Source organism: Sus scrofa, chromosome 2, assembly GCF_000003025.6.
Source record: "Sus scrofa isolate TJ Tabasco breed Duroc chromosome 2, Sscrofa11.1, whole genome shotgun sequence".
Classification (NCBI taxonomy): domain Eukaryota; kingdom Metazoa; phylum Chordata; class Mammalia; order Artiodactyla; family Suidae; genus Sus; species Sus scrofa.
In genome coordinates this window covers 68817849-68880351 of record NC_010444.4, presented here as the reverse complement: position 1 = coordinate 68880351, position 62503 = coordinate 68817849, and the positions used below count along the sequence as shown (strand labels likewise).

At 50.9% G+C, this 62503-nt stretch overlaps 2 protein-coding genes and 1 non-coding gene across 7 annotated transcripts; 2 read left to right on the top strand and 1 right to left on the bottom strand.

The window, feature by feature from the left end:
* On the bottom strand, positions 2130 to 8645 carry RDH8 (retinol dehydrogenase 8 (all-trans)). Its single transcript, XM_003123249.3, is given in 7 exon segments — positions 2130 to 2892; positions 3012 to 3195; positions 3547 to 3640; positions 4604 to 4783; positions 5421 to 5582; positions 8484 to 8591; positions 8594 to 8645. Coding segments are annotated over 7 exon segments (996 nt in total). The 3' UTR covers positions 2130 to 2676.
* On the top strand, positions 10438 to 52155 carry COL5A3 (collagen type V alpha 3 chain). 5 transcript variants are annotated; one of them, XM_021081436.1, is made up of 67 exons: positions 10449 to 10671; positions 14511 to 14669; positions 14760 to 14949; positions 15031 to 15187; positions 15887 to 15991; positions 16269 to 16421; positions 18460 to 18573; positions 18674 to 18820; positions 20346 to 20393; positions 20466 to 20507; positions 20798 to 20860; positions 21385 to 21459; positions 21559 to 21642; positions 21807 to 21863; positions 21955 to 22008; positions 22209 to 22262; positions 22837 to 22890; positions 22973 to 23026; positions 23482 to 23535; positions 24082 to 24126; positions 24234 to 24287; positions 24470 to 24514; positions 24671 to 24724; positions 24864 to 24908; positions 25891 to 25944; positions 26044 to 26088; positions 26233 to 26286; positions 27768 to 27812; positions 27927 to 27980; positions 28126 to 28233; positions 28842 to 28895; positions 31793 to 31846; positions 32780 to 32824; positions 32992 to 33045; positions 33168 to 33212; positions 34068 to 34121; positions 34217 to 34270; positions 34363 to 34416; positions 34552 to 34659; positions 34838 to 34927; positions 35475 to 35528; positions 36985 to 37092; positions 37206 to 37313; positions 37403 to 37456; positions 37847 to 37900; positions 38490 to 38597; positions 38680 to 38733; positions 38930 to 38983; positions 39096 to 39149; positions 39271 to 39324; positions 39866 to 39973; positions 40798 to 40851; positions 41073 to 41126; positions 41404 to 41457; positions 41568 to 41621; positions 42045 to 42152; positions 42329 to 42382; positions 42894 to 42947; positions 43324 to 43431; positions 43939 to 43992; positions 44073 to 44108; positions 44791 to 44844; positions 45305 to 45518; positions 45606 to 45718; positions 48357 to 48425; positions 50834 to 51073; positions 51167 to 52155. In XM_021081436.1, the coding sequence occupies exons 1-67, from the start codon at positions 10584 to 10586 to the stop codon at positions 51311 to 51313; spliced, it is 5244 nt and encodes a 1747-aa protein (XP_020937095.1). In that variant the 5' UTR covers positions 10449 to 10583; the 3' UTR covers positions 51314 to 52155.
* MIR9801 (microRNA 9801) lies at positions 38812 to 38893 on the top strand. The gene has a single exon (NR_128483.1). It is a non-coding gene; the product is annotated as a microRNA 9801 (primary transcript).

Below are 62503 nucleotides of genomic sequence, written 5' to 3'. Positions count from 1 at the left end.
AGAGGCTGCATTTACACCTAGAGTCCATTTGCCTCTAAATTCTCAAGAGGAGGACCAAGACATTTGAGGGCACTCTCTCAGGGGTACGGATGGAACTCTTATTAGTTTAAAAAATATTTAACTGTGGTAAAATATACATAATACAAAATTTACCATCATCACCATTTTTTTTCAGTCCCCCCCCCCAAGCCTATGGAATTGCCAGGCCAGGGATCAAACCTGAGCCTCAGCTTCGACCTATGCCACAGCTGTAGCAATGCTGGATCCTTAACCCACTGCACTGGGCTGGAGATGACCACCAAGACAAGCTGGATCATTAACCCACTGCACCACAGTAGGAATTCCCCAATCCTCACCATTTTGTTTTATTTTATTTTATTTTTGCTTTTTAGGGCTGCACCTGTGGCATATGGAGGTTCCCAGACTAGGGGTTGAATGGGAGCTACAGCTGCCGGCCTACACCACAGCCACAGCAACGCGGGATCCCAGCTGCGTCTGCGAACTACGCCACAGCTCACGGCAATGCCAGATCCTTAACCCACTGAGCAAGGCCAGGGATTGAACCTGCAACCTCATGGTTCCTTAGTTGGATGCATCTCCGCTGCACCACGACAGGAACTTCATCTTCACCCTTTTTAAGTGGGCAGTTTATTAGTATAATATATTCACGTTGTTGTGTAACCGTTACCACCATCCATCTCCAAGTACTATCTCCAAATCGAAACTCTGTCCCCATTAAATACTAACTCCCCATTCCTCCCTCCCCAAGCCCCTGGCAACCCACCCTTCTATTTCCTATCTCTAGGTTTGACTCCTCTAGGGGCCTCTTATAAGTGGAATCATGCAGTATATGTCCTCAGGTTTCATCTATGTTGCAGCATGTGTCAGAATTTCCTTCCTTTTTAAGGCTGAATAAATATTCCACTGTATGGGTGGATTTTGTTTATCCAGTCACCTCTCTTTCTCTCTCTCTTTTTTTTTGTCTTTTTAGGGACACACCCATGGCATATGGAGGTTCCCAGGCTAGGGGTCGAATCAGAGCTGTAGCCACTGGCCTACGCCACAGCCGCACCAACTCGGGATCCAAGCCATGTCTGGGACCTACACCACAGCCACAGCACACGGCAACCCTGGATCCTTAACCCACTGAGTGAGGCCAGGGATCGAACCTGCAACCTCATGGTTCCTAGTTGGATTCGTTTCTGCTGTGCCACAATGGGAACTCCATAGCCAGTCATCTCTTGATGGACATCTGGGTTTCTTCTGCCTTTCTCCTGTCATGGACAATTCTGCTCTAAACATGGATATACAAATATCTCTTCCAGACCCTGTTTTCAATTCTTTTGACTAATACCTAAGAATGGAACCGCTGAGTCATATGATAATTCTATGTTGTTGCTGGAGGAACTGCCATATTGTTTTCCATAGTAGCCGCACCAGTTTACATTCTCACCAACAGTGCACAGGGTTCCAATTTCTCTACAGTCTTGTGAACACTTGTTATTTTCTTGTTTTTGTTTTATTTTGCTTTGCTTTTTTTTTTTTCTCTTCTTTTTAGGGCCGTACCTATGGCATATGGAGGCTCCCAGACTAGGGTTCCAACCGGAGCTGTAGCCACCAGCCTATACCACAGCCACAGCGCCACCAGATCTGAGCCACATCTGTGACCTACACCACTGCTCATGGCAACACCAGATCCTTAACCCACTGAGTGAAGCCAGGGATTGAACCTGCAACCTCATGGCTCCTAGTCAGATTTGTTAACCACTGAGCCACCACAGGAATTCCTGCTTTGCTTTTTTGATGTAGCCATTCTAATAGGTGTAAGATGGACCCTACTGATTTTTAATTTTTTTTTAATGGCCAAATTAGTGGCATATGGAAGTTCCCAGGTTAGGGGTAAAATTGAAACTGCAGCTGCTGGCCTATGCCTCAGCCATGACAACACCAGATCTGAGCCACATCTGCAACCTAAACCGCAGCTTTCGGCAACACTGGATCCCCAACCCACTGAGCAAGGCAACCTCACAGAGACAACATTGTGTCCTTAACCCACTAAGCCATGCAGCAACTCCTGATTTTTAATTTAAACATAAGAAATTGAACTTTATTAAATATAATGATTGCTAGTGGTTGCAAATATACATTTTGTGAAAAATATACATACATTGCTGGTGTATGCACAAACATGTTTTGCTGATGGAGTATGTGACCAGAAAAATCTGGAGATCCCATGGTCAAACTAGCTCTGTGGAGGTGGGGGGAGGATATAGATCTTTGGGTCATCCCTGAATCCCCAGACCCAAGACCATGAAGTCCAGAAGGTGGTTGAGGCAGCCGGTCTCATCCTCCCCAAGTCCAACAACAATTTCCCCTCCTCCAGGAAGCTTCCCTTGCCTTCTCAGACACAACTCCAGCTCTCTGCTCCCTGCTCCTCCACCCAGGGCCCCAGGATCCCAGGGCCCCCTCTCTCTGCCCCCTGCCCTGATCACAGAGGAGTCAATGCCTGGAGGCTGAGGGCTCTCTGGTGTCCCAGCAATGCCCAGACACAGAGTGGGTCAGGCAGAGTTTGCTGAGCAGATGAATGAATGAGTGAAGAGTCAGTATGGCCTGAGATGGGTGTGAACTAAAGAGGCCTGTCTGTTCAGGGGTGAGGAGGGTTGGGTGAGGCTCTGCTCACCGGGGCCACACTGGGGTGCGGAAGCAGCTGCATGCCAGACATCGAAGGCCAAGGTTGAGGAGGCGTGGCCAGCGGAAGAGCAGGCGATGGGAGGTTCGTACATACAGGCTGCCCGAGGGGTCCACTGCTCTGAGTGCGGTCAGTGGAGTGTAGCGGGTGTTGGTCTGTCGGCGCAAGGGTGGTCTGGCCGAGCCAATGACCTTGACAATGGCCTGTGGGGTGGAGGCCTGAGCTCTGGGACCCAGGGAGAGGGGAGTTCTGTGGGGAGGGGCCCCATCGCATACCTGAGTCATGTCTTAGGGCTCTGGACAACCCCCCCCCCAACACTCACCTTGGCCACATCCTGTGGGTTCTGTCCCACAGAGCGAAAGAGCTCCTTGGAGGCTGGGAGGTACAAATCCCGAAAGTAGCTCAGCGTATCAGGGTCTGTGCCTGGGAACTCAGCTGTGGAAACCTGCTCCAGGAGCTTCCTTTCAAATTCAGTGGCCACTGGGCCCGGTTCCACCAGGGAGATGCTGGGAACAGGGGTAGGGGGAGAGGGTCTGGTGCTCTGACACGCTATCTGCCCCATTTTGCCCATTATTGTCCCTCTTTCTCTCTCCCTCTCCTGCTTCTCCCATCATTTGGGGGGTGGGATGTGCCCAAGGCAGGCAGAAGTTCTGGGGCCAGGGATTGAACCCACGCCACAGCTGCCTCCCAAGCCACAGCAGTGACAATGCTGGATCTTTAACCAGCTGCACCCCTGGGGACCTTCTCTCATCATTTTTTACAACTTCTTGCTCCCCCATCTCCTCCACTCCTCCCCTTTCCTTTTCTGTCCCTTCGCTGCCTCCATTCCCATGTCGCTGTCCAAGTGCTCATCTCACAAGATGTTGAACTGGAGTAGCTGGACAGCCAGACTCTCGAAGAATCCCTCGATGGCAAATTTGGAGGCGGCATAGACTTCGTTGAACACAACACCTGCGAGGATTGCAGGAAGGCAGGCCCTTTGGGGGTCTGGGTGATGGACTTTATGGGTCCAGAGGGATGGGGTCTTGGGAGACAGAGCAGAGAGGATTTAAGGATCAGAGAATATCTGGGGCCAACGTGATGGGTGTGTGCTGTTGTGTGATGGAAGCATATGGGGTCAGGATGGGATTGTCTTGGGCTGTCAAGTCCCACTTCCTCCTAACAGTGCTTTATTCACCCTCAGTCCAGGAAATTCTCCTACTTCCCTCCACCGTTTAAACCCTTGGGCCACTTGAGTATCAGATCCCCAGTGTCCCTGTGGAGAAGCCTCTTCATCAGGGTCTTTATCAGTGAATGTACCCCCTCCCCAAGGGCAGGAGGTACAGCTGGAAGAGGGGCCAAAGGGATGGGGCTGAGTAAAAGCAGATTTTCCAAGGCAGGGTAACAAGTAGGGTGGATTCCTTAGAGAACTTCTGGGGAGGGGGGCAGATGGGAGGAAATTTCCAGCGAGAGGAAGGGAGTCTAGAGGGTTCAAGGAGGAAGGACCCAGGAGCATGGATGGCAAGTAGGTGGCCTCCACAGTGGGCCCAGAGCAGACATCACTAGTCAATCTCTCTTTTCTGTAGAACCTCAGAGTCCCAAAGCTAGAAATCTCTGGGGTCTGGTGGGAGATGTTTGGCAAGGAGTCTCAGGAGGAGTGCCGATGATTCCTTGGAGTTTTTGGAGATGGTTGGAATTGATTTTTGGAGGTTTCAAGAAGTGGGGTTGATAATGGATGTAGATGGCCATCCTGCCTAATCCTGTACCATTGTAGACATAGTTAATCTATCCCAGAACATTTTCCATCTGAGCTGCAGAATCCTTCTCAACATAGCTATATTTGGGGAATATGAGCTAAAACCTAGTTGCCATCCTTCCAGCCTGGGGAGGGTCAGACACTGGGAGGATTCCTTGGGGTGCATCCCCAGGGCTCACCCTGCAGCCCCATCACGCTGCTGACCACCACGATGTGGCCCTGTCGCCTTCTTTTCATGCCAGGAAGCACAGCTTTGACCAGACGGACAGCCCCAAAAAAGTTGGTATCGAAGACGTTCTGCATGGCAGCTAGGCTGAGCCCCTCCAAGGGCCCCACCAGGCCCACTCCAGCATTATTCACTAAGGGTGGTGGTGGTGAAGGTTACTTTGAAGTTTCCCAAAGTTTTAATGTCACTCCCCCAGGACACTCCCTAAACCGTCTCACTTCTCCCTCACTTCTAGGGCCAATCCAAGGTATCTTGGTTGGACAAATGTGGCACATTGGTGATCTTTAAATGTAGTTTAGCATTTGTTGTAGGGGACTCAGAGCCCTGGGTGAGGGAGAGGGCTGCTGGGAACAGCCTCCCCTTTAATGCATGAGCAATTCAACTCTGACCCCAAATTGCATCAAAAGCCCCACCTACCCTCCTTAGAAGGGTGTTTAGGGACCATGAGTTGCTCCTTTATCATGCTTCTTTCCCTCAATGACTCATCAAATTGCTTTTCCCAACCACATACGGTTTTCCCCATATGTGAGTAGTTCTATTCAATAAAATTCACCCTATTTCCCAGGTCTTAGTTTATTTCTTGAATCCATAATACACTGAATAGGATCCTGGGCTCTTAGCCAACTGGTCTACCCCTTCTGTCCCAGGTCAGAGGTTGCTGGTGAAACAAGAGGGCTGGTGCCTAGGCACTGGAGAGGCCTTCCTGTGATGAGGATCTGTGCTTGGGCCAGGAAGGGGGGGCAATGACCCCAGGGGATGCTCAGACTCACCCAACACGTCCACTTCCCCGCCCTGGATGCAGCTGAGACACTGGGCCACTGACTCATCACTGCACACGTCCAGCTGGGCCACGGTGAGGGTCTGACCCAGAGCCTCCCCAGCAGCTGCCTCCAGTGTCCCTTTCTTTCCCAGGTCCCTCATGGTGGCCACCACTGGGGAAAAAGGGGAGAGTTGGGGCAGGCACTGGGTTCCTTCACCTTGTGTGTGGACTTACATGTTTCTGTGATATTGCATGAGTAGTCACGGAGGAATGGAGGTGCACAGGTTTACGCACCTGTGTTCACCATCCAACCATGAATGCATACGTGTGTACAGACATTTACATGTCCATCCATCCATCCATCCATCCATCCATTTATCTAGCAAACATTCATTGAGCATCTACCCCACACTGTGCCCTGTTCTAGGTGCGGAGACTACTGCATGAAATAAGACAGACAAAATCTCTGCCTTCATAGAATTCAAAACCAGTAGGTATGACAATAAAATCAATATAGAACAGATTGGCTTGAGAAAAAAAAATGCATGCCCACCTAAAGTCAACTATATGTAGATATACACATGCAAGTATGAATAGCCATATTTACACCATCAACACTAGTTCCAATTTATTGAAAACCTACTATGTGCCAGATTCTATGCTAGACACTTTCATAAGCACTAAATCTAATCATCACAATAACCCTATGATTAGGTCACTGACTCATTTTTCAAAGATGGCCACATCTTTTATCACACAGGTTTTCTAGAACCAAGCCACTCACACATCCAGACAAGAAATCTGGTTCCTCTCTCCTTGAATCTTGTAACTTAGCTGGGAAACTATAGACTATGGTAAGGGTAACACTGTGCATCTTCTGAGATTAGGATGGAAAAGATGTTGCAGTAACATTCACTTGCTATAATGTCACTTGCTGTAACATTCACCCTTCTTTTTACTTTTTAGGGCTGAACCTGCCGTATATGGAAATTCCTGGGCTAGGGGTCAAATCAGAGCCACAACTACCAGCCTATGCCACAGCTCAAGGCCTATGCCACAGCTTAATCCACTGATCGAGGCCAGAGATGGAAACCTCATCCTCATGGATACTAGTCAGGTTCATAACCCGCTGAACCACAGCAGGAACTCCAACATTCACTCTGGAAGCCTTTAGCCCTGTAGCAGCTCAGCTGTCCTGAGGCCACACGTTGGGAGGAAGCTCAAGCTAGCCCAGATAGAAAGACAACATGGAGAAGTCCTGAGATTACTGGAAGGGAGAAAGATGTCTGATCAGCCCTGACATGTTCCAATCTCCTCTGTTCTAGTTGTAGTCTTCGATCCTGAGGCTGAACTGCCCAGCTGAGCCCTTCCAAATTCATGACCTTTGTAAACCATGAAAGATGATTACAGCTGTTTTACACCATACATTTTGGGGTGGTTTGTTTTTAGCAATAGTAAATGTAGGTAAAGTTATCCCCATTAATACACTGAGGCCCAACAAAGTGAAGTTTCTTGTCTGCTCCACCCCTATCAAGTGTTAGAACTGAGATTTGAGGAGTTCCCATCATTGCCCACAGAAACGAATCCGACTAGGAACCATGAAGTTGTGGATTCGATCACTGGCCTTGCTCAGCGGGTTAAGGGTCTGGCATTGCCAGGAGCTGTGGTGGAGGTCATAGATGCAACTTGGATCTGGCGTTGCTGTGGTTGAGGTGTAGGCCAGCAGCTGTATCTCCGATTGGACCCCTAGACTGGGAACTTCCATATGCTGTGGGTATGGCCCTGAAAAGAAAAAAAAAAAAGAACTGAGATTTGAACCTGAGTCTGTCAGAGTCCTAAGCTCACACATCCGTACACATTTGCACCTCCTACACCTGTCCCCGCAATCATATGCACATTTGCATGTGTGTATGAGCCTGTGTGATTCACAGGTGTTACACACATGAATGGGACCACATACATCTACATATAGTGACAAGCATAGGCCCGGGGGCTGTGCTGCCTGGGTTCAAATCCAGATTCTGCCAAGTCACAGTGAGGTGACCTTGAGCAAGGACTTTGGCGGTCAGTGCCTCAGTTCCCTCATTTCTAAGATGGGGCATATGGGAAGAGCTGCCTTATAGGGGTGATGTGGGGATCAAATGACTTATTAGATGCAAAACACTTAGACTGAAGCCTGGCACATTGTAAGCTCTCCATAAACATCATCCTTCAGCAGTGTTATATGCTCATCTGCATGCCCACAGAGACACGCACAGCACAATTACTTCCCTGCACACTAGCACCCAGACTGTCACACTTAAAGCTGTGTGTGTCTCTAAGACAGAGGGCAGAGGGCTGGGAGAAGCAGCTCTGCCAACTGGGGTGATGCTCTCGCCCTTGCATCCTCCTCTTAAGTAACAGCCCTTTGCCCACTTTGACTCCAATGTGCTCTGGGTCAGAGGTTTCCTTGGGTGGGGTGCATGTTGGAGCAGTAGTCTCTAGAGTTGCAAGAGGCCAAGTTCCTAGACCTAAAGGGCCCCATCCCCCCCTTAAACCCTCAAGGTCAGGGTCACTTAAGAGGCTAATCTTGGAATGTAATCTGGGGAGGGGTGGGGGAGGGGAGTCTTAGGGAATGCCTGAGTGAAATATCAGAGAAGCCCTCACCAGCCAGCCCTTCAAAAAATATTACTCATGTCTACCCCTACCATGTTCCCCCCTTTCTTTATTTTGCTTCTGACCCCTTGTCAGCCTCAGCCATATGATACAATTTAAAAAATCTATTTATGGTTTGTCCTCCCTCCCCTCTCCCACTACACCCCGCCCAGAGCAGAGATTTTTATTTTGTTTCCAGCTGTGTTTCCAGGACCTAGAACCTGGTACCTAGTAAGGGCATTGGAAATATTCTTTGGATGAGGGGATGATTCAGGAGCAGAGGTGGGAGGGGAGGCTCCATGTGTCCTGGGTCCTCCTCAAGCCCACAAATGCAGTTGAAGACATGGACTGGTGGAAATAAAATGGTGCTGGGAGAGCAGAGGGTCCTGGGAAGCCACGCTCACCCCTGTCCTCTCTGCCCCTGCCCTGGACCCCTTACCGTGGTAGCGCTGCTTGGGGTCACGAGCCAGCTGCACCGCAAGCTCCAGGCCAATCCCAGAGGAGCATCCTGAGATCAGCACAGTCCGTGGTGTGTCGGCCATGTTGAGCCCTCCCAGCACACGTGACCTGTGCTGGCCAGCACCTGACTCCGTCCACCCATCATCTGCTCATCTGCCCCCTCTTAAGCACCCTCTACCTGATCCCCTGCAGGGTAAAGGGTCCCTGGGTGCCCCTGACTATGAAATGACCTTGGGCAGGCAGCTGAGGGGGGATCCCTTATCCTCAGTATAATCCCTTCCTTTTTTGGGGGGGCACCCTGAGGCATATGAAGTTCCCTGGGCCAGGGATAAAATTCGAGCTGAAAAGTTGCAACCTGAAGCAGCTGTGCCCTGTGCCAGGCTGGGGATTGAACCAGCGTCCAGTGCTCCCAAGATGCTGCTGATCCCATTGTGCCACAGCGGGAACTCCTGGTCCCTTCCTTTTATCTGTCAAAAAATGTCCTCTCCTCACTGCCATACTCATAACTGGGGACTTTGTGATGGTGATTGTAAAATATTCAGGGCTGAGGGAGTTTCAGGGCATGTGGGGCATAAGCGGGGGTGTTCTCTTGCTGTCTTTACCTGGGCAAAGAATCTCTGATTGGAGAGGGGTGACCCAGAGTGTGGTCCCAGAAGTTTCCTTTCAAAGAGAGAATGAGTGTAGACATATCAGAAGATGGGGTTAGACTATAGGAAGAACTTCCCAACAAAGCAGGGCAGAGTAGGAACTTTGGGAGTCTTTTAGCTAAAGAAGACAGCCTCTGAAGTCCCTGGAGAGGGAGGAGCAGCAGCCTGGGGGAGAGTCCTGTTCCTCCCCCACCCAGGGCCCCCATCTCCCCCTCAGGCCAGATGGGGCCCCATCCCTCTTCCTAAGGGACACAGAGACTCTTTGTTTGAGCCAGAGGCTGGAAGGGAGGCACTGCCTGTTTCTTCCTCTTCCCCTTGGTGGGGAGGTTCAGGGCCTAGGACACACCCCTTGGGTGCCTCCGTGCTGAAGCTCCCTCAGATCCTGCATGTCTGCGCTTGCTCAGGTGTGCAGACAGCTCCACCTGACCTGACCCCCTGGGGGCCTCCTCACACTAGGGAGTTCCATAGGGTGGGGAGCCTACTTCACCCCAGAAATGGCAGGGATCCTCCCCTCCCTGTGGCAATGCCCTGTTCTCAGTTAGGGCCAGACTCCCTGATTTAGTGGGGATGTGTGAATATTTGGGATTGGGGCTGGAGCATCCATTTGGGGGGCTGAGTCAGGGAGAGGAGGGCCCGGGGAAGGAGGTGGGAGCCCTTATGTGAAGATTAAGCATTTGGGGGGGGGGAATTGAGAACTGTATTTTGAAATCTGTGCTAAGGGTTTTGGCGGGGGCAGCTAGGACATCCAATTCTGGGATTTGAATGGAGAGACATGATCTGGGGCTGAGGCTGGGGACATATTTTGGAATCTGGGGTGAAGTTTGAAGTGGGTTGAGGATCCCTTATTTAGGGGGAAGGTATGGGGTGGGGCTGGTATCTTTTTTGTGGGGCCAGGCAGGTGGGTGAGAAGTTGGTGTCAAGCTGGAAGTGTATTTGGGGGCCTGGCTGAGACAGAAACGATCTGGTATAAAGCCGCAGAGCCTAATTCCAGGACCTGGATGAAGGCTGAAGGTTTGAATGAGACTAAGATCTCCTTTGAGGGGGCCTTTTAGAAGGAAAGTGTTTAGGGTAAGGCTGGGACCCGGAATTCTAAGGCTGGGTGGGAGTGACCCTCCTCCTCCACCGTGGGGTGGGGCAAGAAGGGCCCGGCTCCCGGCCCAGGACTCCACCCTTAGCTGGCCAATCAGATCTCTGCACAAACTTTCCCAACTCCCCCGACCAGCTGTCAGCTACCCCCCCCCGTTCCCCCCCCTCCAGCGAGCTCCGCCTGGCCGGGCGCTGGAGCACAGGGCGAGGCCAGGGCGGGGTCTCGGGCAGTCTCCTGCGGATCCCGACTGGAGCCGACCGCCGCGAGAGTGTACCAAGCCCGTGGAGTCGCCGCGCCTCGCAGCCACCCCCACTGGGCCCCCGCCTTGAGTGTGGGCCGCTCTGGGATGGGGAGTCGCCGGGGCTTGGGCCAGCCGCGGGCCGGCCTTTGCCTGCTCCTGATTTCCCTGCAGCTTCTGCCCCAGACGCAGGCCGGTGAGCTGGGTGGGAGATACTGGACCCAGAGGGCAGGATGCAGCGAGATCCCGAAAGACTGCGTGGTGTCCGGGCGTGCATGAAGGGCGTGCACGTTGCGCGTGGCTACAGTGCAGTGTTGGGACGCGAGTGTCCGGCATTAAGCCGTTTGTGGATGTGACAGCTGGCAGGGGCGGGGAAACATGTGACCCTGTTTTCTGGTGGATCAGTGGGAGTGAATGCAATTTGTAAGTGTGTGTGTGTGTGTGTGTGTGTGTGTGTGTGTGTGTGTGTGTGTAGAAATGTGCATGCTGCCATTTGGAGTGAAATTGTGTGTGTGCTCCAGGTCGGGGTTGACAAAGATTGGATATGGGTGATGTGATGATCCCCGGGCGAGTCTGTGACTGAGTTGTGGATATGCAAGTGTGTGTCTGTGTGCGGTTATTTGAGAATAACCTGTGTGTGTTATGGGTGTGATTGTGTGTCTCTGGGTGGCCCTGTGAGGGCTGTGCTTGTGATCTGGGGGGTAAATAATTGCCCCTGAGGGTGATTTTGAGGGTGGAGGTGAGTAGGGACTATTAGAGGAAGGGCTCGATCTGGAATTCAAAGCTCCCTTTACATTTCTCCAAATGGCTTCATCCTACTCTCCCTCTTCTTCTTCTGCCCCCGACTCTTGCCCCTTCCCCCCACCCCGAGCTCCCCTGAGTAGGGATCAGCACCATGGACAGGGCCTCGGGAGGGCCTTGGTGAGGGGCGAGGCGGGGCGGGGCGCAGGGCGGGGCGGGGCGGAGCGCGGGCGGGGTGGGGGGTGGCCAGCGGAAGTTGCTCCCCCAAGCTGAGCGAGCCTCAGGGTATTTTTCCCGAGGAATTTCTCAGGGGCCCCCCTAGGGGTCCCGGGGGCCGCCGGACGTGTGAGTCAGCGCTGACGCATACCCAGCTGTGAGCATCTGGCTGGATGCCGCGCCCCGCCCCGCAGGGTTCTGGGTCGGGGGCGCCCCGGGGTTCGGGAAGGTCGTGATCCTTCAAGAGGTGATTGAGGGGCTTCCCTGGTCTGAGATACTCCAGGTCAGGCCCTTCCGGTAATCCTTCCCTAAAATGAACTCAGATCCCCCCCTCAGACTCCCCCCGCCCCCACTTTCTTACTTCCTCTGTAGTCCAGAGAGGTGCCTGCTCACGCAGATAATCCCACATTGGCCTATGCCCCATTCCCACGCTGACACATCCATATGGTCGTGCAATCTCAGGCATCGGTTTGGAATATAAGGCCCTTGGGACATCAGGGATGTTAAACACCTGGTGCCCACGCTGAGGCAATGCCAGCAGCCACCCGCTACTCGGTCACAGCTTTTGCCACCCTCCTACGCTTTCAAACACTCACACATGCTTCCACTGGCATCCCTACAACACAGTCAACATTCTCAAGCAGTCACCCACTCGCTGACTTGGCCACACTCTCAAGTATAATCACACTCCTCCATCTCTAGTCGGAGTGATTACAATCACAGACTTCCCCACCTCACCTGCAGAACTTCCAACTCACTGCCAGGACCCCAGGACAAGTCAAAGAACTGCACCTCATCTCGTCATCATAGGCCAAATACTTGCACACCTCAGCACATCCCAAAACACATGCTCCGCTAGTCTCTTGTCCATGTGAAGTCACACATGTGCTTGCATGCATATACACAAATGTGTAGCACATATACTCATTTGCACAGACACTCGTGCCTAAGCTCTCTTATACATCTGATGAGGTCCCAGCCTGCCTCCCTCTACAACCTAGACCCCACCCCACATCTCCCTGGGGTCCCGATCAGCACAGGGGGGAGCCTACAGGGGGAAGGGCAAGCTAGATATATGAGAGACCCCACCACCCCCTGGCCCTGCAGGCAAGACTCAATGCCTCTTGTGTGTCTCCTTGTCACAAAGCCAGCCATGAAAAGAAAGGGCAGTTAGTTTCTGAAAGGTCATTACAGAAGGAACACTGATTGAAGCAGGAGACTTGGGTTAGATGCTGGGAAAGAATTTTGAATTGTGAATGAGCAGTTGGTTGAGGGGAGACCCCTTCCCACTGCACAGGAACTGGAGTCTGGGTGAAAGGAGAGCCTGAGAGACACACTGGGTGGAATCATGGATCTCAGCCCTGCCCTGGGCCCCAGCCTGGAGAAGGGGCAGCTGGAATGATCATTCCACAGGGGAGTGACCCTTGTGGTCAGCAGAGCCTGGGAGTCCAGATCTTAGCCCCAGGGGGCTGTAACCCAAATACCTCTTAATGACAGCCCAGCCACAAAACAGGCAATTAGAGATGGGACTGGTGGAGGCGGCAGGGTTGGGGGGGTGGGTGCGGATGGAGAGAGAGAGCATTGGGGAGAGTAATCCACACACAGAGATAAATAGAGAGAGGCACAGAGATAGAGTCATGCAGAGAGAGACATATGTGAGAGCCATGGAAGTACCAAGAGGCAGACACAGAGCTAGGAAGTAAGAGAGAGAGGGAGCGAGAGAAAGAGAGACTGATTCAGAGTTGGACTCAGAAAGTGGGACAAAGAGAAGGCAGGGAGGGGGAGAGAAGAAAAAAAGGAGCAGAAGGAGATTGGGGACAAGAGAGAGGATGGAACAAGGCTCTGTAGAGCCTGGAGAATGAAGGCTCTGACCCAGGAGGAGCTCCTGGGGGCCCTCATCCAAGACCCTATCTCCCCCAAGTCTGGCCCCCAACCCTGGCTCCCACTGGTGAGGTCAGCAGAGCCGCCCCCAGGGTGAGGTCATGGCAGATTCAGCAGAATCTGGCTCCTGCCAAGAGGCTGGGTCAGGGGGTCAGTGGGACAGTCTACTGGGGGGAGGGGAAATCAGGCAGGGGCTTTGGGCCGAGGAGAAGACCCCGCCCACACTTGCCCAAGCCATGTGGTTTCACTTAGCCCTGGCCAGGCTACACAGTGTATAGTTGGCAGGACAGTCTGGATTAGGATCTGATTGGACCAGTTCCTTCCGTTGCTGGGATGAGAGGGAGAGGGTCAGAAGGAAGAGGTCAGGAGGTTATCAGAGAGAGGTAGTTAGAGGAGAAGTTCAGGGAGGGTGATAAAACAAAGAGGTCAAAATCAGATGGAGGAGACTGGAATAGGCAAAGGGAGATGGACAGGGTCAGGCAGAGGAAGGTCAGAGGGTGTGAAGGAGTCAGTGGGAATCAGAAAAAGAGTGGTCAGAGGGAGGAGGTCATGGGTGATGCTTGTCGGAGGGAGGTGGTCAGAAGGAAGAAGTTGGAGAGGTAGAGGTCAGAGGGAGAAGGTCATGGGTGATGGAGGTCAGAGGGAGGAGGTCATGGGAGATGGAGGTCAGAGGGAGGAGGTCATGGGTGATGGAGGTCAGAGGGAGGAGGTCATGGGTGATGGTGGTCAGAGGGAGGAGAGCTGAGGGAGGAGAGCCCAGGGGAAGGGGTGGGGAGAACACACACAAGGAGCCCCTCCTCTTTATGTGGGTTTCCCCTGGCAAGGGGGCTTTGAGCCTGGGAAGCAGCCCCAGGGGGCTGGTGTGGGGGATTTTGGAGAGGGGGACAGTCTGGCTCTGGGGCTGGGGCCAGGAAGCTTTGATTCATCCCAGAACTAGGTCAGCTTTTTTTTTTTTTTTTTTTTCTCACCAAAAACCAAGGGGAAAACAAAACAAAACAAAACAAAAAAAACAGGAGTCAACAGGCTGATGAGACCAGAACAGCTGTGGAGTGGTGAGGGGGGTGTGGGTCCCAGACCTGCTCCTTCTCCCTGACCCACAAACATAGGTGGGCAGGGGGAGTCCCCCAAACCCGAGCCACGAGCACAGAGTTCTGGGCTGGTTCTAACAGTCCCCCTGCCTGTTTCTTTTTCCAGCAGACTCTGTGGATGTGCTAAAGGCTCTGGGCATTCGGGGGGGCCAGGCTGGGATCCCCGAGGGGCCCGGTCTCTGTCCCCAAAGAGTTCCTGATGGTGACTGGGCATTCAAGGTGGGCAAGGCCAGCACGCTCGGTGTCCCCACATGGGAGCTCTTTCAAGGTGAGTCTGGGTGAGACGGGCTGTGGGTCATCCTGGGAGCCTGGGTCATAGTCAGACCATGAGTCGCCCCTTTTCCCTCTGCTCTCCCAGATGGGCAATTTCCTGAGAACTTCTCTGTGCTGATCACCCTGCGGGGCCAGACAGCCAACCAGTCTGTGCTTCTCTCCATCTACGATGAGGGTGGGGTCCGGCAGCTGGGCCTGGCATTGGGGCCGGCCCTGGCTCTCCTTGGTGACTCCTTCAGCCCTCTTCCCCAGCAAATCAACCTCACAGATGGCAGGTGAATATGGGGGTGGGGTGGGGATGAATATCGGGAGAGAGGGGATGAGAAGCACCCTTTACTGAGGGTGTCCTCTTGCAGGTGGCACCGTGTGGCAGTCAGTGTGAATGGCAGAACTGCAACCCTGGTGGCTGACTGTGAACCTCAGTCCCCCGTGTTGGTCCAGGGACCTCGATTCATCAGCACAGCTGGACTCACTGTCCTGGGGACCCAGGACCTCGAGGAGGAGACTTTTGAGGTAGCACTTCAGCATTCAGGGAAACTGAGGCAGAGGGCGGGAGTGAGATTTGTCCACAGCCTGAATATGGAGAAGAGATTGGTTGGCACCTCAATCTGATGCTTCCAACCTCACATCAGGAAGTGAGCGAAGGGAGGGCCATGCACACATCACTGTGCGCCATTGTGGGGTGTGACTGTGAGATGGTAAATCCACGAATCCGTAGTATGTGATTGTGCACACTTGGCTTGTGGTGGAAGGATGAGGTTCTGATGTGGGACTGCGCTGGGTCTTGTGACCTGTGTGTGATGCCTGCAAGGCACAATGTTGTGTGGTTCTGTGACAGATGTGTTTTCAATGTGGTGATGGTTGTGTGTGTCATAGCAGTCCAGGGGCCTTATCGTCTTGTTCCCCTTCTTCTCCCCAGTCCCCTGAAGGGCACCTGGCATATGGTAGGTGTCACCCTGTGCCTGAGAGCGAGGAACAAATGTGCCTCTGATGGGACAGCTATTGTGGGATGTGGCTTGTTGTTATGGTTTGATGTGATCCCAACTGAATCTTCTTAGTTTTCAAGGGCAGGTGGATTTCTGGGGCTGTGATGGGGCTAGACCCTCCTGATGCTTAGGGTGCTTTGGGTGGAAAAATATCAGACCTTGATGCTTGGAATGGGGGTTGGAGTCAGCCTGTGGACCCCTTCCCTGACCCCTGCTCTCTCCCTAGGGGGATATTCAGGAGCTGCTGATAAGCACAGATCCTCAGGCAGCCTTCCAGGCTTGTGAGCAGTATCTTCCTGGCTGTAATGACCTGGATCCTAAACCCACAGGGGTGAGTGAAGGGCTTGTCCTGAGGTCCCTGGCAGAGTCCTCCCTGGCTCCAGGTCTCAGAAATGGGTGAATTCTGAGCCCTGTCCACAGGGCTGAGTGGCCCCTGGCCCTTAAACTCTTCCTAGGCATGAGTGAGCTTGACCTCAGGTCACAGGGCTGAGTGAGCCCTGACTTTAAAACATAGGACCAGTGGACCATGTGCTGGCATGACCCCAGGTGATCTGAGTGATGGGGCCTCCACTCATGGACTCTGGACCTGATAGGAGTCCTATTTCCAGGTACCCCAGGGGGAGCCGGAGTCCCCTCCCCCCCGGCGGAAGGGGAAGGGAAAAGGGAAGAAAAAAGGGCGAGGTCGTAAGGGGAAGGGCAGGAAGAAGAAGAACAAGGAAACTTTGGCACTGAGTCCACCTCCTGTCTCCCTGGAGAACCAGGTAAGAGGTCTGTGACCTCTTGCTTCTGCTCTTTGACTGCCCTGCTTCTGATCTCTGATCTCTGGTGCCTCTAGTTTCCAATCCCTGAATCACTGCTGGGGAAGGGGGCCTGTTCCTATCTAAGGAGCTCTCTCATATTCTCCCCCCAACCTCGAGTTCTGTGATCCCAACTGGTGGGAAGGGGCACACCCAGATGAATACCTTATTATTAGGGGGTCCCTGATGAAGGCCACTGTTTGAGGGCATTCATTAGCTGGGTGACTAACCCATCGTATGGGTTAGTGTATCATTGTTTGGGGTTGACTGGTTGGGGTCATGGGTGAGGGTTATTCATTTGGCTTTCTTGATAGAGATTGCTAGTTGGGAGAGTCACTGTAGGTGGGATATTGATGTTTGGGTGATTCTTAACGGGAGACCATGTTGGTGTTATTGGTGTCACTAGTTTAGGCTTAATGGGGGTGGGATTGCCGAGGATCACTAGTTGTGGAAGTCATTAGTGGGGGACTTGATTAGAAGGCACTAATAATAGGCAATAATAATCACCAAGCACAGTCACTAGTTGAGGGAGTGACTTTTAGGGGGTCATGGATGAGATAGTTTGTGAGCCCTACAGGGTAATTAGTGGAGAAGTTGTTTTTTTTTTTTGCGGGGGGGGGGAGTTGTTGGTGGGTCATTGGTGAGTGGAATTACTGTCTGGGGGTCATTGGTTGGGGGGCACTCACTGAGCACACTTGTGGGTATTCGCTGTTGAAGGATCACTGGTTAGGAGGACCCTTTGGTTAGGGGTCACTGGTAGGCTGTATTAGTTGGGGGTAGCTAGTTAGTACTTAATGGGGGGAATCATTGGTTGGGGAGGTCACTGGATAGAAGTATAAGAGATTGATGTCATTGTGGGGTCATTAATTGGGGGACCACTGATGGGTCACTGGTTACAGGAATATCTGGTGGGAGGCCAATGATGTAGGTTATTTGTGGGTGTGTGTGAGTTACTAGTTAGGTTCCTTAATGAGGATCATTGGTCATGGGTCATTAATTGGAAGATTGCTAATGAGTCACTAATTGTAGGAATACTGGAGGGCGATTGATGTTGATCGTTAGTTGGGGTCACTGGGTAGGTGTCCCTGGTGTGATCCACTGCTTGGGGTCCTTGGTTTGCAGGTCACTGGTTGTATGATATCTGCTCTCAACATTATTGGGGAGAAAGGGATTATCAGTTCAGTTTAGAACATGGACACTTTCATTACTTTCCTTCAGCCCCTTCCTTAGCCCCAGACCCCACCATCTGCTTTGCACCCTTGACCCAGTTCCTCCGCAGCTGTCCAGGCCAGGAGGAGCTCCCACTGCCTCTCTGACTGTGGCCTGGCTGGCTGACCACTGAACTCTGCCTTGGGAATGGACATATGGGATAGGCTTCCGGGAGTCTGGCCCTAAGTGCTGGACATTGACCCTGACCACTGGCCTTTGGAGCCAGGCCTGCTCTGCCTTCCAGGCCTCACAGACCTGCCCAGCCTTGACCCTTCTCCACACACAAGGGTGCCCCCTGCTGGCTGTTCTCATCTAGCCAGCACATCTTGGCTTCCACCAGTCTCCTGCTCTATACCTCTCAGATGTTTTTTGCAGAATCCTCTGTCCCCTCCCTAGCCTGGGTGCTCTCGGAGGCAGAGCCTGTCTCCTCCTTTGCTTCCCTTTTGTTGCTCTCTCTTTTTAATCAGAGCTATTTTTATTTACTTCTTTTTTTCTTTTTAGGGCCTTGCCTGTGGCATATGGAAGTTCCCAGGCTAGGGGTAAAATTAAAGCCATAGCCACTGGCCTATGCCACAGCTATAGCCACACCAGATCTGGGCCACATCTACAACCCACACCACAGCTTGTGGCAATGCTGGATCTTTAACCCACTGAGTCGGGCCCAGGATCAAATCAACAACCTCATGGAGACCAGTCAGGTTCTTAACCTGCTGAGCCACAACAGGAACTCTGCTTCCCTTTCATCTTGATTGTTCTGACCCCAGACCTGATACTCTCTCTGTCCTTCCTCCAGACCTCCACTGACATCCCCAAGACAGAGACACGAGCCCCAACTCTGCCTCCAACTCCCACCTCTTTGGTCATCACCACTACTGTAGCCATTGGCAGCAACGTCACCATCCTAGAGGTTGGTGGGAAGTGGATGTGGCTGGAAGGGAGGGTCTTGGGGCAGTGGTGGTGGCAATGAGGCAATCAGGGCAAACTTTGGTCTGTTCCAATGTCCTCAGGAGGGCCTGGACCCAGACAATGGAATTGAACTGGGGACCCTGGCAACCGAGTTAGACAATGAAGATGAAGAAGAAGGTGAATCCACCATGGGCCCCAGCTTCCGGGCAGCAGAACAGTCATGGAGCACTCAGTTTCAGATCTTTTCTGTGAGTCTACGTGGCTGGGTTAAGTGTAGGGGAAGGGACTCCTGCCTAGGGCCAGGCATGGCCATCTTCCTTCCTTCCTTCCTTCCTTCCTTCCTTCCTTCCTTCCTTCCTTCCTTCCTTCCTTCCTTCTTTCTTTCTTTCTTTCTTTCTTTCTTTCTTTCTTTCTTTCTTTCTTTCTTTCTTTCTTTCTTTCTTTCTTTCTTTCTTTCTTTCTTTCTTTCTTTGCCACCTGGACACATATGGAGCTCCCAGGCCAGGGATCAGATCCAAGCTACAGCTGTGGCAATGGCCGGATCCTTAACCCACTGCTCAGGGCCAGGGATAAATCCTATATCCCAGTGCTCCCAAGATGCCACTGATCCTGTGGCACCACATTGAAAACTCCTTTTTTGCTTTCTTTTTATCTCGCCTAAAATGCCTTCCCACCATCCCAGTGTAGCTGACAAATATTTATCTACCGATATAGTGCTAATGTGACAGGCATTGTGTTAATGAATGGCTCTGTGGGTAGGGTGACTCATTTGGCTTTTCATCTAAGCATGTTGAAAAACCACTTGATAGGGAACACCATCTTACTTGGGAGGTTTAAAAGCTCTTTCTGGCTGCTGAACAACAATATGGACTGTAGGGGGAGCCAGAGGGGCGGCAGGGAAACTAGCAGTCTATGCAGAAGAGAGTGATGACCTGGATGAGGGTGATGGTGGTGGTGGTGACTGTGGGGACAGAGAAAAGTGGACAGATTTGGGCCATGCCCCATTTTTCTCTTGTTGCTGGTGGTGGAAAAGGATGTAAGGATGGCTGGGTTGATGCACGGTGGCACCATTGAATAAGGAGAAGCAAGTGGAGTGAGTCAAGGGTCTCATTTTGGATACGCTAAATTGGCAACCCCTGTCTGGTTGTCAACGTGGGTGACTGGTCAGAAAATTCTGGAGTCCATCTCTATCTCTCGATTGGAGATAAAAACTTGAAACTCATCAACAGAGAGGTGCTATCTTTTGTCAAGGGATTGGATGAGATTACCCAGGAAAATAATGCAGAGAAGGTGCCCAGGCTTTAGCCTTGGTGTTGAACAGGGGAAGAGGCAAGTAATCTGAACCAACTTACCCCTGGGTGCCTATTATGTGCTAAGCATTGTTTTAACATCTTCATACTCCTGTGGGATATATACCATTGTCATTCACCCATGGACTTTGCAGGTGAGGCCATGGGAGTTGGATAAGTTTCCTAACATCACTCAGCTAGTAAGGGGCAGCTGCAAGATTAAGGCCCTACAGCAAGTGCCAGAGTTCATGATCTATGCTTTGCCATGGTGTGGCCAGCTTGAAATTGGAGGCTGAGCTGCTGAAGATGTATTGATTGAAGAAAGGACAGCAAAGGCAGCTCAGAGGGTGGACTTGGATTATGTGCATGCACACACCTGTGTGTGTTGGGGGGTGGGGGTGGGTGGGTGGAGGGTCAGGGAGCCGAGAGTTCTGTGTCTGAGTTCCAGGATTCATGCCTCTTTTCTTTCCACTCACTGCCCCAGGGGGCTGGGGAGAAGGGAGAAAAAGGAGAACCAGCTGTGATTGAAGAGGTAAGGGGCCTGGGGCTGGAGGTGGTGGAAGGGTCTGGGCTGGAATGGGAGTCACATTCATTTCTCCCCCAGGGACAGCACTTTGAGGGACCTCCAGGAGCCACAGGACCTCGAGTAAGTCATGGCTGCCTTCCTCCCTTCTTGTCTTTTACTTCCAATTGGGGTATTTGATCCCCTGGGGTGGAGTTGGTGTTAATGCTGCCAGATCATTCAAAGACTATTGGATAGTTGAGGCTCAAAAGGCAAGTAAAAATGGAGGCTGGGGTGTGAAGTTGGGAGTTCATGTGGGCCAGTGTAGTACTGGGGTAAGAAGTTCAGCCTGGGGTAAGGATCAGTGATGGGTCGGAAGTCAGCTTAGCTCAGACTTTGCGCTTCTCATGATCTCGTTCCTCTGTCTCCAACAGGGGATAGTCGGTCCTTCGGGCCCTCCTGGTCCCCCAGGATTCCCTGGGGACCCTGGCCCACCGGTAAGACCCTCCCTCTGGGGTGTAACCTTCTGGAGGAGGAAGGTTCCGGGCTGTGGAGCTGAAGTTGGGAGCATGACTGGGACTGGGGTCTGACCCCTCCTGCTCATCCTTCTCCCCTCTGTGAATGATCCCTCTGGCTCCTCTCTGTCTCTGGGGACTATTCTCTGCTTTTATCCTGTCTCTATCCCTGAGTGTCTTTCATCTCTTTCTCCCTATATCTCTGTATCTATTTCCTTATCTTTCTTTTGTCATCTGTCTCTTCTACTTTTTATGACTCTCTCTCCATTTCTCTTTCTCTTGCCCTCTGTCTCTGCTCTCTCTCTCTCTCCTTACTTCTATCCTTCTCTGTGTCTCTTCCCTCTCTCTGTCTCTCTCTGCCTTCCTCCTTCCATTTCTCTGCCTTTACTTCTATCTCTCTCCCCTCCAACTCTATCTCTCATCTCTCTTTCTCTCTGTCCTCTCCTGCCTCCATTCTTCCCTCCGTCTCTCTACCTCCATTCTTCTCTGTCTCTGTCCTTTCTCAGGGCCCTGCTGGACTCCCAGGAATCCCTGGCATTGATGGAATCCGGGGTCTCCCAGGCACAGTGATCATGATGCCGGTAAGAAAGAGATAGAGTGGTATGGCCTTGGGGAGTAGAGTTCTCACCAAAGATGGGGGCCTTTCTCGGAGGCTCCCCTCACTACTAATTGCCTCCTAGTTCCAGCTTGCAGGAGGCTCCCTCAAAGGACCCCCAGTCTCCTTCCAACAGGCCCAGGCTCAAGCCATACTGCAACAGGCTCAGGTGAGTGGAGGATAATTGGGACTCTGTCATTGAGAGAAAAACGGTGGTGGGAGATCATGAATAGTCAGGAGACAGGTGGATCTTTATCTCCTGAAGATGCCTTTGTGAGGGTGTTGGGGGTCTTGGTGGAGAACTGAGTCTCTGTTCCCCCTCTGTCTCTTCAGCTCTCTATGAAAGGCCCCCCTGGCCCCGTGGGGCTCACTGGACGCCCAGGCCCCATGGTGAGTAAGGAGGCTGCATGGAAGAGGGGGATACATCATGGAGAGGGGCAAACTCCCTCTAAGTGCATCACCCTATCTTTCTTCCTCCAAGGGTCTCCCTGGGTATCCAGGTCTGAAAGGAGAGATGGGAGAAATGGGGCCACAGGTGAGATTGGGGGTGGGGGTGGGGACAGAACTGGATGGGAAGGGTTCTCTCCCAGGGCTACAGGGTGATGTGTTTGTTAGGGAAAATGACAAAGGGGCTAGAAATACTTTGCAATGATTGCCTTTCCTAGGGAATGATTTAAAATAAGTTCTTCCTTCTTGTTTTCCCTTTTTTTCATCCTCATTTTCTTTCTCTTCCAGGGTCCCCGAGGCCTTCAGGGACCTCTTGGGCCCCCTGGCCGAGAGGGAAAAATGGTAAGTGACTCCTAGGTCCTCAGGTCATCCCTTATCCCTCTCTCAATGCCCAACAAAAGCCTCAGCTTTGTGCTCCCAGGATGCTGGTGTCATTGGTGGGATAAGAACATTGAAGGCAGGGAATGACAGACAGTCCACTGAGGGTATGATGAAGGAATCTGGCCAGGTCACAGAGTCAGGAAGGACTTGTGGAGGAATGATGCTTGGACTTTGATCTGAGGTACAAGCAGGGAAAAAGGAGAGGAAGGGCATTCCAAGAAGATGCATCAGTACATGCAAAAGAAGACTGGCACCTTGGAGGAATGATAAACTGGATAAATCCAGATAGTTTTAAGTGCCATGAGGTACATACTGCAGGGCAATTAATGGCGACTGAAAATGAGGATGCTTAATTTTTGTGATGCTGGTAACCTGGACTAGAGAAAGGGCACTAGGGATAAAGAATAATGGTTGGGCTTGAGATATATGTGGGAGGCTGAATTGGTACACAGAAAATTGCCAGCACAGGACACTGCATTAGGAAGCTGCTTGACACATGGTGTTAGATGTCTTGATGATGTCACCTCCCACATAGGGCCGCCCTGGAGCAGATGGGGCTCGAGGCCTCCCAGGAGACACAGGACCTAAGGTAGGTGATGGGGCCAGGACTGGGACTTGGAGGGACTGTCAGGGTGTAGGACTCAAGGCTCAGCTGGTGTCTCTTTGTGCAGGGTGATCGGGGCTTTGATGGCCTGCCGGGGCTGCCTGGTGAGAAGGGCCAAAGGGTGAGTGTGTGAGGCCCCTCCCCCACATCCAAGCCCCCTCCCAATATTCTTGACACCCTCCCCACCCCCAATATCAGAGCCACGATCCCTGTGTCTGGGTTCTCACTCCTCATGCCCCGTCATCTTTCCTGGGGGACCTGTTTCCATCCCACCTTTCTTTCTTTTCTTTTCTTTTTAGGGCTGCACTCAAGGCATATGGAAGTTCCCAGGCTAGAGATCTAATTGGAGCTATAGCCACTTGCCTATGCCACAGCCACAGCAACTCAGGATCTGAGCTGCATCTGTGACCTACACCACAGTTCACGGCAATGCTGGGTCCTTAACCCACTGAGTGAGGCCAGGGATTGAACCTGAGTCCTCATGGGTACTAGTCAGATCTGTTTCCTCTGAGCCACAATTGGAACTCCATCCATCCTCACCTTTGACTCTGAACTGCCCTCTGTTCCTCACTCCAGGGTGACTTTGGTCACGTGGGGCAACCTGGGCCCCCAGGAGAGGATGGTGAGAAGGTAAGTTTGGAAGGGAGCTATGGGGTGGCTTGGAAGCTGGAAATCAGAGTGAGAGTCAGAGAGGAGAAGAGTATTCAGGAGGCTGGGAGAGGGGTGAGGGTCTGTACTGGAGAGTCAGGAGGCACCTGTGGGGCTCAAAAAGACAAACTGAGGAATTCCTGCCATGGCACAGTGGGTTAAAGGACCCAGTGATGCCACAGCTGGGGCTTAGGTCAGATTCCATCCCTGGCTTGGGATATTTCATATGCCTCAGGTGCAGCTGAAAAACAACACAACACAACACAAAAAACAAAACAAAACCAACCAATGAATAAACAAAACCAATTGAGAGTCAGAGATTAGTACTGAAGTTAAGAGGTGAGACCCAGGATTGCAGTTGCAGGATTGGGGTCAGGGGCCTGAACTGAATCACATATGCTCTCTCAGCTGGGATCATGCCACACACTCTGACTCTGGGATCTCCTAGAAGGGGCTGCCTATATGAAGGAAAGTGAGTCTCCAAGGGTTGTACCTCCCACCTCCCCAAGTGATGATGTTTTCCCACAGGGAGCAGAGGGACCTCCAGGGCCCACTGGCCAGGCTGGGGAGCCGGTGAGTAGCAGGGGTCCCTGGACCTCTTATCTGGCACAGGGGCGGGAATCAGGACTCACAAGTTCTCAGAGCAGAGGTGCCAGAATCAGGGTCCTACTTCTTTGCAGGGTCCCCGAGGACTGATTGGCCCTAGAGGCTCCCCTGGCCCCCTGGGACGGCCGGTGAGAATGTCACTGTCTCTCTGCATCCTTGTTTGTCCTGTTCTCACCTTCTCTCCTCTGCATGTCTCTTTCTGTTGCCTGGCTTCTCTGCTCTCTCACCTTTTCACTTGTGCCTCTCAGTGTCTCAGACACAGGCTCCTGTGCATGTGTCTGCCCTGGTCTCACACCCTCTCCTCCCCCAGGGTGTAGTTGGAATTGATGGTGCTCCAGGTGCCAAAGGAAATGTGGTATGTGTTCTGACCCTTGATACCTTCTGATGCTCTGACCTCGTGACAATTCATATCCTTGTCCACTCCAATGACCTTCCCCCTCCCCTTCAATTTCACTGACACCTCAATACCATGATCCCTCCCAGCTTCAGAGAACCCTCACTCTCTCCCCAGGGGCCTCCAGGAGAACCAGGCCCCCCAGGACAGCAAGGAAATCCTGGGTCCCAGGTTTGAGCTATCTTTCCCAATAATAGGGGGGTGGTGGTGGTCAGCCAAGATCATAGAACATTCCTAGCCTCCCCAACCTCTATACTCACTGCCCCTTTCTCATGCTTTCCTTCTCCCTATTTTTTTTTAATGTCTCCAGGGAATCCCTGGCCCCCAGGGACACATTGGCATTCCCGGGGAGAAGGTGAGTGACAGCTGTACCTACCCCTCCCACTTACGTCTTCTTCTTTCAACTCTGTCTGCAAGAAAAGCTTCCCACCAAGGTCCCTTTTGTAAGCCCTGGAAAATGATATGACATTCCTCAAACAAGCTCAGAGTAACCAAATGTCTTTGCTGGGGAAGGGTTGACTTGGAGAAACAGAACTCCACTAATGCTAGATCATAAGGGGATGTTGTTAGGATACAGGGGAACCCTCACAAGTCAGTCATAGAAAATATTACCAACACTTGTGGGCCAGGAAATTCCTTTCTTTTGGTTCTTGTGGTGTCATCTTTATTCCTCTGCACATCTGTTTCCATCTCCCCTGGCTCAGGCTTCTTTGTGTACACATCTTAGTCTGTCCTTATCCCCAACTTCTATTTCTACATAATCTTGTGCTGCTTTGTCACTATTCAGTCTCCAGATCCTTATGCCTGCATAGTTTCTTTAACCAAATCCATCTGATCACTATCCAGTCTCTAGATCCTTATGACCCATACACTTTTTAACCTAAATCCATCTCATGTATATGAGGCAAGATGTCCCTTACCTTAGGATTTCAGAAGAGAATCTGATTGACTTAGTTGGGCCAAGTGCTTGCAGGACATAGAGGGTCATCTCTTGAGTATGTAGGCCCATCCCTCTTCTGATGGAGCCATGGGTTGGAGGTGCTTCTAAAGGAAGGGGTGTGGCTGGGGAGTCATTCACCCCAACATGTCTCTCGCACTATTTTCACATCCCTCGTCACAATCCTCCCAGATGCAGAGGGTTTCTGAGGCTCAGAGAGGGGAGGGGGCTTGTCCAGGGTCACACAGCAAGTTTGGAAAAGCTGGGGATGGATTTCCTAGCCAGTGGGATCTACTTTTTCTCTGACTTTGAGGTAGCTATATGTCTGAGTAGGGCTGTTCCTGGTGGAATGCCAGGCTCTGAGAACCTCTGTCCCCCTCTACTATTCATCTTTTTTCAGGGTCCCCCCGGAAATCCAGGAATTCCAGGCCTCCCAGGATCTGATGGCCCTCCAGTGAGAACAGCTTTTGGGGAGAAGGAGGGAGAAGGTAGGAGGCTTGGGAATTTGGATGGCAAATCAGGTCTCTGACAACTTACAATGGTTTTCTCCCAGGGTCACCCAGGCCATGAGGGTCCAACAGGAGAGAAAGGGGCCCAGGTAAGTGACCTGCAGAGGGGCTGATTTGGGGATGAGGGTTGGTAGGTAGGATCAGGAGTCAGGGGCTAATGAGGAGAGAGAGGAAGGCACTGGGAACATGGAGGGGAGAAGAAAGGGATGGCACTGATCTTATCTCCATTTCAGGGTCCATCAGGGTCAGCAGGTCCTCCAGGCTATCCTGGATCTCGGGGTGTGAAGGTAGGTGATACTTGGGGCCTGTGAAAGGGTTGATGCAACAGCATTGACTTTGGGGAGCTAACTCCTTCAGAAACTAATGCATGTGTGTTGAGAGGAATCAGACTGTTAGGAAAGGTGTAGTGGGAGTAGGGTTTGGGTCTGAGTGACAACATATAGTAGGGTGTGTGCAACTTTGAAGCTAAACAGCCAAAGGGTAGCATTACAGCATAGGTAGCACCTTGTAGTGGAAAACAGTTAAACAATTAGAGGCTTAACCCATTTCACTCTAAACATGTACATCACATCCAAGTCCAGGTCAGCACATGGTAGTCAAGCAGAGAAATATTTTAAAGCTTAAGCCCAGAGTCACATAATCTATAAGCCCAGAAATGCTGGGACAAGCTGAGAGTTGTACTGTATAGAGATTCACTGTTGACCAAGTACAAGGACATCGGAATTCATGTCTATATGGAAGCTGAGTCTAGTTACATTGTAGAAAAATACAGGTACCTATTTTCTGTGGTCTAAGAATAAAGTCTGGTAGCCAAGAGCCAGATCCTCACATTTTTGCATTTTAGACAAGCTCAGGTACACTATCAGCCAAGGAGGTGGTTATATTGTAGCTGGCCACAAAGTCCTGTGGGTATCCAGCCTCAGAGTACCTTTGTAGCCAGGTTTTTTGCATATAGTTGAAGGCTATGTTGTTACAGGATCTAGTTACACGGTAGCCATGGCCATAGAATGATTGTAGCCAAGCTTGGTTACATTGTGGTCAATGAATTGCCCTGTGGCTAGAAACAGTCAGGCTATTGTCAAAACATGTAGTTATAGTGTATCCAAGTGTAATTTCATTGTATTTGCTGAGCTTGGTTACATTGTATCTTCCTATGGCTAGAAACAGTCATGCTATTGTCAAAACATAGTTATATTGTATCCAAGTACAATTTCTTTTAGGTGCTAAGCTCAGTTACATTGTAGCCAAGTGCAGCTTTTCTTGTGGCCCAAGCCCAAAATTTGGTGTGAGCGGCATCTGGACTTGCACTGAGCCATCTCGCTTTTGCCAAGCACAGACTAGCCTTGTTGCCAGGCACAGAGTCACATTGTAGCCAGCACAATGAGAAACATTCCTTTGCTTTAGAATGTGGCCCGGGCCTGGAATGTTCATCCTCTTTCTCCTGCCAGAAGGAACTGTGGACACAGTGTCCCAGGGAGATGGGAATCAATTACTCGGAAATTTGGCCTTCCCTGCACACCCCCACACAGATGACCTTGGGTGGCTGCCAGCGGGAAGGGGCGGGGGAGAGGCAGCCTCTTGCACACCATACTAGCAGACTTTGGGGAAAAACAATTTCCTCTGGGGCTGTCCCCCTCCCCCCTTCCCCCCCTCCTTCCAGTCTAATAGCCTCTTGGGACTGGCCTGACTGTTTCAGGGAAGGGGATTTGGTTTGGGGTCCTTCTTAAGCAGGTAGGGGGGGAGGTCCTGAGAGCCTTTTATTTTTCAGGGTACCTCTGGAAACCGTGGCCTCCAGGGGGAGAAAGGAGAGAAGGTGAGAAGGGAGGGGATTCTTTGGTTGGGGGAGCTCTAATAATGGGGCTGTGGCTATGACTGTGTCCCTTCCCTGAAGCCCTGACCCCTGATCTCTGCACTGTTTCCTACCCAGGGAGAAGATGGTTTCCCAGGCTTCAAGGGTGATGTGGGGCCTAAAGGTGATTGGGTAAGATGATCTCCAGAGGAGGGATCTGGTGGATTTGGGGGACTCAGACAAGACAGGGAAGTGGTGAGCTAGGGCAAAGCCAGAGGGCTAGAGGGAGCAGGGGTGACACAGGAACTGACATCAGGGCTTCTCCTTTCTATTCCAGGGGCAACCTGGACCCCCAGGTCCTCGGGGAGAGGATGGTCCTGAAGGCCTGAAGGGGCAGGAGGGGCTGGCTGGTGAGGAGGGGCCCCCAGGCTCAGCTGGGGAGAAGGTGAGTGGACCAAGTCTATACCCACACCCTCCAGCATATACCCCAGCTTCCCATCCTGCAGTCAAGGTGTTCCCTAGCCCTTTGCCTTCTGCTCTCTGATTTTATTTTATTTTTATTTATTTATTTATTTATTTACTTTTTGCCATGCCTGTGGCATGCAGAAGTTCCTGGGCTAGGGGTTGAGCCCACACCAGAGCAGTGACCTAAGCCACAGCAGTGACAATGTCAGATCCTTAACTCTAGATCACCAGGGAGCTTCCTGCCTTCTGCTCTTTTATCTCCAACTTTAGGAGGCTCTCAGCTCCTTCAGTTCCTCAGCTCAGCATTAATGAGGAATTAATTTATGCACATTATCTTATTTTTCTCCCCATAACCACCACAAGCAATAGACATTTTTACCCCCATTTTATAGTCAAGGAAACTGAGATTTGGAACAGTTGAAGAAACTGCCCAAGGATGTGCACTTTGCAGGCAGGAGCTAGGACTTGAACCCATGTTTCCCTGAATCCCACCCTATTACCTCTGCCACCATGCCCTTGCCATCTTGCCCCTCTCCTGCTGACCTCCAGGTTGCAGTCTCTGACTTTTATCCCATATTCTTTCTTCAGGGCAAGCTTGGATTGCCAGGTCTCCCAGGTTACCCAGGACGTCCAGGCCCTAAGGTCAGAAGCTGGAGGGAGGTGGTGGGCAAAGGCAGGGCTCAGAGTATGATTAACATCTGGGAGTCTAGGCTGTGGTCTGAGGGTGTGAGCTGTCCACCCCAATGGGCACTAAAAGTGTAAGATGTGGGAATTCCACTGTAGTGCAATGGGACTGGCAGCATCTTGGGAACACTGGGATGTGGGTTTGATTCCTGGTCCAGCACAGTGGGTTAAGGATCTGATGTTGCTGCAACTGCAGCTTAGTTCACAGCTGTGGCCAAATCTGATCCTTGGCCAGGGAGCTCCATATGCTGTGGGGTGGCCAAAAAAAAGAAAAAAAAAAGTGTAGGATGTAGGTTTTGGCATTGGACAAACCTGGACTCAAATACCCAACCTTACCCACTAAGTGGCCTTGGGTAGGTCACCCCTTACCTGTTAAATGACCTTGAACAAGTCTCTTGAACCCATTTTCTCAGTTGCAAAATGGAGATACCAGCAGTGTATACCTCATCAATTTGCTTATAATAATGTTGCTGGTTTGGGGTATAATAAAACCGTAGTATCCTTCTTATTTGATATGCTTGAGGTTGGTTCCAACAAAAAGTCAGTAAGGAGGAAACCCATTTAAAAAAACCTGTGTTTTCCATATCTTGAATTAATTTTAACTTGTAACAAAATGTACTTATGTAAAAATTACATTTGGTTGCCAGTGTTTTGGTGGATGAGGCTATTGATAAGATATGTATGTCTCTGCCTGAGCCACCCCCATATTACATCACTGATAATTTATAGTTTTTGTTTACATAAAGTGGATCAGAAACTCAAAGACACCTGAGAAGAAATCTGAGTGCAGAATCCTTCTGGAGTTCCATACTTTTGCCATCTTGATCTGGCACAGTTTCCTTGTCCAGGCCTAATCTGACAGTAATTTTTTTTTTAGAGGCTTCGCTTTATATTCAGTCTTTTTCATTCAACTTAGATTTTTATAGATATCTTCCTCTTCCTTTCTACATGTCATCAGTTTTTGTAAGCTTTCACTAGGTCACATGACTCCAACAGCAAGAGCAACCGACATAAATAGGTTTAGGAATTAACTCATGGCACCAAAATTAAGAGCAGAAGTTCATTGGGAGTTAGAACAAAGTCTCCTAGCCAAGACTGATCAGTGTGTCTTGGACATCATGCAATGCATACATTACAGGAGGCCTGATATGTCAGTTAAGTTGAGGTCAGTGTTTTATTTAGCTTGGGTTGCTAGAACAAAAATACCTTAGGCTGGGTGGTTTACACAACAGAAATTCCTTCTGGAGGCTGGAAGTTTGAGATCAGCATGCTGGTGTGGTTGTGTTCTGGTGAGGGCTCTTTTCATGATTTGCAGATGACCAGTTTCTGTCTCTGTCCTCACAGTGGGGGAGAAGGAGGGGGGGATGGGGAGAGGGAGAGGGGGGAGGGGAGATGGGGTGGAGGAGGGGGAAAGGGGGGAGAGAGGGAAGGGGAAAGGGAGAGGGAAGGGGAAAGGGAGAGGGAAGAAGAAAAGGGTAGGAGAGAGGGAGGGGGAAATGGAGAGAGGGAGGGGGAAAGGGAGAGAGGGAGGGGGAAAGGGAGAGAGGGAGGGGGAAGAGGGGAAAGGGGAGGGTGGAAGGGGACAGGATGGAAGAGAGGGAGGTGGAGGGGAGAGGGAAGGGGGAAAGGAAGGAGAAGAGGGAGGGGAAAGGAGGGGGAGGGGGAAAGGGAGAAAGAGGGGAAAAGGAGGGGAAGAGGGAGGGAGAGATGGAGAGGGAGGGAGAGGGGAGAGGAAGAGAAAGACAGATCTAGTGTTTTTTTCTTCTTTTAAGGGCACTGATTCCATCCATGGGGGCCCCACCCTCACGACCTACTTACTTCCCAAAGACTTCACCTCCAAATATCATTCCACTAGGAGTTGGGGATTCAACCTGTGAATTTGGGGAGGACACAAACATTCAGTCCATAGCAGCTAGTAATCATCAGCATAAATAACAACAACAGCTACCATTTCTTGAGCACATACTATGCACCAAGTACCTTGTTTAAACAACAACAACAACAGAGTACTTCCTATACATACCCCGTTTAATCCTCTCCTAAACCTTGTGAGGGAGGTATTGGTAAGGGTGTTGGTATTTCCAGGCTACGAACAAGGAGTCTGATGCTCAGAGGGGTTAAGCCATTTGTCTAGAGCCACACAGCTAGTCCAGTGGTGGATCTAGGATTGAAAACACAGTGAGGGGTGAGAGGGGATATCAGACCCTGCAATGTCTTCCCCAAGGTCAAGGATGGATGCCTCCAACATGATCAGGAAAGCAAGTACTGGAGTCAGTTAGTTAACAAGGATAGAGTAAGCCCCACCACCATGTGTCCCACACTGGGGAATAAGACCAGAGCATTATGTCCTAGTCATTGAGTAAGTAAGCAGGTGAGCAAAGTAATTTCAAGACAAGTATTATAGGGAAAACAAAATAGGATGACATGATAGAGCATGACTTGAGGATGTGGTGGTCAGGAGGGTGATGGAAGTCTTCTCTGATGAGGTGGTGTCTGGATGAGATCTAAATGATGAAGGGTAGTTGGCTCTGTGGGAATGTGAGGGGAGAGCATTTTAGGCAAAGGTGGCCAGTGCAAAGGCCCTGAGGCAGGAGTGTTCCTGTGCCTAAGTAGCATTGAAGAGGCCATTGAAGCAGCTGGAATGGAGGAAGCAGAGCGGGGAGGGAGAGGGGAGAGGAGGGCCAAGGGCTGCCTTGGAGAAGGCTGGGACTGGGGTGGGGGGTGTCCAAAGAGGCTTCTGGGATCAGTGGCCTGGAAATGGCTGAAAAGATGGCGTGGCTGAGTAGGGTGAGGGACCCACGTTGTCTACCACCCACTCCTCACCCCTATCTCTTCTGTCTCTTCTCTTGACTCAGGGATCTATTGGCTTTCCAGGGCCCCTAGGACCATTAGGAGAAAAGGGGAAGCGGGTGAGTCATGATCCAGGGGTCAGGGGAGGGGGAAGGGCTGGCAGGAAGGGAATGGCATGTATGGCTGGGCATGGTGGCGGGTGGGGTCCTGCTTCCTGTGTTTATGCCTGGAAGCACTTGTGTGCACACATATTCCCGTGTGCAATGCAGGGCACATGTAGGTGATTCCATCTGTGTCTGCATGTCCACGTGTGCATGTGCGTCCCATGTGCCTTTCAATGCAGATTGGATGGAGTCTGGGTACTGCAACCTGGGGGTCTGTGACTAGCTGAACAAGGGCACCAGTTGCATGTATGTGGTGTGACTGTGGTCATAAATGTGTGAGGCAGCATGCAGTATGTGAAAGAATAGGGAAATACTCATGTGTGTGTGTTTGTGTGTGTTCCTGTGTACCTGGGGGATTGTGTATCCATGCATGCATTGTCTGGCCATGCATTCACTATAGCTGTGTAAGTGGACATTGTGTATGTGCATATGAGTGTATATATACTGTTGTCTTTGTCAGGACCATGTCCTTACATGAATCCTTGCACACATGTGTTTACATTGTGTAGACACATGTGCAAGGGGCATGTTAGATGATGAGCTGTGTGTCAATCTGAGGCTGCAGTTGCCCCTTGCATGATGTGATGGCATGCAGTCCTGCAGGCATACCGTGCAACTGATAAATAGGTGTCAGCATGAGCGACATGCTTGAAATATTTGGGCCCTGTAGGTACAATCATCCATGTAACTGTCTGTGATCTTTGCATGGATGTGTGTGTAAGCTGTGTGTGTGTGTGTGTGTGTGTGTGTGTGTGTGAATTAAAGGCTGGTGAATGAATGTGGGGCAGACATCTTTCCAGGTCTCTGACTGGGTGCCTGTGTGTGTTTGCATTACCTCTTTGCACCATAACCCTCCTCTGCTTCCCCCTCACCTGACTTATGTTCCAGGGGAAGGCAGGGCAGCCAGGCCTGGAAGGAGAGCGGGGACCACCAGTAAGAAATGGGGGGGCTGGAAGGAGGGGCGGGAAGAGAGTTTGGGTTATGCTGGTGTCCCTGGTAGGGCCAGGGGTGGTCACAGAAGGAGGAGACCCTGGGAACTTACCCTGTCGCCTAGGCTCCCCCATCTTCTCACTTCTGATCTTTGCTTCATTTCTACTCAGGGTCCCCGAGGAGAAAGGGGGCAACCAGGTGCCACAGGGCAACCAGGTCCCAAGGTATGAGGTTGGTGGGCAGTCAGGCCCCCATGCAGACCCTCTGCCTCAGGCCCACCAAGTCCCTCCCAATCCCCCCCGTTGAGTTTGTTCTGCAGCCTGAGTGTCACTCACTCTTGTCCTAGGGTGATGTGGGCCAGGATGGAGCCCCTGGATTCCCTGGAGAAAAGGTGAGTGAGTGAGAGAGAGAGAGAGAGAGATTCTGGGTGGGAGACAAGTGCAGAAGTTGGGGAGACATTGGAGTTCCCTCTGTGGCACAATGGGATTGGTGGCATATTGGGAGCATTGGGATGCAGGTTTGATCCCTGGCCCAGCACAGTGGGTTAAAGATCCAGCATTGCTGCAGCTGCGGCTTAGGTTGAAACTGCAGCTCGGATGTCATCACTGGCCTGGGAACTCCATATGCTGAGCAGTGGCCAAAAATGGAAAAAAACAAAAATTAGAAAGAAAAGAAAGAGGAGCTCCCGTCATGACTCAGTGGTTAACGAAACTGACTAGGAACCATGAGGTTGTGGGTTCGATCACTGGCCTCGCTCAGTGGGTTAAGGATCTGGCATTGCTGTGGCTGTGGTGTAGGCCAGCAGCCACACCTCTGATTCAACCCCTAGCCTTGGAACCTCCATATGCTACAGGTGTGGCCCTAAAAAAGATAAAAATACCAAAAAAAAAAAAAAAAAAAGAAAAGAAAAGAAAGAAGTTGGGAAGACATTATAATGCAGAAAGACCACAGCCTCTCAAGTCAGGGAGCTGAAAGTTCAAATCCTAGCTCAGCCACTCACCTGCTGTATGACCTTGGGCAAGTCCCTAAACCTCTCTGTGCCTCAGTTTCTTCCTCTATAAAATGGGAACAACCACAGTGCCCATCCCAAAAGGCTGCAGTGGTGGATGAAATGACTCTGGCATGTAAAGTGCTTGGCCCCCTGCCTGGCCTGCCGGAAGCACCCAATATGCTTATTGTCATTATGTAGGTCTGGGGTGGGGGGCAGGCAGGAGAGATGAGATAATGACTTTGGTTTCCATTTCAGGGCCTCCCAGGTCTGCAAGGACCTCCTGGGTTCTCTGGACCAAAGGGTCCCCCTGTAAGTGAGCTCACCCTGCTGGGGGGGGGGTTGGGAGGGGGAGCCGGCAGTAGGGAGACTCTGTGTGCCTCAACTCTCCCCACCTTGCCCCTCAGGGCCCACAGGGGAAAGACGGGCGACCTGGGCACCCTGGACAAAGAGGAGAATTGGTGAGCATCTCCTTGACCTCTGACCCTTGACCACCTAATAGGCTTTCCATTTCTTCCCCTCCATGACATTTCCCCTTAATGTGTCTCCTCAGGGCTTCCAAGGTCAGACAGGCCCACCTGGACCTGCTGGAGTCGTGGGTCCCCAGGTCAGAGTGGACTCCACAAGTCTCCCCAATTTTGCATCAGTTGGGGGATATGTGGGGGGAAGTGAATCTCAGACAGACTCCTCCCTGCCAACCCCAGGCCACCTCCATTCAAGATGAGGCTTCTTTTCTCTCCAGGGAAAGACCGGAGAAGCAGGGCCTCTGGGTGAGAGGGGGCCCCCAGGCCCCCCTGGACCTCCTGGTGAACAAGGTCTTCCGGGCCTGGAAGGCAGAGAGGGGGCCAAGGTGAGACCCTGCCCCATGGGAGATCTTGTCGAGTGTCCCCAAAGCTCCCTTAATGACCCCAGGGCCCCTCCTTGCTCAGAATCTTCCCCCCCCCATGGGGGAGGGGACCCAGCCTCACAGCTTGTGGGGAGACACCCCTTTCTCTGGAGCCTGACCACCCTCCTCTGCACTCCTGCAGGGGGACCTGGGACCACTGGGACCCCTTGGGAAGGAAGGGCCACCTGGACTCAGAGGTCCCCCTGGTCCAAAAGGAGCCCCTGGTGACCCAGTGAGTATCCTTTGGAGCCTCTCCTGCATGCACCCAGGTGGACTGTGAAGCAGAGAAGGGAAGGGGTGGGCCAGGTCTGGGAAATGGCCATGGCAGCCTGGGCAGGGGCAATCAGGATAGTAAAAGGATGGCTGCAGGAGTTGCCGTTGTGGCTCATCAGGTTAAGAACCTCACTGGTATCCATGAAGATGTGGGTTTGATCCCTGGCTTTGCTCGGTGGGTTAAGGCTCCTGCATTGCCATCAGCTGAGGGGTGGGTCACAGATGCTGCTTGGATCTGGCATTGTTGTGGCTACTTGTAGGCTGGCAGCTGCAGCTCAGATTTGACCCCTAGCCTGGGAACCTCCATATGCTGTAGGTGTGGCCCTCCAAATAAAAGCAAGGCTGCAGGAGGGAGCTGGAGGAGACAGTTCCCTGAACCTCAGGGCCAGGAAGGGGGGTGGGAACTCTCAGAACCCCCCTCCCCTGGCCCCCCAAACCCAGAGTGAAGACAGGACTTGTAGGCACCTTGGAATGGGGTCTCTTGACTAACTCATCTCCTCCTTCAGGGACCTACTGGTTTGAAGGGTGACAAGGGTCCCCCGGGCCCCACTGGGGCCAACGTAAGTGTAAACCCATCTGCTCTGGGGTGGGGGGAGACAGTGGTGGTGGGCAGCATGGCAGTGTCTCAGGGTATCTGAGAAGCAGGGCATTGTCAGAATAAAAACCGCTATTGGGGAACCAGACAGTCCAGGGTCACATCCACGTCCTTTGCAAGCTGGCCGAACAGTTGAATCACTCTGTGAGCCTCAGTTTCCTTGTCTGTAAAATAGTCCCATCTCATAAACCTTGATGAGATGATCCGTTGGATATATACTTACGTGTGTGCCAGACATCAGCATTTAAAAAACCTCCTTTCTCCTGGAATTCCCCTCGTGGCACAGCAGAAACAAATCTGACTAGGAACCATGAGGTTGCGGGTTCGATCCCTGGCCTTGCTCAGTGGGTTAAGGATCTGGCATTGCCATGAGCTGTGGTGTAGGTCACAGATGTGGCTCGGATCCCATGTTGCTGTGGCTATGGTGTAGGCCAGCGTCTACAGCTCAGATTCGACCCCTAGCCTGGGAACCTCCATATGCCACAGGAAATGGCCCTAAAAAAAAGGAAAAAGACATTCATACATACATACATAAATACAAATCTCCTTTCTCCTGGAGTTCCCCGTCGTGGCACAGCAGAAACAAATCCGACTAGGAACCATGAGGTTGTGGGTTCGATCCCTGGCTTCGCTCAGTGGGTTAAGGATCCAGCATTGCTGTGAGCTGTGGTGTAGGCCACAGACACAGGTCGGATCCAGCATTGCTGTGGCTGTGGCGTAGGCTGGCAGCTGCAGCTCTGATTGGACCCCTAGCCTGGGAACCTCCATATGCGGCGGGTGTGGCCCTAAAAAGGAAGAATACAAATAAATAAAATAAATAAAAACCTCCTTTCTCTAGGAGTTTATGATCTAGTTAGGGAGATAAGGAGTTAGCGGCGACAATGCTACAAGGCAAAATAGCGCAGAGATGGGGGAGCAGGAGAAAGCCGTTCAAATAGGCTGGTCAGGGAAGCCCTCCTGAGAGGGTGACATTCGAGTGGAAACCTGAAGGAGGTGAGGGAGGAGCCATGTGGACGTCGGGGCAGGTGGGGGGAGGGTCAAGAGTGTGCCCTGCAGAGGGAACAGCATGTGCAAAGTCCTGAGGCTGGAGGAAACAGGAGACCTGTGTGGCTGGAGGGGAGTGAACAAGGGTGAGTGGGAGGAGGTGAGGACAGGGTGGGGATGTAGGCAGGTCGTGCAAGGCCTTGTGGGCTGCCAGGAGAGCTCTTTTTCTCCAAAATGATAAAGCTGTGCAGGGCTGTGGGCGGAGGAGAAGCGTGCTCTTACTCCGGTGTTCATAGCGCCCTCTGGCTGCTGTGTGGGGAGCAGATTGGATATGTGCTAGTAACTGCTTAACTTAGCGCCTGGCTACTTGAAAGCTTTTCAGTAAATGAGAACCACTGCTATTACTATTGTTCTTGAACTCTTGTCCCTCTTTTCAGGGTCCCCCTGGGGAGCGTGGCCCTGTAGGCCCAGCAGGGGGCATTGGGCTTCCCGGCCAAAGTGGAGGCCAAGGCCCTGTTGGCCCCATGGGTGAGAAAGGGTCCCCGGTAAGTGCCTGCCCACCCCATTCCTCAGGTGGCTTCAGGACCCAAGCCTCCACATACCGGGACCTTCCTCCTACCATGGCCCCTGATGTACCCCTTTCTATTCCCACTGTCAGGGTGAACGTGGCTCCCCTGGCCCCACTGGCAAAGATGGGATCCCAGGACCCCTGGGGCTTCCAGGACCTCCTGGAGCTGCTGGGCCTTCTGGCGAAGAAGGGGACAAGGTGAGAGAGGGTTCATGGAGAGGGAGGGCCTGGGGGACAATGAGGGGTAGAGGGAAGCCATGTCCTCCCTCATCCTGTTTCCTCCACAGGGAGAAGTGGGCGCCCCTGGTCATAAGGGCAGCAAAGGCGATAAAGGGGATGCGGTGAGTGTGTGTGGGGGATGGTCCTTGTGGAGGGGAGAGATGTGGAGGATGCGTGAGGGCAGGCCACAGATTTTCCTGCCTTCTTGAACCCCATCTTGACACCTGCAAGCCAGAGGATCCACTCAGGTGACCTGGAATAAAGGGGCCAGCATCAGAGGCCAGCTCAGTCCCTGGGTCCTGGTGGGTCTTCTAAGCAAATGGCCTGATGGGCCAAGCTTGGGACAGCAGATGTGTCAGGTCCCATGAGTTGGTGGCTAGGAAGACAGGGTCGGCTGGGTGGTTGGCAGCTTCCTGGTGGGGGGGAGTGGATGGGGGTACAGTGATTGACATCTTTAGTGCCCTCCCCCAAATCGAACATGAGGGGGGTTTTAACTCTGTTTCCTCCCCCAGGGCCCACCAGGACCAATTGGGATACAGGGTCCTGTAGGACACCCAGGCTCCCCGGTGAGTTCTCCCAGCTTTGTGACTCTCCCCTGGATCTCCAGTGGAAAGGGACAGTGTCCTCCCCTGTGATCCAGGCCCAAGCTCAACCCCAACCCTGATCTACCCCTCCATGACAACACCCAACATGAACTCACCCCAGAATCTGACCCAGTCCTGACCTTAATCCCCAAACCCCATCACAGCCCTAATCTCAATGCAAACTTAACCTCAACCCTAACTCAGGTCTTATCTTCACATCCTACTTTAGTCAAAACCCTGACCCACTCCTCCCTTTGACCCTGCTCCTGATTCGCTGTCTAATGCTGATGCCAAACCTGAGCTCGAATTCTGAATCTACCTTGGCCCCAACTTCAAGCCCAACCCTACTTCTCAACCCCATCTGGACTTTAATTGACCTCAACCTGACCTTGACTCACCACCCAATGCCCATCTCCAAACTTTGACTCAACCCTTGACTTTATTCCTAAACTCTGACCCTTAACCTGCACGCCCAGCTTCAAACCCAACCTTGCCCATGACTTTGACCTTGAGCCTATTTTCAACCCTTGACCCAGAACCTTAATCATGCTCTGCCTTGTCCTCTTCCCAGGGAGCAGATGGAGCTCAGGGGCGCCGGGGACCCCCAGGCCTCTTTGGGCAGAAAGGAGAGGATGGAGTGAGAGGCTTTGTGGGGGTGATTGGCCCCCCTGGCCTGCAGGTGGGTGTCCTGAGTTTGGATGTATGGCCTCTGGTTACTCCCCTCCTTATGCCCTAATTTTGCTTTTTTTGTTGTTTCACAGGGACTGCCAGGTCCTCCTGGAGAAAAGGGGGATGTTGGAGATGTGGGGTCCATGGTATGGACAATGGAGGGAATGTGGAGGGTGTGGTATGGCAAGGGTGGCCATTAGATCGATTTGGGGGTAGGGTCACAGGGCACATTGTCATTTTAAGGATCGTGTGGGTCGCCAGCATCAAGCCTGGTGTTTGTGGTGGCTGGAGGTTTTTGAGGGGCCACGGGGGTCACCAGGTACTCTTCTAACTGTCCTGTAGGGTCCCCATGGAGCTCCAGGCCCTCGGGGTCCCCATGGCCCCAGCGGATCAGAGGTGAGGACACTGTGGTGGAGGGCAGGATGCCTCAGAGGCGAGGAACTCACTTTCCCAAGAAGGGGCTGTTGGGAGCTTGCAGTCCCACCTGTACCTTTTGCTCTCTCCCCAGGGTCCTCCAGGACTTCCTGGAGGAGTCGGTCAGCCTGGTGCTGTGGGTGAGAAGGTGAGAGGGAGAAGGGGAGCGGGATGCCTGAAGTGAGGGAGGCACAGCCAGTCCTGCTTGGGGGTGGCTGTTCTGGCTGCCCGGATGGGACTTCTTCTCAGCCTCGCTTTGCCTTGTGCAGGGTGAGCCAGGGGAGGCCGGAGACCCAGGACCCCCGGGATCCCCAGGAATCCCTGTGAGTGACTATGTCCTGTGCTCCTGCATCCTTCTCAGGGAATCCCTGACCCCCAAGACATCCTTGACCTCTGGGCGGCCCAAGGTCACCCACTGACCCAGGCCCCATAGGCATCCCCGGTTATCTTGATGACAGCTCTGAAAGGCATCAGGATTGCTACAGAATTATCTAGGCTGTACACTGCACAAAGGTGGGGGGCCGAGGAGGCAGGTGGGGCTCAGATCTAAACCATAAGCCCTGGTTTGAGGATGACCTGCCCAAAGGGGCCCCCTTTTCTGATTCACTCTAGGGTGGCACATGGCCTAGACCAAACTTCCCCATGACTTCTGGGCAACTAGACCATCCTGACCCCTGACTCCTATAAATCCTAGATTCCTCTGACTTCTGACCCTTGGGCAATCTAGGCAGTAGTCTAGGCTATTCTGACTCCTCATCCCTGGGAAAGTCCTAAGGCACCCAGTTTCCTGAATCTAGGTACGCTAACCCCTGACACCTGGAGAGTTCCAGGCTACACTGACCTGTGACCTCTATTTCTACAAAGGGGCCCAAGGGAGAAATTGGTGAAAAGGGAGACTCAGGCCCATCTGGGGCTGCTGGACCTCCAGGCAAGAAAGGCCCCCCTGGAGAGGATGGAGCAAAAGGGAATGTGGTGAGTCCCTGAGGACACGGAGGCAGAGACTCGGGGAGGGGCACATGAGTCAACTTGAACCTGCTCCCCAACTTCCAGCCTTGGTCCCATCCTCCTGTGTGCTGATTCCATCGACAACCCAGAACATGGCTGAATGCATGAATGACTGAATGAAAGAATGAATCTATATAAAGATACGGTGGTTAGGAGTTCCCTGGTAGCCGAGTGGACTAAGGATTTGGCGTTGTCACTAATGTGACATGGGTTTGATCCCATCTGGGAACTTCTGCATGCCATAGGTGCAGCAAAACAAAACAAAACAAAACAAACAAACAAATAAAAAACAGTGGTTATATGTCATTGCAGTGGGTGCAGTGGAGAAACTTGCTTCCACATTGAATCATTCTAACAATGCTGGGAAGGTCAAGGCTGAGACTGATGCTGTGTCAGAGTTGGCTCATATGGGATTTGCCCTTAGGGGCAGAAGTTGAGCCGCTCCTGCCATGGTGGTGGGGCTTTGGGTGGGGAGTGAGGGCAGCGAGGAACTTCAGAGTCTGAGGGACCTTGATTTGAATCTCACCACCCCCACCACTCGTCCCCTCTCTGAGGTCAGCTCTGTCTGTGAGTCCCAAGCTGAGAAGATGCAGTGAGATGATGGATGGAAGGGTGGGGGGCTCACATTAAACACAAGAAAGTTCCTTCTACCAGGGCAAGGATTGTGAGTTTGGTTCACCAGTATTTCCCCAGCAACTGGGATGGGCCTGGTCCATGATTCATTTGCTAAATGAATGAATGAATGTGCTCGGTCATACAGAGGCACAATTAGTCATCATTCTGTGTTCCAGGGCCCCACGGGGCTGCCAGGAGACCTAGGCCCCCCTGGAGACCCTGGAGTTTCGGTGAGCGTGACCCTTCCTCCTCCGAAAATTCAGCATATTCTCTGTTCGGTCCCTATCTTTGCCTCCCCCCAACCCCCGCACGCCCACACCCCCACCCCCTGCCGCCGCTGCCCCCCCTCCCCCACCAGCCCCACAGATCTGGAACAAATCGTCTTTACTTTTGTCCAAGCCTCACCTTCCAATTCTCATGACCCCTCCCCACTCTGTTCCCCCAATCACAGGGTCAAGATGGTCCCCCAGGGGAGAAGGGAGACCCTGGTGATGTTGGGGGCCCGGTGAGTTGGGGAGCAGAGGACGTGTTGCCTAAAAAAGGGGTTGGGGCTGGAGAGTGGGCCAACTGAGGGGACCAGGGGAGCAGGCTAATGAAGTCCCCAGGGCTCCCATAGATGTACTTGCTTGGGCTCCCCCGGGCCTGGCCATGAATGTGAACAGCTTGAGGGAGGGGGCAGGAGATGGCTGATGCTGGGGTGATGTTTGGGGAAGCCTGTCTTTGTGTCATAGACATCCTGAAATCTTTGTCCTCAACTGTCCTGGTGGTTGTAACCTCCATAGGGTCCTCCTGGTGCTTCTGGGGAACCCGGCCCCACTGGGCCTCCTGGCAAAAGGGTGAGTGATGACCCACGTCCTGGCTGCTCTGGCTCCTACCTTGTCCCACTCATGCACACAGGTCCCCCACTCACCCCAGCCCCCCACTCATGCTGTCTTGCCCTCTTCAGGGTGCTTCTGGTCGCATGGGTCGAGAAGGCAGAGAAGGGGAGAAAGGTGCCAAGGTGAGCTCCCCCACCGGGAAGGGAACTTGTCTTGATTTGTTGGCCAACAGTTGGGCCATCAGAATGGGGAGAGGGAGTTCCCGTCATAGCTCAGCAGTTAATGAATCCAACTAGGAACCATGAGGTTGTGGGTTCGATCCCTAGCCTCCCTTAGTGGGTTAAGGATCCGGCGTTGCTGTGAGCTGTGGTGTAGGCCAGCAGCTACAGCTCCAATTGGACCCCTAGCCTGGGAACCTCCATATGCTGTGGGCGTGGCCCTAAAAAATAAAAATATTAAAAAAAATTAGAAAAGACAGAATGGGGAAGGGCCTGCGACCTCCACCACTTGCCCTATCCGCTCGCCTCTCCCTAATGGTTCTTGGCCAGGGGTCAGGAGCAGCCCCTGACTCTCTCTACCCCCTCCCTTGCCCTTATCCTTTTCAGGGGGAGCCAGGTCCCGATGGACCCCCAGGAAGGACAGGCCCCGTGGGGGCTCGAGGGCCCCCTGGACGTGTCGGGCCTGAGGGTCTTCCAGGGATTCCCGGTCCTGTGGTGAGTGGGGCAGGAATAGAGGTAGGGTGGGGAGTGGGATCAGGCCCTCCCTGTGGGCTCCTGTCTTGTAATTTCTCACTGCAGTTGGGAGGAGCTGACCCTGGTGGGGGAGAGGTGCCATACTGGGTTCTGGCAAAGGGAAGCCCCTCGGCACCCCATGTTCTATTTTGCCCTAGGGTGAACCAGGGCTCCTGGGACCTCCTGGACAGCTGGGTCCTCCTGGTCCTCTGGTAAGAGACTCCATCCTCAGGGTTCCCAGTGCTGAGAGCCACAATGGGCATTCAGTGACCAATCTAGTGACCCTGGGTGCTGATGGTGCAGCCTGACCCCTCCCTGACTATCCATCTGATGGTCCGCCCCAACCGTCTATCCTAACCATCTCTTCTGACCTCTCATCTCAATGGTCTACACGGACCACCCATACTGACCCTTCACCTTGATGGTCTCCACTGACCCTTCAGTTTGGTCAACTGACTACAATGACCAAATTGACCATCTATCTTCATAGTCTACACCAACTGCCCACACTGATGTTGACCACTGACCATTCATATTGGCCAACAAACCCCTTCGTTCATCTCTCATCATCCCTCCTCTCTCCCAACCATCCCCAAGACCACATCCCTGGTAATTCCACTGGAAACCTGGGTGATTTCTCACTTGGCCATCCCCCCAGCCACTCACATGGACTTTGAGGCTTTCTGCTTGAGACTCACCAACTGATCCTAACTCTCCTTCCAGGGGCCCTCTGGCCTCCCAGGGCTGAAGGGAGATGCTGGCCCCAAGGGGGAAAAGGTAAGGGTACCTCCTTCCATTATCCTCCTCTGCCAGTTACCTCCTTCTCCTCCTCCTTGAATTCCCACCATAAGCCAGAGGGCTAGGAGATTGGAGTCTCCTCTGCCCTCAAACTCACTATCCCAGGGCTCAGGGAGAAAAGTCTCCCAACACCCACCTTCTTCCCCGACATGTGCCTTTTTTTGTTTTTTTTTTTGGCTGCCCCACAGCATGTGGAGTTCCTGGGCCAGGTGTCAGATCCTAGCCACAGCTGTGCCTGATCCTTAACCTACTGTGCCTGGCCAGGATTGAACTTGCACCTCAGTGCTCCCAAGATGCCACCAATCCCCGTTGCACCACATCGGGAACTCACATATGCACCTCTTCTATCCTCCAGGGCCACATCGGATTGATTGGTCTCATCGGCCCCCCCGGGGAAGCTGGCGAGAAAGGGGACCAGGGATTACCAGGAGTGCAGGGGCCCCCTGGCCTCCAGGGAGAACCCGTGAGTGTGTGTCCTGTCCTCAGTGGGAAGATTGTGTTCAATGTAGAGGGTGGGTGGGAAGGCAGAAATGGGGCTTGTTTGGAGACTGTGGGTATGGGGGATTTGGGAAGCCTGGGTCTAGAATAAGGTAAGGGTAGTTCCCGTTGTGGCTCAGTGGGTTAAGAACCCAACTAGTATCCATGAGGATGCGGGTTCAATCCCTGGCCTCACTCAGTGGGTTAAGGATCCAGCGTTGCTGTGAGCTGTGGTGTAGGCTGGCAGCTGCAGCTCCACTAGCCTGGGAACTTCCATATGCCACAGGTGCAGCCCTAAAAAAAAGCAAAATAATAATAACAATAATAACAGGGGTTGTCCTGGGAAAATAGGGGGCTCTATCTGGGAACTTGAAGGTTGAAGGCTGTCTGGGGTTAAGGTCTTCCTTTGAAGGGACTGGAGGCTTGTCTGGGGAATGTGTCTGGACCATAAGGATGAACCCTATCAGTGATGACTCTGATGTCCTTTCTCCAGGGTTCTCCTGGTCCTATCGGCTCTCTGGGCCACCCTGGGTCCCCAGGCGTGGCGGTGAGTATGAGGGGTTTGTGGGGCGGGGTCATCTTGTCAGGACAGCCAGGATGCCAGCTCTCCCTGTCTCTATCCCACAGGGTCCCCCAGGACAAAAGGGTTCAAAGGGGTCCCCGGTGAGTACTCACCAAGTTTCCCTTGGGCTCTCACATCTCTTCTCCCCAGCCTTCGCATTCATTTGTTTATTCAGTCAGTCAGGCACTCAACAAATATTTATTCAACACTTACAATTGTACTTTGTCAAATCTAAGATGCCATCAGTTGTAAGGTGAGCCATTATTTTGTTTGTTTGTTTGTTTGTTTGTTTGTTTGCTTTTTAGGGCCACACCCACAGCATATGGAGGTTCCCAGGCTAGGGGTCTAATCAGAGCTACAGCTGCTGGCCTACACCACAGCCACAGCAAACGGGATCCGAGCTGCATCTGCGACCTACACCACAGCTCACGGCAATGCCAGATCCTTAACCCCCTGAGCAAGGCCAGGGATCAAACCTGTGTCCTCATGGATGCTAGTCAGATTCTTTAACAGCTGAGCCACGACGGGAACTCCCAGCCATTATTTTATAAACTGCTGCAGAAGCGAACAGTTCTGCCGAGTAAACTATGACTCAAGAAAAATGTTAAGAAGCTGATTTCAGAAATGCTAAAATGTGGGAAGAAAATGTGCATTTTCTGCTTGGTGCTGAAAAAACGGCATATCCTTCCTGGTGCCCCCCACCCCATGCTGTGTGTGTCTCTAGGTGTTGGTGTGCAGTGATTTCATAGACAGAGTTCACCCTCAAGTGACTTCTCCTTACAGGGATCCCAAGGTCCCCGTGGAGACACTGGACCCCCAGGTCCCCCAGGTCCCCCGGTGAGTTCCCCGGGACAACATCGGAGTGTCCCCCCCCCAACACACCAGGGTTCCTTAGTGCCCAGAACTGGTCAGGGCACACACCAGGTGTTCAGGGGATGCACGTGGAGAGGGAGGTAGAAGAGGATCTTGGCTGTGTCTCGGGTTTTGGGGGGACATTCACTGGGGTTCTGATGAGATCTTGTCTGCCCATCTCTCCTGGCCTTTCTCTTTCTCTTTTTCAAAACTACTTTGACTATTTTATCTTTGGTCTGACCACTTCTGCCTCTCCCGGTCTCTGAGCCTTTCTGTCTCTTTTCCCATATGTCTCTCTCTGTCTTTGACTGTCCTCCTGGTCCTGTCTGTATCGCTCCCTCCACTTTCTCCCCTCCGCGCTCTCCACCCCCCACGCCCATGTCTCTCTCCCTGTATCTTCCTCCTGTGTCTCTGCTCTCGCTCCTGCATCTCCACCTCTGCCCAGGGTCCCTCTGCGGAGCTGCACGGGCTGCGCCGGCGCCGACGCTCGGTGCCAGTGCTGGGCCCCGGGGTCCCAGAGGGCGGCCTGGAGGAGGTGCTGGCCTCGCTCACCTCGCTGAGCTTGGAGCTGGAGCAGCTGCGGCGCCCTCCGGGCACGGCTGAGCGCCCCGGCCTTGTGTGCAGCGAGCTGCACCGCAACCATCCGCACCTGCCCGATGGTGAGATTCCGCCCCTCCCCCACACGGCGGGCGGGGAGCCCTGGGATCAGCACCAGCTCATGGGCCCCTCGCCTGGCTCTGCGGCAGGGGAATACTGGATTGACCCCAACCAGGGCTGCGCTCGGGACGCGATCAGGGTTTTCTGCAACTTCACTGCGGGAGGAGAGACCTGCCTCCATCCGGACAAGAAGTTTGAGACCGTGAGTACCTCTAGGGTGGGAGAGGAGTTGGGGGAGGGGTGGGGGAGGGGCGTTGATGGACGAAGGACTGGAACTCTGGAAACTATCTCATTCAAACCCAGCTCCCACCGCCAACTTACTGCAGGCATTGTCTTTTTATCATTACTTCAACCAGCATCCATTGAGCACCTACTGTATGCCAAGTCTTGGACGTGCTCGGGCTACAGCAGAGAATCTAAAAGAAAAAACAAAACAAAACCTTTGCTTTGCTTTTATGGAGTTCATTTTCTATGGGGAAAGACATAAGAAAATCTAACAAAGAAATCAGTAATGATAGTGAACCTTTAAAAAGTAGGTATGTGTGCCAGGCTACATGAACTTACTGAGTCCTGACCATCAAGTGGCAATTCTATTATCATGTCTAAATTACATAACCAAAAGGAACTCTACTCACTATTTTGTAATAACCTATAAGGGAAAAGAATCTGAAAAAAAGGATATATATATATATATATATATATATATATATATATAACAGAATCCCTTTGCTGTACACCTGGAACTAACACAACATTGTAAGTCAACTATACTTCAATTTAAAAAGATAATAGGGGAGTTCCCGTCGTGGCGCAGTGGTTAACGAATCCGACTAGGAACCATGAGGTTGCGGGTTCGGTCCCTGCCCTTGCTCAGTGGGTTAAGGATCCGGTGTTGCCGTGAGCTGTGGTGTAGGTTGCAGACGCGGCTCGGATCCCGCGTTGCTGTGGCTCTGGTGTAGGCCGGTGGCTACAGCTCCGATTCAACCCCTAGCCTGGGAACCTCCGTATGCCGCGGAAACGGCCCAAGAAATAGCAACAACAACAACAACAACAAAAAGACAAAAGACAAAAAAATAAATAAATAAATAAAATAAAATATTAAAAAAAAATAAAATAAAAAGATAATAGGGAGTTCCTATTGTGGCTCAGCGGGTTAAGAACCTGACTAGTATCCATAAGGATGCAGGTTTGATCCCTGGCCTGGCTTAGTGGGTTAAGGATGCGGCACTGCTGTGAGCTGTTGTGTAGGCTGCAGATGAAGCTTGGATCCTGAGTTGGATGCAGCTCCGATTCAACCCCTGGCTTGGGAACTTCCATATGCTTCATGTGTGGCCCTAAAAAGCAAAAATAAATAAATTAAATAAATAAACAAACAATAAGTCTTTATCATCCCCCAGATAGGGAAACTGAGGCGCAGAGAGGGACGAGATTACCCATGACAGCCTGGCTCTTGTCCCAGTCCTTTACCAACGATATATACAATCTCCTAATCTGCTATCTTATAGGCCGCATGGGCTCACTGCCCTGCAGGCTATGGACTGGGAGGTGGGACCTCAGAATTTCTGAGATTTTTCCATCAGGGAGCCCTGAGCCTAACAGCCTCTGACGCCAGGCACCAGGCTTAGCTGTGGAGGGCAGTGGGTGAGCAGTACCACCTCTGGACCTCAGACTGCTCGGGTTGGAATCCAGATCTGTGACCTCAGTTTTCCCACCTGTAAAATGGGGTCCAAGAGAGTATCGACCTCTGGAGTTCCTGTTGTGGCTCAGTGGGTTACGAACTTGACCAGAGTCCATGAGAATGCAGGTTCGACCCCTGGTCTTGCTCAGTGGGTTAAGGATCTGGTGTTACCATGAGCTGTGGTGTGGGTAGCAGACATGGCTCGGATCCCACGTTCCTGTGCCTGTGGCATAGGTCTGCAGCTGCAGCTCTGATTCGACCCCTGGCCTGGGAACCTCCATGTGCCAGGGGTGTGGCCCTAAAAAACAAAAATGAAAAAAAAAGTATCGACCTCATGGAGTACTTGTGCCATCAAGGTACCAATGCACATATCAGGAGACATTGATTAAACACTGAGTTTACGCGGTGCCGTGTTAATACCACAGACAAAACGTAGTGAGCACAGACTTGCAAAATTGTGTAATAATGTTCTTACTTATTATTATTTTTGACTGGTCAGAACCCTGGTTTAGGGAGGACTCAGATCCTGCCATAATGCAAATTTAGACAAGCTCTCCCCTCCCCAGTTTATAGGGCAGAGGGCAGGACTTGATCTCTAAACAGTTGCTGACACCTGAGGTCTGACCTCTCCCCAGCCTACCTTCCTCCTGGCCAGAGAGAGACTGGGGATGGGCATGAGGAATGTTCTGAGTTTGGTTTCCCCAGACACAGACCCGGAGATGAGGGTTTGACAAGGGCAAGACATTTATTTAGGAGGTAATCCCAGGAGGCGGAAGTGAGAGGGGACCAGGGGAAGCAGCCAGGAAGGGGTGTGTTGTTAAAACATCACCACTGGACACTCAAGGCTCATTTCCCCTGGGCACTTCTGGGAGACAGTGTAGAGCAGGCTCCTTGGAGTTGTCCTCCCTGAGAGGAGAGGGAGCTGGGGCATTGATCCACTAGCTCTTGTCAGTCATTGGCAGAGGCTGCCTCAGAGGGCAGGAGACCCCAACCTCTTAGGTATGTCCTGTGCACTGGCCAAGCCCAGTCCCATAGCCAGAGAACAGCTGAGAATCCCTGATATTGACAGTTGATGGCTTTTGGTGTGGAGAGTTAAATACAGAAAGGGCACAGGGGGACACCTGGGGCATCTGCTGCAGTGACCCTCCCCTCTGTCCCCCAGGTGAAGCTGGCCTCTTGGTCCAGAGAAAAGCCGGGAAACTGGTATAGCACATTCCGTCGAGGGAAGAAGGTAAGTTGGTGGAGGCCAAGGTGGAGATGGTATAAAAATTGGTGGGGGAGGAGTTCCCTTCATGGCTCAGTGGTTAATGATCCCAATTAGGATCCATGAGGATGCAGGTTTGATTCCTGGCCTTGCTCAGTGGGTTAAGGACCTGGTGTTGCTGTGAGCTGTGCTGTAGGTCACAGATGCAGCTCAGATCCTGCGTTGCTGTGGTTGTGGTATAGGCCGGCCTATGTAGCTCCGATTTTACCCCTAGCCTGGGAACTTCCATATGTGACTACAGCCCTAAAAAGAAAATTGGTGGGGGTGTTGCTGTCCTGGCTCAGCAGAAACAAATCTGACTAGTATTCATAAGGATGCAGGTTCGATCCCTGGCCTCACTCAGTGGGTTAAGGATCTGACGTTGCTGTGAGCTGAGGTGTAGGTCATAGATGAGGCTCAAGTCTGGCATTGCTGTGGCTGTGGTGTAGGCCAGCGGCTACAGCTCCAATTGGACCCCAGCCTGGGAACCTCAATATGTTGCAGGTGCAGCCCTTAAAAAAAAAAAAGGACAAAAAAAATTGGCGAAAACCAGCATGGGGAACTTGAAACTGGGGGAGGTGAGATGAACAGGATAGGCTGGCCTCTGCCTTTATAGTGATCACAGGCTGGGGGTGGGTGGGTATGGCAGCATCAGATGTGTGATGAGGGAAGCACAGGGCATGGTGGCAATCCAGGGACAGTGCAGGAAGGATCTGAGGGCTTCCTGGTAGAGGTCACAGCTCAGCTGAGGCCTAAAGAATGAATTGGCTTGCAAGTTTGGGAGAACAAGGAAGAGTGTTCTGGGCAAATGGAACAAAGAATAAACAAAGGCCTCCAGTCAGGTTCCTGACTGGTGTCTGATGAGATTCTGAGTTATGTAAATGGGAAGAAGGGTAGGTTTAAGGGGTGGCATGGAATCTTGGGTTCATATAGGTCTTGCTTACGTAACATATATGTATATTCTAGGCACTGGGAACATAGCAGCAAATAAAACACAGTTCCTGACTTCATGATGTTGCTATTCTACTGGGAATATAACCAAGGAAGCAGACAGACAATAACCAAGGAAACAAAGCTATAATATCCTGTCATGGGATCTCTTGGTCTGGGTTCCCCTAAAACAGACCCTGAGATGAAAACTCAATCACCAGGAGTTTATCAGGGAGGTGATTCCAGAAAACATCAGTCAGGGAACATGAAATGATACAGGGAAGGGAAGGAAGCCGAAAAGGATGCATTACCAAGCCAGTTTTCTTTAGCCAGTGTTAAGTTAATAATATATTTTATTGAGGAGTTCCCGTCATGGCTCAGTGGTTAATGAACCCGATTAGTATCCACGAGGATGCAGGTTCAATCTCTGGGCTCGCTTAGTGGGTTAAGGATCTGGTGTTTCTATGAGCTGTGGGGTAGGTTGCAGATGTGGCTCGGATCCTGCGTTGCTGTGGCTCTGGTGTAGGCCAGCAGCTGTAGTTCTTTTTTTTTTTGGTGCGGGGGCAGTGGTAGTTCTGATTCAACCCCTAGCCTGGGAAACTTCACATGCTGTGGGCCCAGCCCTAAAAAGACAAAATAAATAAATAAATATTTTATTGAACCCAATATATCCAAAATATTGTTATATCAATATAAAGATTATTGAGGTGTTTTAATTTTTTTCCCTAGGAGTTCTTCAGAATCTTGTGCATATTTTATATTTATAGCACCTCATAATTTGGATACTGCATTTCCTTGGAAATACTTAGATTGCATAAAACCTGCATTTGAAAAAGTAGATTGGTGTCCTCAAGTTTTTCCAAACTTAAGTTTTCTGATAACTGGATTGAGGTTCAGTTCTTAGTAATGAGTTAAACTTTAAAAATTTAATTAGGAGTTCCTTTTGTGGCTCAGTGGTTAACGAGCCCAACTAGGATCCATGAGGATGTGGGTTCGATTCCTGGCTTTGCTCAGTGGGTTAAGGATCTGGTGTTGTTGTGAGCTATGGTGTGGGTCACAGACGAGGCTTGGATCTAGCATTGCTGTGGCTGTAGCATAGGCTGGCAGCTGCAGCTCTGATCTGACCCCTAGCCTGGGAACTTCCATATGCCACAGGGGCAGCCCTCAAAAAACAAAACAAAGCAAAACTATACTTCAATTTTTAAAAATGGGTGCCCAAAGTAAAAAAAAAATAATAATAATTAAATAAAGTTTAAAAAATTTTCTTAGTCTCATTGGCCACCTTGCAAGTGCCCAATGGCCACATGTGCCTAGGAGCTTGCAGGAGAACTGGGGGTGGGTGGATGGCTTGTGAAGCTGCCAAAAATGAGGACATGGTAGTAGTTCTGCAGCTTGTGGGAGGTGGGTTCCTTGGAAAGAGTAGAGGTGAAAGGAGCAGCCCCACCTCTTCTTTGTCCCACCCCCAGTTCTCCTACGTGGATGCTGATGGGTCCCCTGTGAGCGTGGTCCAGCTGACCTTCCTGAAGTTGCTGAGTGCCATCGCCCGCCAGAGTTTCACATACTCCTGCCAGAACTCAGCCGCCTGGCTGGATGAAGCTGCAGGCAACTATGGCCGCTCCCTCCGTTTCCTGGGGACCAACGGGGAGGAGCTGTCTTTCAACCAGACCGCAGCAGCCACCATCACTGTCCCCTATGATGGCTGCCGGGTAAGGGAGGAGCCGGGGTTTGGGCAGAGTGGGGAGGGGAGGCCGTGACTGCCTGCCCCCTGACTCTACATCCGTGTCTTCCCATGAAATCAGCTCCGCAAGGGACAGACGAAGACCCTCTTGGAGTTCAGCTCTTCCAGAGTGGGGTTTCTGCCCCTGTGGGATGTGGCAGCCATTGACTTTGGCCAGACGAACCAGAAGTTTGGGTTTGAACTGGGCCCTGTCTGCTTTAGCAGCTGAGAGCTTCAGGGGTGGGAGGGATCAATGAGGGAGCTCCAGACGGGGCACATTTGGTGCTGAGGCTTTGAAGCCACCATATTTATCATCTCCTATGACTGTGGAGCCGGGGGAGAATCTGCTCATCACAGTCAAACAGTATTCCTTCTCTATTCCGGGGGTCTGGTGCTGGACTCCCCCTGGCCCAGGAGTCCAGTTTCCCTGCACTGCACCCCAGCTGGCATAACCGTAATCTGACTCTTTCTCCTCTCCATGCTCAGCTCCCTCCTCCTGTGCCCCCCCAACCCCATGCAATGAACTTCTAACCCAGAGCTGTTGAATGCTCCTCCCCCAATGCCTGCCTCCCACCCCAAAGTCGGTGCTCTCAACACCCTTTGGTGCTACCTTCCCCATATAGTTAAGCACTGGATGTCTCCTGATCCCAGGCTGGGACCCCTTCGCTCATTCCTAGTGTCAGGTGGGTTCACAGCAAAGGGACTCAAATCAGACTACAGAGGGAAGTGGGACTTCCCGGGAGTGAGCTGTGTGCTCCCTCTGCTGCCTCAGCCCAACCCTGAATACCGCCTCCCTCCACAGCTCCTCAATTGCATCTTGCCATGCCAGGTGACTTGGGGACCAAGACAGGGGGTGTAAGTCAGGATCCTAATGGTGCTGCCCTATTTATACCTGGGTCTGTATTAAAAAGGGAAAAATCCCCTCTGTTGTATATTTAATCTGCTTCCTCCATAGGGAAGGCTGGGATATGATGAGAGAGATTCTAGTATGATCCCCATCTTCCCCCCATCTGCCCCTGGGCATAGGGCATAATTGGCATCTCGAGTCTGAGAATAAACCAGTGAACTGTGTCCCTGTCTGTGTCTTTCACATGGTGCCATATCTCCCTTAGGGTCTAGCTCTTGTCTCACCTGAGACATTTGCCACCACCTGTCTTAATAATTGCATCTTTTGGTGGGGGTAGTTTTGGGGATGGGGGAACCTAATTACTTTGGAACTCTGTGGAGGCAATGAGCCTTTTAATTAACTTAGGCCCCTAGAGGAAACGTTGGAAAACAGTCAGCTATCCAAGAAAGGAAATTTTTGTGTTTTTTTTTTGTTGTTGTTTTTTCATTTTATAGCCATACCTACAGCATGTGGAAGCTCCCAGACTAGGGGTCAAATCTGAGCTGCAGCTGCCAGCCTACACCACAGCCACAGCAATGCGGGATCTTTAACCCACTGAGCGAGGCCAGGGATGGAACCTGCATCCTCAAGAACACTATGTTGATTCTTAACCAACTGAGCTACAGTGGGAACTCCCAAGAGAGGAAATCTTAAATGTTTCCTTAATAAAAAGAAATGACAAATAATTGACATGATGGAGGTGTTAGCTAATGCTCTGTTGGTAATCATTTTGCAATATCTTAGTGTATCAAATCAACATGTTCTATACCTTAAACATATAGACAATGTTATATGTCTATTATATCTCAATAAAGCTGGGAAAATATTGTGAACATATTAAGAAGACATCAAACTTTGAAAAAGGGAAGTTCCTGTTGTGGCTCGGTGGTTAACAAACCTGACTAGAATCTATGAGGATGTGGGTTCAATCCTTGGCCTTGATCAGTGGGTTGAGGATCCAGTGTTGCTGTGAGCTGTGGTATAGGTCACAGACATGGTTTGGATCCAGCATTGCTGTGTCTGTGGCATAGGCTGGCAGTTACAGCTCTGATTGGACCTGGGAACCTAGCTCTTAGCTAGATACTAGCTAGCCTGGGAAACTCCATATGCCATGGATGTGGCCCTAAAAAGACCAAAAAAAAAAAAAAAAAAAACCAAAAACCAAAAAACAAAAACCTTAAAAAGGAAATGGGAAATAGCCAGATCTCCTTGTTGACCTTGATTAGTCCTAGAATCGCTGGCTGAGCTGAGGGGTGCCTCAAGAGGTGACATGGAATGTGGTTTTGGTTTGAAAAGGAATGACTGGGTGTCAAAGGTCTGGGTGGCAAGTCAAGGGAATGAATTGAGGGTGAAGAAAATTTGAGTTGACCCTTGGGTGAGTTGGAAGTTAGGGGTTAGAGGCAGGGTAAACTACGTCAAAGTGGATTTAAGATGAGTTGAATTGGAGGTTGGTTTGCAGTGAGTTGAGTCCATTTGGGGATCCATTGAGTTGGAGGTTGGAATGCTGAAAGGTTTGAGTCAAGAGTTTGGTATTGGATATTGGTCAAATTGAATTAGGGTTGATTTAAGAAGTAGGAAGTCCTAAATAGAGGTAAGTAGGGATTACTATGAATATTGAGTGTGGTTTGCCAGTTTGATAAGTCAGAATGGGATCAATTAAGATAAGAGCTGTTTTTTTTTTCTTTCTTGTCTATTGTCTTTTTACAGCCCCACCGCGTCATGTGGAAGTTCCCAGGCTAGGGGTCTAATCGGAGCTGTAGCCACTGTCCTACACCACACAGCCACAGCAATGCAGGATCTAAGCCGAGTCTGCTACCTACACCACAGCTCACAGCAATGCCCATCCTTGACCCACTTAATGAGGCTAGGGATCGAACCCGTGTCCTCATGGATGCTAGTTGAGTTCATTAACCACTGAGCCATGACGGGAACTCTGAGAGTTGGGCTTGAAGTGACTTGAATAGGGGTTAGATATTGGGTTGAGGTTTTTAAAATTTTTTTGGCCATGCCCACGACATGCAGAAGTTTCAGGGCCAGGGATGGAATGCAGGCCACAGCAGTGACCTGAACTGCTGCAATGGCAATGCCAGATCCTTAACCTGATGCACTACAAGGGAACTCCCAAGTTGAGGCTTTTCAAAACAAATTCATTGAGATACAATTCACATACCATATAATTCATCCATTTGAAGTATATACTTAAGTGGGCTTTAGTACATTCACAGACTTCTCCAACCATCACCACAATCAATTTTGCAACATTTTCATCACCTCAGAAAGAAATCCGGTATCCATTAGCAGTCACTCACCATCTCTTCCAAACCTCTTAGTGGTAGGAAACCACTAATCTTTCTGTCTCTGTGGATTTGCCTATTCTGGACAGTTCATATAAATGGAATGATACCATATGTGGCTTTTTGTGTCTGCTTTCTTTCATTTAGCATCCTAATTTCACAGTTTATGTTACAGCATGCATTAGAACTTCATTCCTTTTTTTTTTTTTTTTTTTTTTTTGGATTTTTAGGGCCATACTCGTGGGATATGGAAGTTCCCAGGCTGGGGGTAGAATTAGAGCTACAGTTGCCGGCCTACGCTACAGTCATAGCACCACGGGATCCAAACTGTGTCTGTGGCCTACACCACAGCTCACGGCAACCCTGGATCCTTAACCCGCTGAGCGAGGCCAGGGATCGATCCTGCATCCTCATGGATCCTAGTTGGGTTCTCTTACCACTGAGCCATGAAGGGAACTCCTCACTCCTTTTTATAGTTGAAAAAATAATTTACCGAATTTTCTTTATTCATTCATCAGCTGATAGACATTGTTGAGTTGAGCTAGGAGTGGCGAAGGGCTTGTGAGTTAAGTTGAGTCAGGTAGGATTGGGTACGTAGAAGCAGCAGGTTGGAGTTGCTTCCCCAAACCCAGGGCTTATGCTATTATTTTCTGCCACCAAGCGCTCCAGGACCACCTGACCCCTTGTCCTGGATTCCTCCCTTCATTTGATAAATGTTATTAAAGCATCCTAACTCTATGAAGAATGTTGGTGCCCAGAGGTTAATTGATGAGCTCATCCATTTATTCCCTTATTCATTTGTTTAGTTCTCCTGAGTGTTTACTCAGTACCAGGCACTGTTCCAGATGCTGGGGAGAGAAGACAGATGTGATGTCTGCCCTCAGGATCTTACTCTGAGGAAAACAGATTATACACAAATAGCTATATAATCTGACTTCAGGTAGTAGTAATTGCTGAGAAGGAAAATCAAGCAAGTTACATGGAAAGAGAGGGATGGAGTAGGGGGCGGTATTTGAAACAGCTTGGTCAGAAGAGGCTTTGCAGAGGAGCTCATCTTAGAGTAGAGTCCTGAAGGATGTGAGGGAAGATTCAGGTGGAGCCTGTATCCTGCACACAGTGAAGAACCCAGAGACCCTCAAATATCCAAGAGGACTCTTGAGGAAATGGTTTTTCTCTTGGTCACTTCTTCACTGGATGTGTGGCTTTTGCTGATGTCCTCACTCTGGGTGGACATCTAACAACCCAGATGTAGACCTGGGCTTGCCTGCCTTTCAGTTCTCTCAGACATCTTTAACTCAAGAATACAGATGGGGAGTTCCCATCGTGGCTCAGTGGTTAATGAACCCGACTAGCATCCATGAGGACACAGGTTCGATCCTTGACCTCGCTCAGTGTGTTAAGGATCTGGCATTGCTGTGAACTGTGGTGTAGGTTGCAGACAAGGCTTGAATCTGGCATTGCTGTGGCTGTGGTGTAGGCTGGCAGTTGCAGCTGCGATTCAACCCCTAGCCTGGGAACCTCCATATGCCGCCGGAGTGCGGCCCTAAAAAGACAAAAAGAAAAAAGAAAAAAAGAGAACACAGGTGGTAACACCAATGCTGTGTGATATTTCTCTCTTTCTGGGCACACATAATTGAGAACACATCTCCCAGCCTCCCTTGCAGTTAGGTTGGGGCCATGTGGCTGAGTCTTGTCCAACAGGACATAGGTAGCCATAAACCCACCTGTACAGCCCTCCTTGTTCGTTCTCCTCAGTCCATGATGACCTTGGAGGTTATACATAAGATGAGAGTATCATGTGCAGAATGAGAACGGGGACTGCTTCCCTGAGTTACTACAGTTGACCCTTGAACAGCACTGAGGTTAGGGGAGCCAAACTCACACGCAGTCAAAAATCATAATTTGGGGAGTTCCTCTCATAGCTCAGCAGTAACAAACCCAACTAATATCTATGAAGATGCAGGTTTGATCCATGGCCCTGCTCTGTGGGTTAAGGATCAGGCGTTGCCAGGAGCTACAGTGTAGTTTGCAGACTCGGCTCAGATCTGGCATTGCCGTGGCTGTGGTGTAGGCCTCTAGCTGCAGCTCCTATTCAACCCCTAGCCTGGGAACTTCCATATGCCATGTGGCCCTAAAAAAAAAAAAAATCGTGTAACTTTACAGTCAGGCCTCTGTATCTGTGGCTACAAATTCATAGATCCAAACAACCTCAGGTTGTGTAGTACTGTATGTATTTATTGAAAAAAAAATCCACATGGAAGTGGACCTGCACAGTTCAAACTCCTGTTGTTTAGTGGTCAACTGGACCTAGAGGAATGCTGCCAAGAAGACCTCCATTAGATATGACCAAGAAATAACTTGATCGTTTTAAGGCCTTGAGATATTTGAGTTGCTTGTTATAGCAGCTACCACTAATTATCCTGACTAATACAGTGAACAGACCCAGCTTTTACTAGAGGCTGGCATGTCAGCCTGTGTGTGAACCAGGAGGTCTCATTGCAGGACAATCAACAAGTTAAAATTTATTATTGAATATCTTTATCCTCAAAACTGCCCACAACTGTGAATTTGTCACTGGAGGTACGCTCTCCCTGAGTCCAGATTTCCTGCTGTTCTGCTGCATCTTTCCCTCCTTGATACCTCTCATTGACTGCCCTATTCATTCCCTTCCTCCAGGGCTTTCTACTTTTAGATCAAACTTGGCTCACTTTTTTTTTTTTCCCTTTTTGCCTTTTAGGGCTGCGTCAGAGGCATGTGGAGATTCCCAGGCTAGGGGTCTAATTGGAGCTGCAGCTGCAAGCTATGCTACAAACACAGCGATGAAGGATCCGAGCCATGTCTGTGACCTACGCAACAGCTTATGACAATGCTGTAGCCTTAACCCACTGAATGAGGCCAGGGATTGAACTTGCAACCTTATGGTTACTAGTTGGAGTCATTTCTGCTGTGCCACAACGGGAGCTCCTTATCTCACTTTCTTATGAAGAATCCCTCAACCTTTCTTACAGACTGTGTCTTCACACCCACATGATCCATGACGAGTTCGATGGACACAATAATGATAATAATGACCATAGATGGTTTACAAACCAGACACTATTCATCAAATGTTTTCCCTGAATGAATTTACTTATTCCTCATCACAACATTTTTTTGTTTTTGTTTTTGGCCACACCTGAGGCATATGGAAGATCTCTGGCCGCTACAGAGATAGTGCTGGATCCTTAACCTGCTGTGTCACAGTGGGAACTCCATAACCTTTGAGGAAGTTTCTGTTATGACCCCCATTTGGCAGATAAGGGAGCTGAGAAGCAGAGAGGAGGAGTAAATTTCCCAGAGTCTGGAGTTAAAGATTTTGCTAAATAAAAAGCCATAGTCTCCCTGAAGGGAATTATTTCCAGCATAATTTAAAAAATGACATCCAACAACAGCCCAGGGTTTGAATGCAGGATGCAGGTCCACTGGCATCAGCTTTTGCAACTTCAATCCCACACTGGTACAGGTATTTTGGAGGGGAGGAACAATTAATAGTATAATAAGGACTCTTTAATGAGCTAAAAGCTCATTAAAGAATTAGAAACTTGGCCCTGCTAAACTAAAGGGTAATTGACAAAGGCGTTAAGGAGGGAATTCCAGGCTTGCAAGGGCTCGGTTCTGTGTATTTACTGAGTGAGCATCATCAACACCAGCACCCAGGCGGCTGTTGGGAAAACCCCCAGCTGATTTGCATATTCAGCAGCCATAATTAATCACAGTGCTTGTGCTTCATGAGCAATTACTCCCGAGCTGGGGATGGGGCTGGGCAGGGCGGCTGGCACGGCCAGTGTGGGGGCCCTAGCTATGGCTTTAGACAGCGGTTGTGTGGGGCAGGACGGATCAGGGGGGATTTTATATGTACACACAACATTATCCGAGACACAATACGCAGACCAAGGGCCCATGTCATCAGATCCTCATTTTTGTCACCTCCTTTCCTCCCCTGCTGCCACCACAGCTGCAAGTCACATCTTGGACCCACAGGCAGACTGAGAGAGACAGACCCATGTTAGACACACCCCACACCCTCAGTCAGATCCAGATCCGTGGACATACACAACAGGCCACACATAGCTGCATACATCCAGTTTCTGGATATAGACCCGAGACCCCCTCCTCCCCCAAACAACTGGTCTCAAAAACCCACACACAGAGATGGAGCTGCATCTGGAGGGCGATCCCCATTGCCGCACAGAGAATGACCACCTCCTGGAGCCTCCTGGGGCACATGCTAGGAATGCAGAGGGACACACAGCCTCGCACAGAGATATGCCACCAACACATAAGCTGCAGACACAGGCCTGGATTTTTTTTTTTTCTGAGATCAATCCTCCCTCTGCTCACACATCATCCAGTCATGCATTCCTTCAATCAACAAATCTTTATTAAGCACCTAGTGTGTGCCAGGCACTTTTCTAGGCTCCTGGGACCCAGCAGTGGAGAAAACAAAGACCCCCCCCCTACAACACCCTGTGGAGTTAACACTTCGTGGTGCTGACAAGCAGGGAACAGACATATAGGATAGGCCAGGTGGTGCAATGTAGAAAAATAAGACAGAGAGGAAAATTAAAGGGTGTTCTTTGGGATTGGGTGGTCAGGGAAGGCTTCCTGGAGGAGGCATCCCTGAGGTGGAAGCTCAGACAGAGAGAAAGAGGAGGGAGCCATGTGACAGCTCATACAGCCAGGCCAAGAGACACTGAACCATGCAGAAAACACACCTACCCACACCTGGCCGTGCAGAGATCTCATCCCCACAAAGGCCTGCATGGTCTCCTGTGCTGAGTGCCCTTGACACCCGGGCTTCCTTTTGAGAGGGCAGGCCTGAACCCTGAAGGTAACAGTGCAGCACTGGGGAGACAGGAAGCTGAGCAGACAGAAAACCAGACGGACACTGAGAGGTTTTCCTGTCCTTCCTTGATGCTGGGCTCATCTCCTTTATACCTGCTTCCCCCACCCCTGCCCCCTTGGGTGTATTTCTTATTTCGTTTTATTTTGGTGGTGAAAAACCACATAACATAAATTTTACCATCAACCATGTTTAAGTGTACAGTTCAGTTGTGTTAAGTATACTCACATTGCCGTACAGTAGATCTACAGTGTTTCATCTTGCAAAGCAGGAAACTACTCATTGGACAACTCTCCCACCTCAGCCACTGACACCCACTGTCTACTTTCTGTCTCATGAACTTGACTCCTCTAGGGACCTTGTATAAGTGGAATCATGTGGCATTTGTCTTTTTTGTGACTGGCTTATCTCACTGAGGGTAATGTCCTTGAGGTTTATCTACGTTGCAGCAGATGTCTGAATTTCCTTCTTTGTAAAGGCTGAATCATGTTCCACTGCGTGGATGGACCACATTGGGTTTATCCAGCCATCCTTTCAAGGACAATGTGTTGCTTCTGACTCTTGGCTACTGTGAATGATGCTGCTATAAATATGGGAGGTGCAAGAATCTCTTTGAGACCCCACTTTCAATTCTGTGGGATCTATACCCAGAAATGGGATTATTGGATCAAGTTTTATCTCTTTTTAAATAATTGTTTTCAGAGTTCCCATTGTGGCTCAGCAGATTAAGAACTCAACATATTGTGAGTGAGGATATGGGTTCAATCCTTGGCCTCACTCAGTAGGTTAAGGATCAGGAGCTGCTGCAAGCTGTAGCATAGGCTGCAGATGCAGCTCAGATCTGGCATCGCTGCGGTTGTAGCTGCAGACCCAGTTCCACTCCTAGCCTGGGGAAATTCCATATGCTGCAAGTGTGGCCTTAAAAAGAAAAATTTTTTTTCGTCCAGGCATACATGGTGTACATTAAAATGCGCCGGTCTTAAGTGTCCTGTTGGAAGAATTTTGAAAATTGTCTATACCCTAAATAAGACATAAACTGTTTCCAGCACCCAGAGAATTCCTCATGCTCTTCCCGTGCTCCCTCTGTCCGAGACACACTCTCTTCTTGGATCCATTCCTAGCATGGCAGAACAAATGAATGACATTTGGAAGGGGTGTGGAGGCAGCGTGGCGTAGCAGTTAGAGACAAGCTACCTGGTCCAAGCTTCAGCTCTTTTGTTACAACAGGTGTAGCCAGAGTTCCTGTTGTGGCTCAGTGGTAACAAACCTGACTAGTATCTATGAGGATGCAGGTTCGATCCCTGGCCTCGTTCTATGGGTTAAGGATCTGGCATTGCCATGAGCTGTGGTGTAGGTTGCAGACGAGACTCAGATCTGGTATTGCTGTGCTGTGGTATAGGCTGGCAGCTGCAGCTCTGATTCAACCCCTGACCCAGGAACTTCTATATGCTGTGGGTGTGGCCCTAGAACAACAACAACAAAAAAACCCAAACAAACAAAAACAGGTGTACATGTCACCCCTCTGAGCCTCAGTCTCTATAGCTATAAAGTGGGGTGAGTAATATACCTACAGTGTTGGGTTGTGTGAGGATTACATTAATTAAAACAGATCACACACAGAACAATGCCCGACATGTGGTAAATACTATAAAAGTCTTGTATTTTAAGTGTTACATAGAGTTCTTGCTGTGGTGCTGTGGGTTAGGAATCTGTGGTCACAGCTGTGGCTTGCGTTCAATCCCTGGCTCAAGAACTTCCATATACCCTGGATTCAGCCAGGGAAAAAAAAGTGTTGCATATATGTATATATGTATATAAAAGAGAGAGAGGGAGAGGGAAAGAGAGAAAGAAACTATTTTATTTTATTTTATTGTCCTTAGGCACGTAGAAGTTCCTGGACCAGGGATCAAACCTGTCCCACAGCAGTAACCAGAGCCACAGCAGTGACAATGCCAGGTCCTCAATCCACTGGGTCACTAGGGAACTCCAAGAGAAAGAAACTTTATAACGAACACTCACATGCCCACTACCCAGGTGAAGACACAAATGATGTTTCCTATACACATTTCTGCCATTACATTCCATTTGCTTCCTCACAGAGGGTAGATGAATGTGGAGAATTAAAAACATTTGTTATGGAGTTCTTTTGTGGTGCAGTGGGTTAAGGATCTGGCATTGTCAAGTGGCTCAGGTTGCTCCTGTGTCATGAGTTCAATTCCTTGCCTTGAAACCTCCACATGCCATGGGCGTGGCCAAAGAAGAAACAACACAAAAAAACTCCACATTTTTAAAATTGGGTAAAATAGACATAAAGTAAAATTTAAACCAATTACCCCCCCCCTTTTTTTGGTCTTTTTGTCTTTTTAGGGCCTCACCCACCATATATGGAGGTTCCCAGGCTAGGGGTCTAATCAGAGCTGTAGCCACTGGCCTACACCAGAGCCACAGCAATGCGGGATCTGAGCCGCATATGTGACCACAGCTCACAGCAATGCCGGATCCTTACCCCACTGAGCGAGGCCAGGGATCAAACCTGCAACCTCATGGTTTCTAGTCAAATTCATTTCTGCTGCACCATGATGGGAACTCCCATTTACCCATTTTGTTTTGTTTTGTTTGTTTGTTTGTTTCTGCTGTTCTCATGGCATGCGGAAGTTCCCAGGGGCCAGGGATCGAACCTGAGTCACCAGTGACAACGCCAGATCCTAACCCACTGAGTGACAATGCCAGATCCTAACCCATTGAGCCACCAGGGAACTCCCCATTTACCCATTTCTAAGCATCCAGATGGGTGGCATTAAGTCCATTCACATTTTGTGCCACCATCCCCACCATCCGTCTCCAGAAATTTGTCATCTTCTCCAACAGAAACTCTGTTCCCAGGAAAACCTAACTCCATACTTTCCCCTTGCTGCGGGCTGTGAGAATTTCTGACCTCAGCGTATTTCTCCATGTTTACTGCCTGCAGGGGCTGTATCCATGGATGATGCACAACATGACTTGGCAAGTTTCTAAACTGTCTTGAACTGGTTGCTCTTGCGCATATTGCTTTGGTAGCTCAGCCAGAGATTTTTACATCACCAAGAATGTCTAATCTTGTCCTTTTTTTTTTTTGCTTTTTAGGGTCACATATGTGGCATATGGAAGTTCCCAGTCTAGGGGTTGAATTGGAGCTGTAACTGCCAGCCTACATATACCATGGCTCACGGCAATGCCAGATCCTTAACCTACTGAGCAATACCAGAAATTAAACCCTTATCCTCATGGATACTAGTTATGTTCGTTACCACTGAGCCACAACAGGAACTCCTTCATTGCTTTTAAATGCTTACCTCAGAATGGTTATCTATTCTACTC

Bases quoted from the DNA above. Each gene is read 5' to 3' on its own strand.
- COL5A3 (XM_021081436.1), top strand. From the start codon at position 10,584: ATGGGGAGTCGCCGGGGCTTGGGCCAGCCGCGGGCCGGCCTTTGCCTG. The intron at 24,725-24,863 runs GTTTGAGCTATC...TAATGTCTCCAG, and splicing joins AAGGAAATCCTGGGTCCCAG to GGAATCCCTGGCCCCCAGGG. The intron at 45,519-45,605 runs GTGAGATTCCGC...GCTCTGCGGCAG, and splicing joins CCATCCGCACCTGCCCGATG to GGGAATACTGGATTGACCCC.